The sequence below is a fragment of the Galeopterus variegatus genome, unplaced genomic scaffold (genome assembly GCF_000696425.1).
Source record: "Galeopterus variegatus unplaced genomic scaffold, G_variegatus-3.0.2 Scaffold536, whole genome shotgun sequence".
Classification (NCBI taxonomy): Eukaryota; Metazoa; Chordata; class Mammalia; order Dermoptera; family Cynocephalidae; genus Galeopterus; species Galeopterus variegatus.
In genome coordinates this window covers 28,798-99,485 of record NW_007726647.1, presented here as the reverse complement: position 1 = coordinate 99,485, position 70,688 = coordinate 28,798, and the positions used below count along the sequence as shown (strand labels likewise).

Genomic DNA, 70,688 nt, shown 5'->3' with positions numbered 1-70,688 from the left:
AGTTTTCTTTTTCTTTATTTGTCTACATTCAGCTTAATTCAGATGTACTTTCTGAATGACCTGGACATACAAAGAAAACCCCACTCTTTACCCCTGTTTTTTTTTTTTTTTTTTTTTTTAAAGATGACCGGTAAGGGGATCTTAACCCTTGACTTGGTGTTGTCAGCACCATGCTCTCCCAGTGAGCAACCGGCCATCCCTATATGGGGTCCGAACCCGTGGCCTTGGTGTTATCAGCACCACACTCTCCCGAGTGAGCCATGGGCCGGCCCTTACCCCTGGTTTTTGAAACAAAATCTTCACTTATAAAACAAACACTAAAGCATTAAGATACAGAAAGCTCATTTAACTCACTTCACAAAAGCATGAACAGATGACGTATCCCTCCCATAACTATTTAAAGACAAACTGTGTTTAACACTAACACCAATTGTAAATAGACAGAGGGACACTGAACTGCAAGAATTCAAAAACTCTAGTCAGGCGAAGTTGTAATGACAACTAACAAAGCATTGAAAATTAACAAAACATTGAAAACATGGAGTCTCAAACACTGCTAAATATGGGTTACAGGATGGGTCATGGAGTGACTTCCCGCACCTCACAACACGGCCGGGAGGGAGGGGAGGGAGGTGCCTGAAGGGACCGCTGACTTGTTAACTGGTGTGTAAAACTGAATGTTCCGGTGGGCAGGAGTAAGTGCAGGAGGTAGGAGTCTTCATCCCCCAGGGGGTTTTATCTGTGCTGGTAGTTGATGCTGTGGTCTCCGTTTCTACAGAGCCACCCAGTGAGGACCGGTAGGAGCTGGGAGGGCCGCTGTCATTCTGGCCAGACCGGAGTTGTAGTTGAACTGTGATGAGTAGCCTCCTTGTTTGCCTTGGTATGAGGAGCCGCCCCCAGAATCTCTGCTGTCGCCCCATGTGACGCTAGGCTGTAAGACGACCCGCCTGTTCCCGCCGCTGCGGCCTCCGCAGTCGAATCTTTGTTTTATGGTAGTTGGAGCTGGAGCCGCCCCCGTCCCCGCCCCCGGGGAGCTGTAGGGGTTGGAGTGGAGGAGCAGGTGCCTTGTCCATGATTATAGCCTTTCGCTCACCCTGTGGGGGCCGTGATTGCTGTGCTGGCTTTGGTTGTGCGACTGCTGGTGGCCTTGGTGGGACTGGTATAGCCCGAGTCCTAGGAGGGCTTCTGCTGGCCCCTGAGTGGCTGCTGCTTCCCGGCGTGTGTTGGTGGCACTGGAGAGTTGTAGTTGTCACCTTGATAGGAGGAGCCATAGCCTGAGGAGCCACCTCTGGCATTCCCAGAATGTCCTCCGTTGTGCAGACCTGACTGTTGCCTGCTGTCACCCATTTGCCTCCGTAACTGTAACTTCCGTACCCGGCGCCGACATCTTGTAGCCTCCGTGGTTGGCACCACCGAATCCTCGCCCACGGGTGTTCCCTCCTCGCCCCACCCTCGAAGGTTAGGGGATGCACCTCATTGTGCATGGGGCCGATACATTTTGAGTTAATTATTATGTAAGGTGTGAGGTCTAGGTCAAGATTTTGTGTGTGTGTGCTCCAGCACCGTTTGTTGAAAAGGCTATCCTTCCTGCATTGAGTTGTTTTTGCACTTTGTCCAAAACCAGTTGGATGTGCTTGTGTAAGTGTATTTTGGGGTTCTCTATATTCTGTTCCATTGATCTATGTCTGTTCCTTTGACAGTTCCACACGATCTTGATTACTGTATCTATATAATAAGTTCTAAAATAGAATAGCATTTATTCTCACACTTTATTCTTTTTCAAAATTGCTTTATGTACTTTAGTTTCTTTGCCTTTCCATGTACATTTTAGAATAATCTTCTCGATATCTATAAACTATCTTGCTGATTTTTTTTTTTTGGTCTGCTGGCCAGCACCAGCATCTGAACCCTTGACCTTGGTGTTATTAGTACCATGCTCTCCCAAGTGAGCTAGCCAGCCAGCCCTGATGTTTTTATAGGAATTGCATTAAACCTGTATATCAGTCTGGTGGAGAAGTGACATTTTTCTATGTTGAATCTTCCCATCCATAATCATGATATATCATCCCGTTTATTTAGGACTTTGATTTCCTTCAGCAGTATTTTATAGTTTTCAAGCATACAAGTCCTATGCCTGTTTTGTTAGATTTATACCTCATTTAAGTATTTCATTTAAAAAATTATATCTTTATTGAGATTGTTTTTTGGAGTGATTGTAAATGGCATTATATATTTTAGTTTTGGTTTCCATGTGTTCATTGCTAGTATATTTAAATATGACTGTTGCTTTATCTCCCACTGATTTGTCACCCCTCTTCCCCTGGGTGATGGAGCCACAAAAAGGATTACTCAAAGCCCATCTCTTCTGAGCAGTGAGAGACCCTGAAGGGGTTAATCTCCCAGAACCCTCAAGAGCGAGGCATTCCTTCCTTGGGAAATTAACCATGAATTGGGGTTCTCTCCCCATGTTTGTTTTCTAGACCAGGAAGTTACAGAAAAAGAACATAGGTGGGGTAATAGTTTAACAATAGAGGCTGGTAACAAGCAAAGTGACATTCCATAATGCAATTTACAAAAGGTTAAGTTGATCCACCAACAAAACCTTGATCTTAGCAAACACTGTTTTTCCCTACAGCAATTTCCCAGTATCTTTACATATCAATCAAGTAACTTGTCTATCCTTGAGCCAGCAACCTTGCTGGGTTACAATTCTTTATCTTACAACAGAGACTTTTAGCCTGGGGAAAGTTTCCTGTCTTTTGCAAGGTTAACATTTCTATATGTACCTTTAAGAAGTTAGGCTAAATCTGAAAATGCAGGGCTTTGCAAAATGGGCCCTGTGAAATATATTTGCTTTATAAATGTAAGTATACTCCACACACGATTGATTTTTGTATGATGATCTTGCATTCTTTGGCCTTGTTGAACTCAGTTATTAGTTCTAGGAGGGGTTTTTTTGGTAGGCTCCTAGGGATTTTTTTCCACACAGACAATTATATTGTCCACAAATAGGACCAGTTTTCTTTCTTTCTTTCTTTTTTTTTTTTTAAAGATGACCAGTAAGGGGATCTTAACCCTTGACTTGGTGTTGTCAGCACCATTCTCTCCCAAGTGAGCTAACTGGCCATCCCTATATAGGGATCTGAACCCATGGCCTTGGTGTTATCAGCACCACACTCTCCCAAGTGAGCTATGGGCGACCTGGACCAGTTTTATTTCTTCTTCTCCAATCTATATGCCTATTTATTTCTGTTTGTTGCCTTATTGCACCGGGTAGAACTTCCAGTACTGTGTTGAATAGCAGTGGTGAGAGTGGACATCCTTGCCTTATTCCTCATTTTAGACGTAAAGCATTCAGTCTTGCAACATTAATTATGATGTTAACTGTAGGCTTTTTGTAGATGCTCTTAATGAAGTTGAGGAAGTTTCCCTCTACTCTTTTTTTTTTTTGGTAGCTGGCCAGTATGGGAATCAGAACCCTTGACCTTGGTGTTATAACACCATGCTCTAACCAGCAGAGCTAACCACCAGCCCTACCCTCTATTCCTATTTTCCTGAGAGTTTTTGTTATGAACGGGTATTGAATTTTGTCAAATGCCTTTTCTGCCTCAGTTGATAGGATTATGTAACTTTCCTTTTTAGCCTGTTGATATGATGGGTTATATTGATTGATTTTAGGATATTAAGCCAACTTTGTATCCTGAAATAAATTTCACTTGATCATGGTGTCTAATTCTTTTTATTATATTGTTGAATCCTATTTGTTATTATTTTGTTAAGGATTTTTGCATGTAAGTTAATGATGCATATGAGTTTATAGTTTTCTTCTTTTTCTATTGTCTTTGGTTTTGGTATCAGGATAATATTAGATTCATAAAATCATTTTGGAATTGTTCACTCTTCTATTTTTTGGAAGAGATGTGTGCAGAATTGGTGTTCATTCTCTTTTTAAAACATGGTAGAATTCTCCAATGAAACTATCGAAGCCTGGAGATTTCCTTCACAGGAGTTTTTAAATTGTAAATTAAAAATTTTTAATAGGAAGTTTAATTGTAGGTTTTTTTAAACTTTAATATTGTGTGAACTGTGGTAGTTTGCATAACTAAAACAAAAATACACAAATGGGACTACATCAACTAAAAAGCTACTGCACAGCAAGGGACACTATGAACAAAGTAAAGAGACAATCTACAGAATAGGAGAAAGTGTTTGCAAACCACACATCAGACAAGGGGCTAATGTCCAGTATGTATAAGGAACTCAAACTACCCAACAGCACAAAACAAATAACCTAATTTAAAAATGGGCAAAGGACCTGAACAGACATCTGTCAAAAGAAGATATACAAATGGCCAATGAGCACAGGAAAAAATGCTCAACATCAGTAATCATCAGGGAAATGCAAATTAAAACCACAATGTGATATCATCTCACCCCAGTTAGAATGGCTACTATCAGCAAGACAGAAAATAACAAATGCTGGAGAGGATGCAGAGAAAAGGGAAATATAAATTGGTACGTTGTTGGTGGGAATGTAAATTGCTACAGCCATTGTGGGAAACAGTATGGGGGTTCCTCAGAGAACTAAAAATAGACCTATCTTACAACTTAACTATCCCACTACTGGGTATATATATATACCCAAAGGAAATGAAATCAGTACATCAGAAAGACACCTGCATGCACATGTTCATTGCAACACTATTCATGATAGTGAAGAAGTGGAATCAACCTAAATGTCCATCATCAGATGAGTGGATAACAAAACCGTGATATGATTATGCACAATTGAATATTATTCAGCTATAAAAAGAATTGATATCCTATCATTTGCAGCAGCATGGGCAGAACCAGAAACTATCATGTTAAGTGAAGTAAGTCAAGTGCAGAAAGACATATACCACATGATTTCATTCATGTGTTGAATTTAAAATTTTTTAAAAGTGGTTCTCATAGAAGTAGAGAGTAGAATAATGGTTACCAGAGGCTGGGAGGGAAAGGGGGTGGAGGGGAGGAAGAGTGGTAGATAATGGGTACAAAACTATGCTATCTACCCTAAGTGAATCATTGTGCATTATATGCATGTATTGAAATAATACATTGTACCCCACAAAAATGTACAAGTAAATGTTAAAATTTTTTTCAATGGTTAGATTTATGTGTGTAGCGTTCCTTGTAGTATTCCCCTATTATTCTTTTGATGTCTTTAGTGTCTGTAGTGATATCCTCTGTTTTATTCCTGACATTGGTAATTTGTGTCTTTTCTAATTTTTTCTATGTCAGTTTTGGTAGAGGTTTGTCAATTTTATTGATATTTTCAAAGGACCAGCTTTTTTTCTCTTTGATTTTCTCTATTGTTTTTCTGTTTTCAATTTCATTAACTTCTGCTCTATTATTTCCTTCCTTTTGCCTGCTTTGGGTTTATTTTGTTCTTCTTTTTCTAATTTCTTGATGTGTGAGCTTAAATTATTGTTTTGAGGTTGTTCTACTTTTCTCATGTAAGCATTTTGTGCTGTAAATTTTCATCAATACTGCTTTAGTTGTGTGCCACAATTTTGATATGTTATATTTTCATCCAGTTCAATGTATATTTTTATTTCCTTGAGGCTTCCTTATCGACCCATGGATTATTTTAAAGTGTATATTTAATTTTCAGGTGTTTGGGGGTTTTTATTACCTTTCTTTTGTTAATTTCTAATTTGATTACATGTGGTCACAGAACAAATACTGAATTCTTCTAAATTTGTTGAGTTTTGTTTTATAGCCCACGATATAGTCTATCTTGTTATATGTTTTATGAGTGCTTGAAAGGAATTCTGCTGTTTTTGGGTGGAGTATTTTCTAAATGTTGATTATATTCTTTAGTTGACAGTGTCGAATTTTCTATATGTTTGCTGATTTTCTGTTTAGTTCTATCAATTTTTGATGGAGGAGTGTTGAAGTCTCCAACTATAACTGTGGATTTGTCTGTTTCTGCTTTCACTTTATCAGTTTTTGCTTCACATTTCCATCTGTGTTGTTTGATGCATACACATTTAGGATTATTATGTCTTCTTTGTGGATTTATTCTTTTATCATTATGTAGTATCCTTCTCTGTCCCTGGAAATTTTCTTTGCTCTGAAGAGTATTTTATTTGATATTAGCATAATTCTTTCTTTCCTTCTTTCCTTCTTCTTTCCTTTCTTCCTTTCTTTTTCTTTCTTTCTCTTTTTGGTGGATGGCTGGTAAGGGGCTCCAGCCCCTTGACCTTGGTGTTACAAGCACCATACTCTCCCAAGTGACCTAATCAGCCACCCCCACTCTTGCTTTGTTTTGATTAATGTTTGCATGCTATGTTTTTTCATCCATTTACTTTCAACCTACCTATATTGTTATATTCAAAGTGAATTTTGTGTGGACATTATATAATTGAGTTGTCTTTTATCCACTCTGTTAATCTGTCTTTAATTGTACATTTAGACCATTTGCATTTAATATAATTACTAATATATAAGGACATGTCTGCCCTAGGGCCAGCCCATGGCTCACTCGGGAGAGTGTGGTACTGATAACACCAAGGCCACAGGTTCAGATCCTATAAAGGGATGGCCGGTTGGCTCACTGGCTGAGCATGGTGCTGACAACACCAAGCTAAGGGTTGAGATCCCCTTACCGGTCATCTTTTAAAAAAACAAAAATAGGGCCGGCCTGGTGGCGCACTGCTATAGTGCGCCGCTTGGGAAACGCGGCAGCGCTCCCGCCGAGGGTTCAGATCCCACATACAGACTGGTTCCCGCTCACTGGCTGAGCGAGGTGCGGGAGCAGCACTGAGGGTTGCGATCCCGTTGCCGGTCCCGGTCCAGTACGGGGATGACACTGAAGGTTGCGATCCGTTGCTGGACACGGAAAAAGACAAAAAAAATAATAAATTAAATAAATAAAAAAAACATAAAGACATGTCTGCTCTTTTATTTTTTATTTTCTGTTTGTTCTGTTTTTATATTTCTCCGTTTTCTTTTTCCTGCCTTTGGACACCTTTTAGAATTCCATTTTTTATCTTTTTTGGTTTTTTGTTTGTTTTGATTTTAGAATTCCATTTTTTAAATCTATAGTGTTTTTGAGTGTATGTTTTTGTATAGCTTTTTCAGTGATTGTGTGTGTATACATGCATACATATTTATACACATACGACTTTTATATATATATATATATATACACACACACACATATGACTTATAACAGTCTCCTGTTGTCAACATTTTACTATTTCAAGTGAAATGTAAAAATTTTACCTACTTTTACATCTTTGTACCTTCCTCCATTTATAATTGTCTTAAATATTTCCTTTACGTGCATTGAGAACCACATCAGACATGTTATAATTATTGCTTCAGTCATCAAAAGTAATTTAGAAAACTCATGAGAAAAATAGTCTATTATATTTTACCATGTTTCTGTTATTTCTATTGTTTTCCTTCCTTATATTCCAAGATTTCTTTTATCATTTCTTTTCTGTCTAGAGAATTTCTTTTAGCCATTCTTGTAGAGCAGATGTGCTAGCCACAGTTTCTTTTAGTGTTTCTTCATTTAAGTATGCTTTGATTTTCCCTTCATTCTTGAAGTATATTTTTGCTGAATACAGACTTCTGAGTTAGTAGTTCTTTTAGCACTTGAAAAGTGTGTTACTTCCTGGTGGCCTTCATAGTTTTTACGAGAAATTTGCTGTCATTTGAATTGTTTTCCTCCTGTAGGTAAGATACTGTTTTTCTCTGGCTGCTTTCATGGTTTTTTCTTTATCTTTAGTTTTCTTATGTTTGGCTATTATGTGTGGACATTCTGGGTATTATGCTATAAGATGTGGATCTTATTTAAATCTTCTGTTTTAGCTGGCCTTTGTTGACATCACTCCAATCCCCGTGGCTCCCTACTTGGCCTTCTTTGAAACTACCCTGGCAGGGTGGGAGGTGGAGGAGGATAAGGTACCTTTTTACCACAGGACAAGAGTGGAAGTCTAGGCTCTTCATTCAGCCTTTGCTGGTGGGCGTGTTGTGGCTGCGGTATATTCTATCATGTCTGGCTGGAGTAGAGTGGTTTTATCTAAAATTTTCTGTTTTCCTAGACTTTACCTTTTCTAGTTATTTGACTAGAGAGAGCAGGTTTGTTGTTGTTCTGGCTTTTTTGGGGGTCTGTGCCCATTGGCATTTGTGGGTTGCTAGGTTCTCTGGTACCAAATCTGGGATATATGAGGCGAAAAGAAAACCCACCTATGTCATTCCTTAGATCCCAAGATCTCTAGCCTGTCTACCTTCTTCTCTCAACTTTTCAAAATCATCTTATACTTATTTTATATATAATGTCCAGGGTTTTTATTTGTATTTAGTGGGAGGAGTAGGGAAAAATACTTCTACTCTATTTTTTCCAGAAGCAGAATTTCAGTCTTTTTTGAGCAGTGGTCATATCTCTTATTCAAGTACAGGTTCTCACGTATTACCTCATAACCTGTATTCAAAAACATCAAATCTCCATAAAGATAAACCCCACCCTTTTTAGTATGAATTTTTTTTTCATCTTTTGGAATACAAAGTATGTTTTCACAAAGGGAAAAAACATTAAGGGTGTTGTCTCATTCTTAGGCTCTCCATAGCAGCTTGTAAAATCCCTCAACCCTTCAGGCAGCTGCTATCCTGTACATTCACACGAACTCACTCATACATATAAACACAGTCACAGTATCACCTTCATTTAAGCGTTGCAAATATTTTTAAAGATTTTAAAAAATGGATTAAAGTTTCACTAGTTTGCAGTACTAGTAACTTAATAGAATTGAAAAACAAGAATTTTCATTTATCTTGAAAGCTAATGTTTGAGGACAAGCAGGTTTGATCACCAAAGGGTAAGATGAATGAAATGGAGAGCCTGGAAGGAACTTTTAGGTCCTTTAGAGAGTGGTAGAACTGGTTCTTATGATTACTATCACTTGGAAATGTCGTTTTCCTTTGTATTGATTTAATATAATACCTGGCCTGTAGTAGGTACTTCATAAAGACAGTACTAGAGAGAGTGTTTTAGGAGTGACAGCTGTAATCAATGCATACTTTTTCTTTAGAAGAGTATTCAATTTACTCAGACCCCTAAAAAGTACCTTTCTTAGTTCACTTTGGGGTGTTTCTGTCCTGTCTCTGACTCACTTGGCATCTTATTGATTCATTGTCTTTTTTTTGCCGCAGTATCTTTATATCTTGGTTTAAGGTTCTTGTTGGAGTTGCTGTTTAGACCCTACTCCCTAGCCTCAAATTGATTGTGTAGTCTCCCCTTATCTCTATCAGAGCTTTGTGCCCTATAACTCTTTCAAAAGTGTTTTTCAATTGAATATTTCAAACATTCATGAAAGTATAGAAGATAGTGAAGTTACCTCCATATACCTGTCCCCAGATTCCCTTTCTGGTGCTAGAGGTCTCAGCATTAGCCAGGTGGCTGGTGTACAGCCCACAGTGCCTTCTGGCAGTTGGCCTGGCACTGCCAGTGGTGCTGGGAACTTAGTAGCTTTTGTGTAGATGTATGAGGGTACTTCAAAAAATTCATGGAACAATTCATATTACCTTTTAATTCTATTTTTCCATGAACTTTTTGAAGTACCCTCATATTTTCCCTGGGGCTTTTCACATTTTTATTCCCCAGTGTAAGATGTGGGTAGATGGGAAAAATGGACTGTGAGGGGTCTTTTGGCTGGTAAACTAGTTCTTCTTTTTGCCTTTTATTTGTTTTCATATCACTGCAGTTTCTACGTGTATACAATGGGAATACTTATTCATTCATTCATTCATTCATTCATTCCAGACATGGTCTTTATTCTTAGAACTTACACTTAGAGTAGTGGAAATGCTAAATCAGTGAAATAGAGAGCAAAGAGGGAGGTCCTCTAAGAAGTATAAAAAGGGAGAAAGTACTTCCACCTGGGCAAGTCTGGGAAGGTTTCATGTAATGGGAAGATTGAGGCATCCTTGATTTGGGTTTGGATACGGGGAGATTAGAGGACACAGGCGAAGCGTGTGTGAGGCACAGAGGTGATGGTAGTGTGCATCTTGGGGGCTGCTGTTTTTAAAATGACGAAGAATTGAGATATCAAATAAACTTGCATCCCTGGAGCTCTTTGGAAGAAAGATCCACTGGTACACCTATTAGCTTCCTATCAAGTAGAGGACCTGACAGACAGTATCTGTGAAACAATGTGTGCACGTATGGAAAGACCCATTAAAGCTGTCATGGCCACATCACTAATCCCTAGTTACAGGGCAGCCTCTTAGAGATGTGCAGGTTAGGCCCTGTACAGGCATCCTGTGGAGTTAACAGATGGGGCTTAGAACTGGTGCGGGCCTGTTTCCACCCCAAGAGGCACCTTTTTCTAATTTGCCAAAGTCTCCATGAAGGCTCAGATCTGTTTCCTTTTGTTTCTTAATGGTGCTCACATACCATGGCCAAATATTTAGTATCTGACTGTAATGTAATTTGCTAAATGACTTCCTTTAGCCATCTGCAGGGACTCAGTCATCATTTTGAAGACTGGCTCTGTACCAAACATTTGCAGAAATTCAGAGGACATGCTTTCTCAGTTCTGTTTTTGCCTTCTGCTCTCCTTGCCACCACCATTAGGTTAGGTGCTTAGAATCCTTTTACTCTCCTCCATCTCCCTGTACATGAGGATATGGCAACTAAACTGCTTAGCCTCTCTGGGTGACCAAGGGAATGCAAGATCACTGGACCCCAATTCTTGCTGCTTCAGTGTCAGGTGCTTATGGTCCCTTTAGGGCTGTCTTCTTCTGTGTCCTGCTTCCTGCTGTTACTGCTGTTGCTCCTGAGCCCTTCTGCTCTTGCTTCCTTGCTTCTCTATTCCTTTTTTCCTCATCCCAGTTGGCTTAATTTTGGAAAGGGAAAGATTCATTAGAGAGAAAGAAAAGGAGGATTAGGGGCCGGCCCGGTGGCGCACTGGATAGTGCGCCGCTTGGGAAGCGCGGCAGCGCTCCCGTCCGAGGGTTCGGATCCCATGTACAGACCGGCTCCCGCTCACTGGCTGAGCGAGGCGCGGGAGCAACGCTGAGGCTTGCGATCCCGTCGCCGGTCCCCGGTCCGGTACAGGGGCAACACTGAGGGTTGCGATCCGTTGCTGGACACGGAAAAAAGACAAAAAAAAAAAAAAAAAAGAAAAGAAAAGGAGGATTACACATGAAGTAGAGACAGGGAGGAAAATTGGAGTGACATAGCAGTAGAGCATAGGGAAATAATAAAAGCAACATTTGCAGTTATAGTGGGTTGTGAGGTATCTCTGGCACCATCACTGCCCTCAGTAACAAGGTGACCTTGCTTTCCTCAGGTGTCCTCATGACTTCTCTTGCGGACCATGTCCATGATCTTTTTTGCCTGCGTGGTACGGATGAGGGATGGACTGCCCCTCTCAGCCTCTACTGACTTTTACCACACCCAAGATTTTATGGAATGCAGGAGACGGCTCAAGACGTTAGCCTTGCAGCTGGCCCACTACCCAGGTCGAGGTTCTGCAGAAGGTGGTGACTTCCGTATATAGTAAGCAAGTACATTCACTTTTTCAGAACATCAGCAAAATTTGGGTTACTTTTAACCACATGTTGAGGTAATGTTATGTTGATCACACTGTGTGTTAAAAGTAGATCTGGCATCAGATGGTGGTCTCAGGTTGTATGTGTTTAGAACAACAGAATCAAGGACAAAGTGGATTTCCTCAGTGCCTCAAGTATTGCTGCTCCAACTCCTGACTTGTGTTATTGGAGTGCCCAAGAGCATCTGGATACCTAGGTTCAACCAGTTTTCCTGCCTTTAGTTTGGTCGTTTTTCTGCACTTAATGCAGAGGAGGAAAAAAGGTGAGGAAAGAGGAGATACTAGATTAAAATGTTGGGGAAAGAAAAAGATGAGAGTGAGAAAGCCAAGAAAATAAGAAAAAAGACTTCACTTATAGCTCTTGTCTTCAGTTTTTTTTTTTTTTTGTCTTTTGTCTTTTTTCCGTGTCCGGCAACGGATCGCAACCCTCAGTGTTGCCCCCGCACCAGACCGGGGACCGGCAACGGGATCGCAAGCCTCGGTGTTGTCTTCAGTTTTTGCTTTTTAATTTTCTTTTTAATTTTTCGATTTTTAATTTTTAAATTTTTACTATGCAACAGGAGCAGAGGAATAAAAAATGAGTGATAGTAGATCTCTCTTCTCAAGGAACTTTAATGAGGGAACAAGAGAAATATATAACTAGATATAATACACTGAGAAAAATGCTCCAGTGGAAGTAGAAATCAATGGTTACAATAATCATAGTAATAATAGCTAATATTATTGAGTGCTTTTTATGTGCCAGGTACTATTCTGTGCTTTATGTAGCTTATGAGGTAGGTAAATATTACACCTGTTTTACAGAAGAGGAAACTGAGGTTAAATGACTTAATTCAGGTTATACTATTAGTAATTGGTAGAGTCAGGATTTGAATGCAGGCAATCAGGCACCAAGGTCTGCTCCTTGTGTGTTATATCATTTCTTATTCTAGGACTTAGAGCAAGAGATCAGTCACTGTGTGGAAGGATCAGGGGCAAGGCAGGTTTTAAAATATCAAAATGACTTGTCATAGATTTTACATCTGTGTTTTCTAGTATTTAGGCCTTTACTTATCAAGTCTCTTTTGCTCTCCTTGAATAGTAAATTTTTAGTTGATCTGATAAGTTGGGGTCCTTTTAGAGGAATTCAGTCTCAGAAACATAAAAACAAAAGGAAAAATCCAGGCCCAACACCAGGCTAGGTGGTGGTGTCAGGCGAGAAGGGCTGTGTCCTAAAGGGGGTGCCAGATGGCAGGCAAAGCCAGCTGTCACCCTGTGGTGAGGCTGTGGCTGCTCAGGAGCAAAAGCTCAACTGCATCTGCCCACATTTGCAATTCCTCTGTCTGAGTGCCTAAAACTGCTTTCCTTGATGGTCCCTTCCTCCCCATGCTGTAATGAACTAATTTGTGCTGTATTGCAAAGAGGAAACCTTTTCTCTGTTAAGAGCCATTTTTCACAGAAAAGAGAAGTCTGTGACTTCAGAATTAAATCTTGAGTACCTTAGTAGTTTTTTGAAAAAGGAATATAAAATGTTCCACTCGTTTGTATTTTGAATTAAATATTCACCATTATTTCACAGAGGAAACGGAGACTTTTCTTTTCTTGCAGGTGAGCAATACTATAGATTTTTGTAGTTAGGGGTATTAATATCCTGTGGCTGCCATAACAGATTATCACAAACTGGCTTCAAATAACAGAAAATTGTCCTCTTATAATTCTGAAGGTTAGAAGTCTGAAATCCAGGTGTCAGTACAGCCATGCTCCTCTGCAGGCTCTAAGGGAGAATCCTTCCCTATCTCTACTACCTTCTGGTGTTTGCTGGAATCCTTGGTGTTCTTGGGCTTATAGATGCATTATTACAATCTCTGCCTCTGTGGTCACATGGCCTTCTTCCCTCTATCTCTGTACCCAGATTTCCCTCTTCTTATAAGGATACCAGTCACTGAATGAGGGCCCATCCTAATCTAGTATGACCTAATCTCATCTTGATTACATGTGCAAAATATTTCCAAAAAAGGTCACACCTACAGGTCCTGGGAGTTAGGACTTCAATGTATGTTTTTTGGGGGACATATTCAACCCACAACAGGGGTCCTTTAGGTACAGAAACACCTCCATCCTAGAGAGGCTTAGGCCCTTCTGGAGGATTCCTTTCATAAAGAGGAGAGTCACACTTTTTTTTAAATTAAAAACATTTTATATAGAGAACTCCAGTTACAAAAAGATGGGAGAAATTTCCTGCTAGAAACACCCAGAAGTGTGGCAAAATATATATTAAAAATTATTTAAATATATAGTTGACCTTGAAAGACAGAATCCCAAGGTGCCAGAAATGAAGGGGAGCAGAATATCAAGGTGGTGTGTAAGCTGACTCTAAAGCATCTGAGTAATCAATCTTAGTGAATTTGGGACTTGAGTTTCAGCACCTTTGAGGGCTCATGTAGAGTGGGACATCAGCACGATACCTTTGCATAAAGGAAAGATTCTTGTCGGGCTGCAATCCCAGTGAAATGATGATTGGGAAATAGTCTGCCCACCCATACAGGGATAACTCTTCTCTACTTGGCTTTGGATGGGAAGGAAAAATAAAGTCTTACCTAGGAAACTGAAACCATGCTCTGTGCCTTGTGTAAGTTTGGAGTTTGAGTTTATAATCCCCAAGGTCTATTAATTCCCAAGCCAAGGTTCAAACATCTGTATTGGTCCCAGACTGATGACATGCCTGGGGTAGCTGGCCAAATCAAATATAGAACTACTCTGGAAGAAGTGTGCTACAATTCAGGCATCAGAGAATTCTTAGAGAAAATAAAAGGAGCCCCACAGTGGTGAGTTCTCAGCAAAAATGACAAAACACAAGAGGAGATACTCCACAGTGAATGGGAGTCAGTAGACACAGATAGGTGAACTAGGACCCCCTAGAACTTGAAATGATAGTGTAACAGTCCAAAGAGGAGTAGGAAAAGAAGAAAAGCCCTGCATTCATTTTATGAGACCAGAATAACCTTAATACCACAACCAGATGAAGACAGTTTAAGAAAGGAAAATTATAGGCCAGTGTATGTGCAGTCATCCCTGAGTATACACAGGAGATTGGTTCCAGGATACTCTCACCCCCCGCCCCCCGCATATATCGAAATCTGCAGATACCCTGCAGAACCTGAGTATATGAAAAATTGTCCCTCTGAATACTCAGGTTCTGCATCCCAAGAATATTGTATTTTAGATTCCTGGTTGGTTGAAAAAAATCCCTGGAATTAGACCTGTGCAATTAGAAACTGTATTGTTCAAGGGTCAGCTGTATATATAAATATGTAGAAACTTACAACCAACAGGGATTTATTTCAGGATGCCAGTATGATTTAACATTAGAAAATCTACTGATGTACATTAAAAAAGAAAAACATTTTCCTCAATAGAGAAGCAGAGAAATCTGAGGCTAATTCCCCCTGATGGAACATGCATTCCTCATGCATGAGTAAATAAGAGTGATCACACACTGTCATTGACTAATATTGCTAGATATTTTAAGGGAAGTACAGTCATGAGCCACGTACTGACATTTCAGTCAGTGACAGACCACATGTGTGTCAGTGGTCCCGTAAATTTATAATACTGTAATTTAACCGTACCTTTTCTATACTTAGATTCACAAATACTTACCATTATGTTACAATTGCCTACAGTGACGCTATACCTAGTTTGTAGTCTAGGAACAATAGGCTATACCTTATAGTCTAGGTGTATACCATCTAGGTGTGTGTGAGTACACTCTATGATGTTCACATGGTGAAATCCCATAATGACACATTTATCAGAACGTATCCCTGTCGTTAAGCAGCATGTGACTGTATAAGAAATACACATCTCAGGACAAGGTCTAGCTGAAGAGACAGTATTTTTACAACAAACACCTAAAGCCAAGCAAATGCAGAATTGAGGCAAGGCCATGTCTGAGTGCGGAATAGGAATACATGGGTCTGTTTCCTTTTGTTTCAGTTTTTCATCTTCAGGGGATGTAGCCTGCATGGCTATCTGCTCCCACCAGTGTCCAGCAGCCATGGTCTTCTGCTTCCTGGAGACCCTATGGTGGGAATTCACAGCTTCCTATGACACCACGTGCATTTGCCTAGCCTCCAGGCCATACGCTTTCCTCGAGTTCGGTTTGTAACCCTCTTTCATATTTATTGTTCTCTCCTATGGCATTGTATATGTAGAACTTAACAGTTTAGTTTTGGCTTTTGACCAGTTTAGTTTTCCCTTTGACAGTTTAGTTTTTCCTTTTGACCAAGGAAAACTACTGGACATACAATGTGTCACTGAGATGTATCAGGTACCATAAGATTTCACAGTGACTGAAGTGGCCTGGGAAGCATCAAGGATTAACACTCTGGCTCTTCATCTCTCCAAATCCTGGGAGCGCAGGGTAGAAGAAGGGTGCAACCTGTGTAGGTTATTCACCACAGCCCTTTGAAGCTGGAGTCAGCAAACTGTGACTGGCTCCCTGTTTTGTAAATGTAGCGGAAAACAGCCACACCATGTTCTTTTACATGTTATCTTTTGCTGCTTTTGCCCTATGACAGCAGAGTTGAGTTGAGACCATACAGCCCACTAGTCTAAAGTATTTACTGTCTGGCACTTTTGCAGACCTCTTGCTTTAGAGGTCTACTCAAAGGGTGTTCTTCCACCATGAGGTAAGTACAGAAAGTAGAAACAGTTTTAGAAATTCTTATAGTGATTAATATTCCTATGACATTTTTTATTGTATTTTATTAAAGTATCAGTCAACAGCAGTTTGGAAATAAGAAAAAACTGGTTCTTCACACAGAGGTTTGAGAAACACTGCCCTGGAAGAGGATACTTCTTTTCTAGGCTCTGCCGGAAAGACCTTGTAGAGGCTTAGGGGCTTTGGAATACAGCATAATCAGTGTGTCCTCTGTTTTTGTCAGGTGTGGTTCATTTTGAACTCCTGGGAGAAGGGGAGTAGAGGTGAGAGTTGGGAGACATTCATTCTGTGGGCTCTGTGTAAACAGCTGCTGTCTTTGTGATGTCCATGAGCAAGGGGCTGTCAGCATTTGGTACAAATGGTCAGGACCACTCATTCCCTCATGTGGTCCACTGGCTGGCCCATCAGGAACGGGGCCAACGCCCTCTTTTGGTACCACCTGAAGGTGCTGGGAAACTCCCTGGTGTGCAGGCCCCAGCCTGGTAGACCTGTGATAGACCGAGAGTTCTGCCCCTCGGTCTCCCTGTGAGGCCTTAGTCAGACTGCTGCTCTCAGCCCCACTTCTTCCTGTGAAGAGGGCATGCTCTCCCAAGACAGACCACAGCTGCAGCATCCCTTGGCTGTCAGTTGATTTGGAGCTGGGTGGACCTGTGTTCTTTTCTCCCCTCATCTCTGCATATACCTTCTAAAGCAGTGTGCTTGATCTGACAAGAGACCCTTCCCCAGCAATGATTGCTCATTATTGAGTAGAAGCAGAATGAGTCGAAGTACAACTGATTTTAGAATCATACATGATTTTGCTTTGCCAATAGGTATGAAACTTCACTTTGAAAACTTAAGATTTGGTAATGGAGTAATACTAACAAATACAAGAATAAAAGCCAATACCTTTCCAAATATGTAATCCTAGTTTGCACAACACATTCATATTCATTGTAATTTTTTTCAAACAAGCCTTTTCCTGAGATAATAAGGTCAGGGTCAGGAATAACTGTCCCCATTTTTCAAGCTTAGAAATATTCTGTGAATTGCTTAGGTGTACTGTCAGAAGTGGCTGAGCTAAGATTCAAGCCCCTTTCCCCCTGACTCCCTCATCACTGAGGTTCTGTGATGCATTATTGCCTTCTCTGCAAATAATCACATTTTAATCATTCTGCTTTGAAGAAGTTAATCAGAATAGTGTGTTGATATATAGTTTGACCAAATGATATATCATTTGACCTTTAAATATAACTTGATGCTCTTTAGAATCTGGCTGGCTTAAGCTTGCTTGGAAATGTGAACTTAATTTTGCACATAATGTTTTATCACATCCATTCTGGTGAAAATGCTCAACTTAGGTTGTTTTCTTTTTGCAGATAGCATCATTCAGAAAATGAAGTGGCATTTTAACCACATCAGTTCCTCTCAGATGGAGAGCAGCTTGGAAAAAGTTCAGGAGGAGCTTGAGATCCAGCCTCCAGTGGTTGTCACTCTGGAGGACACAGATGTGGCAAATGGGGTGGTGAACGGTCACACACCAATGCACTTGGAGCCTGGTGAGTGGCCTGATGTTCTCTGATGTTGATGAAGATGATGTGATGTTATGTGTTTCAAATAGGTGTTGATTTTTTTTACTAGAAAGGTGGGGTTTTGCGGGGGGCTATAAAATATTGGGGAAAGATATGGACTGATCCTGTTTCCAGGTGGCTGTGATGGAAAACTTGACGATTACGACAGTGAGTTGGTTTGAGGGGAGGCTATTCATGTAATGAAATTTAGGAGCTGAAGAGTGACTTGACAGGTTGTTTTCTTAATGAGGGTAAAGTCTACAGGTTTAAATATTGTAAAGGAGATTTATTCTTTTTTACTAGAAGTCACTTATTCAACTGTGCAGATTTTTTTTGACAGTCCTTATCTCATCATATCACTTAGTGAAATATTGCAGATCTCCACTAAGAAATCCCTGTTCTCCTTGTTGGAGGGAGGGCTATGGGGATGAGAATGTTTGGGTAGGGGCCAGGTCTGCGGCTGCTGTTGCTGTCACTGTCTGGCTCTCTGTGAGATCTGAGGAGCTCCCTCTATCCTTGTGGATTTGAGAGTCCTTATTTGTAGAGTGATGTGTTAATGAACAGGATCACAGTGCCCTGGTATTTCATGACTTTGTCTGGCATTAACACCGTTAGCCACTCAATGCTTAACACATATAAAGCATGATTTTTTTTGCATTCCTTGTTTACAATTATATACAATTAAACTAATACTTATAATTTTTTTTTTTTTTGGCAGCTGGCCAATACGGAGATCAAACATTTGACCATAGTGTTCTCAGCACCATGCTGTAACCAACTGAGCTAACCAGCCAGTCCATAAACTAATACTTAATTAAAGTGGATATTTACATTCTAATAATTCTGTAATGTTATAAGAGCTGAATCCTCTGAAAGAGCTCTCTACACTGTAACACGTATTTTGTTTTTAACTGTTTCATACTAAACTCATTGCGTGGGTTTTAAAAGTGGTATATTAAAAATAATCATGGTTTTGGCTTAACTTTGTGTTTTGGTTAATTTGTTTCAATCAATAAAGTCCTGTATTGACTCTCATGCCAGTTGATAAGTTCTAATTTATATTGAGAGTAAAATTAACTTTTATAGAAGGAAGACTGGGTAACTGAACCCCAAACTTTTCCTTGCCATATATGAATACAGGCATAACTTTATAATAATGTTTTGTTTTTAAACACTTAGACAAGAGGAACAAATCCAGAAAGTGTCAACTTGCCCATCTTTCTAGGACATTTTACTGTGGTTTGATTCACCCTGTTGCCCTGAGGCTAGAATCTTTACAGGTAGCATGTTCTATTCTAACAGGGACTTTGAATTGCTCAGTGGAAACTCTTAACACACTAACGATAGGCATAAGTTGGGTTGTGGCTAGGTATTTGTGTGTGTACATGTGCATGTGTGAAATGTAAGGACAAGAAAGGATGATTTAAAAAGAGTATAGCAAGAGAATCATTGAGACACCATTTAATTGTGTGAACCAGAATCAATTTCAGCAGTTATCTTTAAGGAGAAAATGAGCATTTGTTCTAATTATAGTTCTAGAAATAGCTTGTAGCCTAAATAATCAACGTTTCCCTCCTCTTCCCAATTATGTTAGAATTTTGAAAATTGCATTTCCTGTAAATTGCTCTAGAAGCACATATAATACTGAGTATTGTCCTTGTCAGGAAAACTGTGGAGCATTTTACAAGCTGAGGGTTGAGGTGTATAATAGAAATGCTTTCTGAATCTAATAACCAATTTACAAATAAAGCCACAGTCATATCTGATAGCATAAGAAATAGTTTTAAATCAGGATTTCTCACCCTAAGCCCTATTGACATATTTGTATTGGATAATTCTCTCTTTGGGGGGCTGTTCTGTGCATTGTAGGATGTTTAGAAGCATTGCCGGCCTCTACCCACTAGATGCCAGTAGCACCCTGTCTCTAGTTGTGATAACCAAAACTGTCTCCAGACATTGACAGATATCCACTGGGGGCCAAATTGCCCCTGGTTGAGAACCACTGCTTTAAATAGAAAGGAATTTAAGCACTTGAAAAACCTGTACTTGCCCAGAGAAGGGCCTCTTTTCTGGAAGAAACTCACCTCAGATTTCCAGATCCATTTTGTCCTTCATTTCTTGCCTTTATTCCCTCTAACTTCTGCTGCTTTTAAAATTAATGTTTGTAATTCTGTGTTTAACATAATGAACCTGTCATTAGTGGAGGTCTAGTTATTGTCTCTGTTTATTTTTCTTTCATATAGAAATGATTTTCACTAGAAACTTATTTTTTTTTAATTGTGAAGCTTCTAATTTCCGAATGGAACCAGTGACAGCCCTGGGTATCCTCTCCCTTGTCCTCAACATCATGTGTGCTGCATTGAATCTCATTCGTGGAGTTCACCTTGCAGAACATTCTTTACAGGTAACCAAGGATACACGAAAAGAAACTGATGGGGTACATTCTATTTGTAAGGTTATTATACATTGAGGTTTTAAAAAATTTTTAATTCAAATAAAAATTTTATTTTAAATTATATTCTTTGTAGTAAGTTGAACAAATATGAAAGTTGCTGTTTTGTGTCTGTTGTCCTAAGAAGTCATAGGGGCCTTCTGGGATATTAGTAAGAAATAGACAACTTGCTACAAGGGCATCATACCACCCCATGGCCCTTGGGATGCTAGGAGTCACTCCAGGAACTGGATTGTTCACCCAGGACAAAAGTTTGATTCTCAGACTTTAAGGTTCAGGCTGATTTTCCCCTGGGAAAAGGTTATCTCATAGTCTGTTGTGTATAATGCAGATACCACCTTCTCTGTGTCTTTGTCAATGAAGTATATAACTAAGAAGTTCCTTTTTTGGCCTGCCATATCAAAGCAACTTCCTATTTCAGTTCTTTTTAAAATACTTTTTTAATTTTAAAGTATTTAAAACCATAGGATAAACAGATATTACTTTTAAAGACAGAGCCATGATGCTCACGCCCACACGCATGGTGGCTAATGTCTAAAGCATGGCTGATGCTGAAGCTCAGGAGACTGATGAAGACTGACCTGTCTGGAGAATGGCAAGCAGGCCTGTGTTACAAGAGTGGTAACTGTCTGTTACCACATCCTGTCTTTGACCAGTGTTTGGTGTGGTTTCCACTCTTATTGTTTGTGATTACTCATAACCAGACACTTAACAACTGTTCATTTTTGTATACACTAAAGTAGGTGCCTAGCCAACAAGGTGGTTAGGACATAGTCCTTTTCTCGGGGGCTCACAAAGCAGAGTATGTTGGCAGTACTAAGGAGATGGCAGTGCTTGGGGGTGAGATGAATTAGAAAAAGGTCAGTATTGACAGATGAGTAGAATTTTGAAGGTAGAAGGGTCGGGGGCTCATTCTAGGTCTAGGACTTAGCACAGACACCTGGGGACAGGAGGGTGCATGGTATTTCCAGGCCATTGAAAATGGTTTTATGTCAACCCCTGATCTGGTACATAAACAGGGACTTGTGTCTTGCCCGTCCAGGGATTTTGTACTGTCAACCATACCAGATCGAATGAGCAATGAAGGGCTTCATATCATGGTGTTTCCTTTTCATCTGAACATTCCTTTCCTTGTGTTCCTCATACTTGTTCTAGGTTGCCCAGGAGCAAATTGGAAACATTCTGGCTTTTCTTATTCCTTTCGTAGCCTGCATTTTCCAGGTGGGTGAAACATTGATATTTTGGTGAGCGGGTTAAACCTATGGCCTTATTTTGTTATTCTGTTGGGACTATCAGCAAGTTTCTAAATGCCATTTTTGTTCTACCAAGGTCTTGGTTCAAATTATGGACAATACCTTAGTGGAAGAACCTTAGGCCTATCCTGCCCAATTCTCTTATTTTACAGAGGAACAACTTTGGGCTCAGAAAGGGAAAGCCACTTGCCCAAGGCCACAGGGCCATTGACAGCCACAGAACAGAAACCAGGAGTTGATTCCTTAGAAGAGAGGGATGAGATGCAGTGGGGATTGCTCTGGCCTGACCAGTGTGAGTCAGGATGTTGCCTCGTGCTTATTGTTGGGACAGTCCAAGCGCAGAAATATTCTTTTGCAGATGCAATATCTGTGTATATGTGGTTTTTAAAACAAACAACTAGGTGAAAAAATTGCTAGTTCTTTATAGTAATACCTTCTGACTCAAATCTATCTTTCAGGAAATGAAACAAAAATTTGAACATTAATTAGAGGGCTCTGATTATTATTGAGTTATTTTCAAATACGCTGTGTGCTTAAGGGGTGCCATAAAAAGGAGCCTTTGAATCTCCCATAGGCAAAATTGATTCTAGTAAAAACCTGACTGTAATTCTCCTTCCTTGTCCTCTACATGGGCTAGGATTTTAGTACTCTCTCTGCATGCTTAAGCTTTGTTTTTAAATTAAAATTTCTATTCTCAGGACATTTCCCCCATACATCTTAGAATGGTTTCTTTTTAAGAATTACCTGATTATGCAAAAGGAAATTTTCAACCCAAAATTGAAAATGCATTCATTTTTTTAGAAAAAAAGTCTCCAAAACCTTGCACATAGTAGCCAGTGGCAATTTCCGAGAATCTGTATCTCAAGGCTACATGGATCTTACAGTTCTACCTTTATTCCTTCAATTGCATTCCTACTTGATAGCTCCTTCATTAGGGGACTCGCTCCTTCCCACTCTAGCTTAAGCCTTTGTTGGATTGTTCCATGCTCTGAGAATGTGCTTTTTTGAAAAACAACAAAAAACATTAAACCAAAAAACTGTTACCACCTTTTGCAGAACAAGAATGGCCCCTTTCTGTGTGATAGCCCTACACAAAATACCAGTCACTCTCCCTGCTGTGAGACCTTTCTGACTCAGAGATGCTTTCAAAGACGAGATAAGGAGGTTGCCCAAGGGAACACTACTCAGTGCTGTGACTTATCAGAAATCAAAATAGTAAAAGCATGGCTTTCTCTCACCATTTGGCTTGCCTGTTGTGGCTCCCTGATGGAGAACTTCATTGGGAGGCCAGTCAGTCTTGTTAGGGTCTCCTGGCCTGGCAGTCTGACCCTTACCAGCATCTCTTTTTTTTCTACAGCCCACAGCCTGGGCATTTCTCTCTATTTCTTAAACTTCTTTCAAATGTGCCTGAAAGAAAGTGAGCCAAGATGCTGGGTACCATTCAAGCTTTATTAAAGGAAGAAAATCTGCCAGGCTGTGCTCAAAGTGGCAGGCAGCCCGGGGCTGCCCTGAAAATGGGGAACAGCACCAGGTGTGGGGATGGTAGAGCTTATATTGGTATGTTGGCACCAAGGGCTGAGTGATGTAATTCCAGGGTGGGGATTGAGTTAGGTCATGGGAATGGAGAGTTCTGCACATGTGGAAACACCAAAAGTTTCATTTTTTCCAAAACCATCCGGCTTCTTGTAAAAGAGAATGGGAGAGGGGAGAGGAGGAGGTGGATGGTGCCATTTTGTACTTGGGCTTGTCCAAAATGGTGCTGGTTATGTTGCAGATCTATTGCACCAATTTCTCCTGTGACACCTTTTTCACTTTCCTTCTCTCTTCAAATCTCCACTTTCATCCAGTGATTAACAGCAGCCTAACCAGTGGGTCCAAGCATCACCTTAATGAATTCAATTTAATCAGCTAATGTGTGTGAACTGATGTTGTTTATGATAGCTGTGGGAGGCAAATCTTGCATCTGATCTTGTGGCCATTTTATGATCTCTGATTTCCTTCTGTGGTCTCATTTCAGTGTTATTTGTACCTGTTCTACAGCCCAGCCAGGACTGTGAAAGTGATGCTAATGCTGCTCTTCATTTGCCTGGGAAATGTGTACCTGCATGGGCTGAGGAACCTCTGGCAAATCTTCTTCCACATAGGAGTGGCTTTTCTGTCTTCATATCAGATACTGACAAGGCAGCTTCAGGAGAAGCAGTCCAATTGTGGAGTGTAAGGATGACACAATGTGATGAATGGACCCTTTGGTTTTCTTTTGAAGGTCAATCTGTATCTCCCTTCTTGCTTCTCCACTTATCTCACGTTACCATCCTTGAAGTTCCTTTCAACCAAACTGGACTGAAAAACTAAAAATTGAAGATTTTTTTTTTTTTTTTTTTTTTTTTAAAAAAACCCGGGAGGGGGGTTTTACCCCTTGACTTGGTGTTGTCAGCACCACGCTCACCCAGTGAGCGAACCGGCCATCCCTATATGGGATCCGAACCCGTGGCCTTGGTGTTATCAGCACCGCACTCTCCCGCGTGAGCCACAGGCCGCCCCAAAATTGAAGATTTTTTTTTTTTTTTAAAAAAACCCGGGAGGGGGGTTTTACCCCTTGACTTGGTGTTGTCAGCACCACGCTCACCCAGTGAGCGAACCGGCCATCCCTATATGGGATCCGAACCCGTGGCCTTGGTGTTATCAGCACCGCACTCTCCCGAGTGAGCCACAGGCCGGCCCAAAATTGAAGATTTTTAACAGGTGCAGCAGAAGTCATGAGGTCACTTGGCTTTGTGGAATCTCCAATTCACCATGTTTACTTAGGATGGTAGAATCTGGGGGTTCACTCAGAAAGAGCATTATTGGGAGATCAGAATGGAAATATCGTGGTCTTTTAAATTGAATGATGCAATAAGCCACTAGATTTAATACCACTAATTTTAGTAATTGGCAGTTGTCTCTAAGGAACCACTTTAAAATCCAAATGAGCTTTTTAGTCTAAATATGACTGGTTAGTTTTTTGTTGTTTTTTTTTTTTTTACAGGGCCAGTACAACATAAATTAAAAACTTAAAAATGTGGTTTATAAATATAAGCTAGATAAATTTTGTTTACATTTTTTGATAACTTAGGTTCAATATGCCTTTGGGATATTTAAATATATTTTAGATATAAATTGAACTTCATTTAGGGTGAAGACAAACTGAAGCTGAGAAGAAAATGGTTAGGAAATCTGTTTATTTAATTTATGTAAAGACTTATGGTGGTGGGGCTATGTGGGTACAGAAATGTTTTGTATTTATTTACAGGGTATATCTGAGTACTTTTAAAATTAATTGAGTAAGCAATACTATTGGCTCGTAAGCTTTTAAGCACAAGCAGAAATGAGAATTTCAGGATTCCTTATAATTGCTCACAAACTGGAGTAGGTGAATGACATGGATTCAGTGACACTTTGCAGACCCAGTTGGAAGAGGCTCCTGTCATCAGCCTTTTAAATAGCAGCTGAGTGCCTGTCATTTTAATGATAATGAATACTTGACCCTGTCTGCCTGTTCCCAGAGGGCCTCCCAAATTAATTACTCCTCTACACCTTTCCCAGTAATCTTAATTAGTTCAAGGACCTCATTTTTTCATGAACACCAGTTAAATAGATGTTAACTTTTTAAAACTTTATGAAGATATGATTAACACATGCTCTGGAAGGTTACATTCGTCGTCAAAAAATTGATTGATCATAATATAGTTTTCCAAAATACGGTTCTGAATAAGATTCCTTTGGTCTTCAGAAATTTCAGCCTGGGTTGTCTAGTACCACTCAGGAAGCCATTTCGGCGGTTTGCCTTTTGGATTGTTCTTTGTAGAAGTCTGGAATCTGACTAGCTCATCCACAGGTGCATGGAATACTTTGGTTGAGTTATGTGGCCTTGATAAATTTAAAAAATTCTATTTTGATAGTTCTTAAAAGTGGAAAACCATTGCAGGAGTTACTGAGTAGGTGGGGAAAGTGAGAATGTAGTTGTGGGGAATTCAGTTGTATTCACTTATTACTGGTATTGTATGTTATTGAGCTACCTTGGTATCATTTTAACAAAAACAAGTTTATATGACTGGGAACTGTGTTGTGAAAATGTTGCAATGGTAATGTTATTTTCCTATAATAGAATTTTGTATTTTTAACCAAACATAAAATATCTGGATGTGGATATTTTGGCAACATCCTCAGATATAAAATCCAAAGTTGTCTCTCCATTGATTTCACATCTGCATAATTTTCTGCAAATGCAGCAGGTGAATTTTCAGTCTTTCTGAAGAGGTGGTAAAATGGAATGGAAGAAAAATCCTTTTAAATTAGAAGTACAAGAAAGCTGTTAAAGTTGATAAGAACAGCTTAAAAATGTATTGTTTTCTTTTTAAGCCTGTCTGGTATTGGTGATGCCGTGTAGCCCTGTACTCCAGATGTTTCAGGTTTCTGAGCCTGTGATCCACATTCAGGAAGCAGTAAAGAAACAGTCCTTGAAGATGAGTTTTTCCTGGTGATTGCCTCCTGCCCACTGAGGCAGCAGTGGGAATGCCATCCACACTTAGACGAACGTGGTCTTAGCTAATATCTACATGGGGTTTGAGATTTATTTTGCAAACAAAAGGAAAAGATGCACTAGAAAAACAGTACAAATAATGACTACAAAAACATTTTTTAACTGAAATGCAGCTAAAAGAAGCCTTAACTCACTAGAGGAAGAGATAGGAAAGAAGTTCTGACAATTTCATCCATGGGAAATCTCAGGCTTTGGGTTGACTTGGTTCAGGATTGGAGGTTTGTAGCCCCTTGCGTGATCCTTGATGACAGAAAGCTGGTTCCAGATCTGAGGCGTTATCCTTAGTCCATTATGGACTGACTCACTCCTGTTCCATCACCTTTGTTTTCCCAGTGATTAAGTGCTACCTACCTGACCTCACAGGCTAGATCTGGCAATAGGTGGAATACTGTTGAAGACAAAACCTTAAAGGTGCCTTCTGATATCAGGTGCTGCAAGATCTTGAGCATCAGAGTGCATAAAGTCCCATCTCTTGTATCAGGGTCAGTGTGGCTCAGTGCTCTTAGGGTTTCCCAACCACGGAGCCAAAGCCCAAAGGGTTTTCACTTCCCCAAGTATCCTAATGAAGGAAACATGTAGTTTCTGGTATATTTTCCCTAGGCCAGCCTTGTCATAATGAGGAATGTACCTGGCTTTTCTTTTCCTAGGTGGAGATAGCTAGGGGCATATTTGGGGTGGCAGGCCCTCTCAGGACCAGAAGCCCCACTGCCTGCAGAGGGGGAAATGTGACCATAGGCTCCCAGTTTTGTTCCTTGGCTCGCACCCTGTTATCTGTGAACTCTGTTGACATACATCATGAACCAGGGCACAACATTTTAAAGTTCTTTAAGGGGTGGAGAAAAGGTGTTGGGAAGAATGCTGAAATTAAAACGTTTAATCATTTTCATCAACCTCACCTTGAGATCCTCTGTTCTTTTCTAGGTACACCGTTCTCCAATTCCCCTGCCTCTTTCCACCTCTGCCCCACACACTTCAGCCTGGGGACAGAGGCTGAAACTGGAGTTGCTGGAGGGATGCAAAAGCCACCTTTAATTATAATTGATAGGATGGGTAGAGGAGCTTCAGAGAGGGAGCAGATTGCATTTAGGCCTAGTCCTCTCACTGGCCTGGGAGTCAGGTCTCAGAAGGATGTAGCACTTTGATGTTCAGCACTGCTCAGAACAAGGTGGCTGTTTGGGGCATGGGAACCTGGAGGTAGGCGGGGAGCAGAGCTGGGGTCTGCAGCAGCTGCCCCTTGGCATGTGGGGGCCGCATACTGCACTTTCATCCACCCCAAAGGGCTCGACCACTCATTGTAACAGGCAGGACAGAGGCCCTCAGAGAACATGCTGTTTGCTTGCATAGTGCAGCTCACGTGAGGACAGGCAGGGAAGGGAGTGTTTACAGCGATCAGATGGGCCCAGCAAACCCCTGCTCAGACATTGCTCACGTTCCAAATGTTCTTGCATAGGATCCTGCACAGGTCTGGGAAAGCTCTGCCTGTGTACTGTGAATGTTAATAATAGTGGAGGAAGAGAGAGTGGATGTGCCCTTGAGAGACAGGGCCAGGGGGAGCATACCAGTCAGCTGGTCAATGGCTTGGAGATTGGCTTGGCTCTTCCACTCAGTCCTGTGTCACCGTGGGCATGTCACTGTCCATCCAGCCTCAATTTCCTCATCTGGGAAAGTGATAACATCAACCTGCTCCCCTGGCATGCTGTTGTGAGGATCAAAAGTGGCAGTGGAGGGGAATACTGGGTGAATCCATCGTTAGTGTGCGGGCAGAGAAAGGCTTTGAGTTCAGTGGGTACACGCAGGTTCTTCTGCATGCTTCAGTCAGCAAAGCACAGCCCTGTCTTCTGAGCTTTTCAGAAAGGCATTTTATGATACTGCAGTGTAAATGGCCTCATTCTTTCACTACAGAAAGTTAGCAGCCTCTCTTTCCCCGCATGAACCTGTCTCTCACTTCCCAGGCACAGAGGCTGTGGTACCGTTGGTGTTTGGTCTGTTCCAGGATACAAAGAGGCCAGTTCTGCTAGTTGCACCAAACCTCTGTGTTCATCCCCCACTCAAAAAAAATTTCTGATTCTCCATTCTGGGAGCAGTAATGTCAAACTTCTGTTGCTGGGGAAACCTCCTCAGCAGGGGACCTGTGGAAAAAGGCTTGTTAGTAAAATCTGGGAATGGCTGGATATGGAAACATCTGCCCATGTGTACTGATGGCAGAGCTGTTGTCCACAAGCACCTTTAATTAGGGTAGAATTATCAGACCCATTCTGTTCCTCTGACTTGTGCTCAGTACATATAACCTTTAACCCTTACATTTATATGATTGTGGGGTGGCTTCAGAAGTACTATTTAATGAATTATTCATATGACTTGACCTTCAGGATTCTATTTTGTTTAATGGACTTTTCTATTAAGAGCGTAAAAGATTGAGGCTGATTCAGCCAGGGCAAAACCGTTTACTCCACATACTCATTTCAGTTTCTCGCTGTGGATGTTACACAAGCTTCTTACTGTTTTCATGTAACAACAGAAATCTATTTTGAGTAAATGATGGGTACGTTTTAACAAACTTTCACATAGTAGTAAAACCTAAACTTGTGTTAATGTATGTAAAGAACGTATAGACATTTATATACTATGTATATATAAATTAAATGAGGTGGCTTCAAAAGTGGGAAAATAAATCCGAAGTGTTTATTAATGTGTGTGTTTATACTTGTGAAAAATCCTGAGTTAATATGGGCCTGACCTAATGGGAGAGGGTGTTGTGGGACGTGAAACCCAGGTTCTCTTGTCCAGTGAAGTCTAGAGAGGTGCAAGGGCTCAAACAGTCTTTAGCACTAATCTCCATCCAAAATAGCAGTCGCAGTGCTGCCCTGGGGGCCGGGAGGCTTGCCTTCTTTGTAGGCCCTGCCCCTGCCCCACTGTGTGCTCCTGGGCAGGCACTTTCACGGCTCTGGATTCTGGGCTCCTGTCTGTACTATGACAGTGATGAAGTTTTCACCCCCCAGGACTAGCCCAGCCACAGAATGGCCACCAGGAGGCGCAGCTGCTGGCACATCGTCAGGTTCCCAGCCTGGGGACTGCACCCTTTTGTAGAGGCGTTCCTGTAGCAGCTGATAAAGTTCCCAGAAAAGAAGCAAATGCACCATTTTCTCCTGACCCTCCTCTAAATACATCACGGAATGCACGCTCCAAGCTTCTCTACACCATCTGTCCTGAGTCAGAATCTTTTGGAGGAAGGCAAAGCCTTCCAAAATAAACATCTGAGTTATTGGGTTCTGGGGATTTGGGAGTTTGGCAGAGCCTTCAGATATCATCTGATTCAACCCCCTTGTTGCTCAGGTGGGGAAGCTAAGGCCTGTCCTAGGGAGCCAGTGACAGTATCACTCAGAGCTACGTCCCCTGGGCTGGGAACAATGGATTGTCCACTACTTGGCAGCACCCACAAATAAAAGGGGATCTTGGCCCATGAAGGTGCCCTTTCTGTGCCAAGAGGATTGGGTGAAAAGTTCACACTGATGAGTTGCCTTCTTTTTTCTTGGCCCCTACCCCATGATGGGGGCCAGGTAGCAGCAGTGCTGCCTGACAGCTGCCAAGCCTCCTTGGGCACTGCCAGCAGAGGAGAGGCTCCAAGAGGAAGGGACACACCCGAGTGCACCTGGCGAAGAGGCCCTACCTGCCTCTGTTCAGTCAGCTTTAAAACTTTGCTGGATCAAATGTGGAAGGCAAAATCTATAGGGTTCGCTGAAGAATATGAAGAATATCTCGGGGGCCAGCCCGGTGGCGCACTGCTACAGTGCGCCGCTTGGGAGCGCGGCGGTGCTCCCGCCGAGGGTTCGGATCCCGCATACAGACTGGTTCCCGCTCACTGGCTGAGCGAGGTGTGGGCACAGCACCGAGGGTTGCGATCCGTTGCCGGTCCCGGTCCGGTACGGGCACAACACTGAGGGTTGCGATCTGTTGCCGGACACGAAAAAAGACAAAAAGGAAAAAAAAAAAAGAATATCTCTGTGGCCTGGGGTGGAAAAATACTTCTTAAACAAAAATGCCATAGACGCAACCCTTAAGGCAAAATGATGGATAGATTTGATTACATACAAATAAGGGTTTCATGGGCAAAGTTAAAAGAATGGTAGAAGATATTCTCAATGCTTGAAACCAGTAAGGGACTAATAGGAAGGTACTTCAAAATTAACAGGAGGCTACTAGTGGAAATACCTGTAGTATCTTTAAATTCTATTTTTCTCCATTTATAAGCAATTCCTGTAAATCAGCAAGAAAAGAAAGAAGGCAATTCCAATAGAAAAAATGGGCAATTTACAGAAGAGAAAACCCAAAAAAGCAAATAAGCATATGAAGAGATTTAAAATCATTAAAAATAGAGAGAAATACATATTAAAACAACAGTAAGATATCTCCTTATGCCTATGAGTTTGGCAAAACTTGAAGAGCGTGATGGCACCAAGCGTTGGAGGGGGTGGGGATGCAGGACGTTGTGCACGGCTGTCCGTGAGTAGAAAGGCACAGCGAGTCTTCAGAGCCATGCTACTGTTTGGGGCCGAATTGTGTCCCCCCCAAATCCATATGTTGATGTCCCAACCCCAGACCTCAGAATGTGACTGTAGTTGGAAATAGGGCCTTTAAAGAGGTAAGTAAGGTAAAATGAGGTCACGTAGGTGGGCCCAAATCCAATAGGACTGGGGTCCTTATAAAATGGGATTAGGACACAAGCACAGGGGAAAGACCCTGTGAAAGCACAAGGAGAAGACAGCTATCAGACACCTTGATCTCAGCATCCAGAATCATGAGAAAAAAAAAATTCTGTTGTTTAAGCCACCCAGACTGTGGTACTTTGTTATGTCAGCCCTAGCAAACTAATACAACTTACCTACCCAAATGAAGTGTGCACATACGTACTCATGATGTGGAAATTTCACTTTTGGTTCTATGTCCAGGAAAGTTCTTACACAGATCCATAAGGGGACATGTCTGAAGATAAATGTTCATTGAAACATTATTTGTGTTGGTGGAAAGCAACCTCTGTATCCATCATGGGCAGATAAAGTGTGCAGGCTTACCTCAGAGCACCACGAAGCAGGCAGAAGTACTGGATTTAGATGGAACGTTGCAAGGTGGATGGATCTTCAAAACTTAGAGCTGAGTGAAAAGTAACTTTTATATGATTAGAAATATATGCGCACAAAATGATAAAGTATTTTGTAAGAATATATGCAAAAAGATACATGTTAAATACATTTGAATGTTTGACCACAAGGGGCCCAGAGCATGGACGTTAGGTATATGGATAACAAGGAATTAAAAAAAAAGAAAAAATGGAGGGTTGCTAGAGTCAGCAGTCAGTTCTGAGAGCGCTGGCAGAATGAGGTGGGCCTGCGTTTCACCTAGGAGATCTTGTTCTGGTTGGGCCCAGCCTTAGAGCTGACGTGACAAGGCTGAGAAAGCCGGCTATTGAGGGGCTCCAAATCCCCATGTGCTGCCAGTGTTTGAGCCTCCAGGGCTGCTCTGGTGGGCGAGAGGAGAAACTGAAGCAAAGGCTAGAGGTTATATTAGTCAGAAAGAGCTTCTGGAAGCCCTGGGGGATAGGAAAGGGGGAGAGCAAAGAAGAGGGTGCCTCAGAGGGGAAAGTGGGCAGGTGGGAGTGGCTCTGGCCACCAGGCACTCTCTCTTCCCCAGATTCAGGCCATCTGACCAGTACTTTCCTGGCTGAGATTCCTTCCCACACAAGGCACTCAGTTGAAGCGCTGTCACAAGGACAAGGAACACAGCTGCAGGGGGACAGAGGTGCCCCCAAGGCAAAGTTCTTCCACCCCAGAAATAGCCTGTTCTAGCCACAGAGCCCAGAGTGTGAGCCTGGGGACATGAGGCTGGAGGCAGGCGGGCATGGGTTGGGTAGAGGTGACAAGGACCACCAATGCCCCCGGGGGTTTGTTTCAGGCACATTTTCTGAGGCCCCAGGGGCCAGAGGCAAGGAACATGGGCCAACATTAGCATGAACTTTCTCACAGAGCTGTCCAGCAGGGGTTGGAGAGGCAGTGAGTTCTCTACCATGGAGGTGTGCAAGCAGAGATGAAATGTGTCGAATGGAACCCTGGAACATGCTGTCCCCATCTCACACACACAGTCTTGTCCTGAATGCTGGCGTCCGAGGGGACATTTGCCTATCTCCCGGAGTGCCTCCTGTTGTGTCCATCCCAAGGGGTGAGCCAGACGCCAGTTGCAGGAAACAGCCTGTGCCAGCTCCCGTTTGAAGAGTAAATATTAGTCTTTTCAAGAGCTGCCTGTTCTCTGTCACTTGGCACCAAAGACAATGAGCTGGGGGGTGGGGAGGAGCTTCTTGGTCCCCATGCCCAGATGGAGTCTGTGGGGCTGAGTCACCGCGGCAGTGGAGGCCCAAGAAACAAATCTCACCATGTCCAGGCAGGCCTACTCTCCCAACTGCTTGGCAAGTAGTGAACACCTGAGCCCCTGCCTTGGGGAAGCTGAGACCCTGCAGAGGCCCCAAGTCCCCTGGCTCTCCTCAGATACTGTCCAGGCTGCTTCTGCAGAGGCAGGGGACTGGAAGTTTTGGCCTGGACCTCAAGGTCTCTGGGCTGCAGCTCTGACGTCTATGGTTTAAAATCCTTTGATTATCAAGGAAGGGGAATGACCTGCTCCTGCTCCATTGCCAGCCCCTTGGGGAAGCTGCCTCTGACTACCCCAACTAACAGAGCACCCCCCAGCTTGCTTTTTTCTTTCTTTTTTTTTTTTATTGGTTATGAATATTCACTAGATACAAAGCTGATCGTCACCCCTCAAGCCCATGATGTGAAGGCCAGATTCATACTGGCAGCATACCCTTTACCACAAATAGCATTTGTACCCCATGTCCCCCACCCAATTAGCCCCAAACCTCCCTCCCCCTCCCCCTTTCCCACCCACTCCACTTTGTAGCCCGAAATATGTTCTCTCCCTCTGCAAGTCCAACACACTACTGTGGTCTTTTTTCCTTCCTTTGTTCTCTCTTAGCTCCCACATACGAGTGAGCACATGCGGTATTTATCCCTCTGTGCTTTCCTTATTTCACTGAACATAAGTTTCTCCAGGTTCATCCATGATGTTGCAAATTGGAGTATTTCATTATTTTTTATGGCAGAGTAGTATTCCATGGTATATATATATACCACATTTTCCTTATCCAATTGTACATCAATGGACATTTAGGTTGGTTCAATGTCTTGGCTATTGTGAACAGAGCTGCAATGAACATGGGAGTGCAGGTATCCCTTCGACAGGATAATTTCCGTTCTTCTGGGTATATACCCACAAGTGGGATTGCTGGATCGTATGGAAGATCTATCTGTAGTTGTTTGAGAAAACTCCATACCACTTTCCATAGTGGTTGTACTAATTTGCAGTCCCACCAACAGTGCAGTAGTGTTCCCTTCTCTCCACGCTCTCGCCAGCATTTGTTATTCACTGTCTTTTTGATTACAGCCAGTCTAACTGGGGTGAGGTGGTATCTCAATGTGGTTTTCATTTGCATTTCCCTGATGACTAGTGATGTTGAGCATCTTTTCATGTACCTGTTGGCCATTTGTATGTCTTCCTTTGAAAAATGTCTATTCAGCTCTTTTGCCCATTTCTTAATTGGGTTATGTGTTTTTTTTTACTGTGTAATTGCTTGAGTTCATTGTATATTATGGATATTAATCCCTTGTCGGATGCATAGTTCCTGCTTGCTTTTTTCTATCACTTTTTTCATTTATTATCTGTCTCCACCATTAGAGGGTCAGCTCCATGAGGGTAAGGGCTCTGCCTTGTTCACCACTATATCCTCTGTCTAGAACTGTGCACACGGTAAGTCCTCAGTAATGAATATATTGACGGTAATACTTTGAAAAGCTTAGGTAGATGTAATTCTCATCCCCTCCTCATGAAATTATATTCCTGTGAAGCTGCTCCACCATTAAGAGAGGAAAGGCAGAAGAGGGGGATGCTCATCTCCAAAAGGAGGAGGGTAGGATAGAGGGGAGGGGGTGAAGCCCACCCCACCCCATAGCTGGCGAAGGGTGGAAAGAAGGGGAAGACTCTGTCTGACATACGTGTCCTGGTCTCATTATCTGGAATGAACTCTTGAGGGAAAAAGTTGAAAGCTGAAAATAGAGGGGATGTGTGTCCTACTCTGCATTTGGAAGATAGCCCTCCAGGCAGCCTGGGCCCCTTAAGTGGCCCTTCTGGGTAAAAATAGTGGAGCTACAGACTTAACAGCAAGAAGGTCTGTGTGAGCACCCCTAAGCTGCTCTCAGTTCCCAGAGGCCCAAAAGGGATCTAGAAATCCCTGCATGCTCCACAGGAAGCAGAAAGGTGGCTGAGTTGAAACTGGTGGGCTGGTCATAGAGCTGTCACGGTGAATGGTGAGATGAGTCTGCCACAGAGGCCATGGCAAGGGCAGCTCACACCCAAGGCTGGATGGAGGCACAGCTGAGACTGGAGGTGTCAGAGGGGCCAGAATGAGCCACAGTGGGGCTAGTGACCTGGGGCAACAGACTACGAGTACCCCAGCCATAGGCTTCAGCAGCAGGGCCAGTGAGTGTGCATTAAGACCCTAGTGCAGAGACCCTAGGGCATCTTCATGTGAGGCTCTTCTTCTACCCCCAGGAGGCCGCCTGTATTGGGCCCTCTGCCTCATGGCCTATTTTTCCTACCTCTGCCAGCCTCCTACAGGAGAAGCTGAGAGCTCCTCACCTCAGCTGTAGCACATAGCTGTCACTTTCCGCCCCAGAGTTCCTCTGATGCCATGGAATGGGACTCCCACAGGAACCCCACTGACACTCATGCATGCCAAGCCTGAAAGTGTGAGGGGCTGACAGGGCAAACCTTGAGTAATAGGTGATGTGAGCCAGTGGTTAATGCTCCCCTTTTCTGTCCCTCAGGTGGACAGTATTGAGGCATGTTCTGCAAGCTCCTCAGAGGGTCCCAGTGGAAATGAGTCCCCATTGCCCTGCAGTGACCTGCTCAATATCTCTGTAAGGGCTTTCCTTGCTTCCCTGTTTTATTGTTCTCTGTTTCCTGGTCGCAGCTCTTCTTTCTGGGGACTCAGGCTACCATGCCACCTGACCCCTGTGCTACAAATGGGTCTATTGGCACTTGGCCTCTTCTCTAGCCCCTTCCATATTCCACTGTGTTGGAGGGGCTGGAAGGCCCAAGACTACCTTTCCAGATTCCCTTGCTGCTAAGGTTCTGATGCAACTCAGACTCTGCCAGAGGGAAGCACTGCCGGAGGGTCAGGAGGCAGAAGGGAGGTGGGAGCCTTTCTTCCTGCAGCATGGTGGCCGATGGGTGGGATCTGGCAGACCTGAGTTTTTTGCTGCCGCAGGACACTATGTTCCTTCCCTTTCCTTGTCACCAGCTTAATGGATGTGCAAGGTGGCAGCTGTTGGTGGTGTGACCATGAAAAACAAGGTGCTCCCCAGCTTCCATTCCTCCACACCTTCCTACATTTAATTCCCTGTGTTAAGTCTCTTTCTGCATGAAACACCTAGAGCGTTTTCTGTTTCACACACTGAACCATGACTGATTTGGCTCCCTCACCTCTACCACCAGGCTCAGGTGGAGGGACTGTGAAAGACATCCAAAAGCAGACTTAGTAAGACTCTGCTGGTTACCTACTCAACAGCCGTCTCCCCTTCTTCCTCAGCAGATCAACTTCCCTCATAGAAATCAATCTGGCCTGTCTTGCAGCTGGGGTTTGGGTATATAACCTACTTCTGGCTTGAGGAGAGTGTGCAAAACGTGGGTCCTGGGATTCTAAGATCATCTTGCCTGATGAAAGGAGACACATAGGAGAAATCGTCCTTCCTGTCAGGGGATGGGCTTCTGTGAGAGCACGATGCTTGGGACGGCAGCAGCCATTTTGCAATCGTGAGGGAATAAGTCTGAGGATGAGAGTCAACATACTGAGGATGGCAGAGTGGACACAGTGATGGCACAGTGACACTGTTGAGCTGCTGAATTAGCCCTGGAGCTGCCTACTTCTAGTGGGCATCACCCTGGCAGGATCCTTTCCCTCTGAGTCACATAGAGGCTAGTCCAGGGCTCTCCAAATTTTCTTCTATGTTGACATCCTGGGACTCAGAGATGCTGGGACCTCTGGGAGCCTGGCTGGGACTAGGGTGAGGCAAAAAAAGCATTTGCCTTGGGTGCAAATTTTAATAGAGGTAGCAAAAAAATTCAGTAATCAATATAAATAATATTTAATGCAATATTTTAAAAATCAAAATTAATGCAAAAAACACTTAATGAACAAAATACCAAGATTTTAAGTAAAATCAGAATCAGTGTTGTCTGCTCTTCTTGTGTTTCCACATGGTGCACCTCCAGTGATCTCCCCTGTAACAATCCATGTAATGGAATAGTCAGGGCTCTGGGATTTGGAGAACCGCGTTCAAGGCCAGGCTCTACTGATGACATTACTGGGATCCCATGCAAGTCCCTTCCCTTCTCTGGACTTTGGTTACCCCATCTGTCCTGCGTGGAGCCTGGGGCATTGCCAGGATGGCCTCCTGACCTGTCTTCCTTATCCCCATGGCCTGCTGAGGTTACTGTCCCTCTTCCTGGGAGGCTGTGTCTCCAGGGCCATCAACTCCTGGCTATTAATATCTCAGCCATCCCTGGCTTGATCAGCGTGTTTAATGATTGCCAGCTGTGGCTCCAGCCCCCTTCCCCAGGAGAGATAAGAGCAGTTCCTGTTCCCACGTGGGGGGAGGTGGAGGGAAGCTGGGCCATGCTCATTAAAACAGGCCCTGGGTGAGCAGTGGGAATGTAGGGGCTGATCCTGACTCCTCACCCCATCCCTGCCATCACACCAGATTTGGATCCCATGGGGGATACACAGTCCCCACACGCCCCTCTCCCATAGGAGATGCCCTGGTCTCCCCACCTCCTGCCTGGGCCCTGTTGCTTTAGGTCCTGATTCCAACAGCTTTGGGGCTTCTCCCCAGATGTCCCACAGACATTACATTCAGCATGTCCCAAACCAGGTCATCACCTCCCCAACCCTCCTTTTCCTTCTCCCTCACTTGGATGACAGACTGGCAGCTTTCCCCAGGCCTGCCCCTTGGGCCCTTTTCAGCAGCCAGAGTGGCCTGCCCAATACCCCCCCTCATCCCCTCCCCTTATTTAAAAAGCTTCCACTGTGTTCCTGCTGGGAAGGGCCCCCAATGCCAGCTCACCTGGATTCAAGTGTCCTTGGCAACTGTCAAGTTCCCTTGGGACCGGAGACCCCTACCGAGTCTTCAGAGACCACCTCAATGTCACCATACCTGAAGAGTTGTCCCTTATCCTTTCTGTTGGCAGACTGGCCGTCCTCCTTGGCAGCCTGTACCATCGAGTGGCATGAGTCACCCACGTGATGGCCTCTGCCATGGAGGGGATGATGGCTGTCTGCACTGGGATGGTGGGGGGCTCTTTGTCCTTGTCTTCCCAGGAGGTACCCACCTGAGTTAATTGGGCTTTGCTCTCAGGGACTGAGGTCAGGGCTCAGTCAGGGCCAGGGTCTAGCCTGTGGCCAACCAGAAGGTGGGGTCTACCTCAGGTTACAGCTGGGTCTGAGGCAGGTTTAGTGTGCTGCAGAGGTCAGTGTCCTGGGTCCGAGGGCCAGGACCTGGGTGTCCTTAATCCCAGGCTGACCCTGGGGACCAGTCCTATGGGCTCACCACCTCCTCCCTCTTTTATCACTATGAATGGAGCTCAGGGGTGAGGCCTGCCCTTTATGTCATTTGGCCTCCTGAGGAGGGGCCTGCACTGTGGTGTTTGGGCATTAAGGCCAGCCTTGGTGAAGTCCTGGAAGCACCCACCAGGTGGCAATAGAGATGAGTTAGCCTGGCCCGACAGGTGCCTGGCAAGGCAGGAGAGGGACCCAGAAGCTAGAGGAAGGGGAGGGGACTGGAGAAATCCTGCTTGTGGTCACTCCATTGCTGTTCCCAGCCTGGGATGCCTGTTTATGGCCTCTGCCAGCCTGAGACTGTGTGTCAGCTTCTTCCCATCCCTGAAAGCCTATCACTGAGTTTTTCACTCCATGTCAGCTGTCTGGGCAGGGCCCCACCTAAGTCCTCCCTTTCGTTGCCCACATCTTGGGTCTCCTTGCTTCACTGGCTCTTTACTCTCTTGGCTGATAACTCTGCTCCCCTCCACAGGGCTCTCTGCCTTACCCTGAAGCCATGACACTCTAATGGGGGGGGGGGATTTCAGGCACTGAGGGGTAGGCCAGGTCCATATTGGTGTGGGGGTCCCTCGTGACCTTCACACAGCTCAGGCAGTCCATGAAGTCCCTGATGTGGAATGCAGGGTGCTGCCCTCTCCTCTGCAGACATCTTGCTTCTACGGATATGTGGGCTCTTCCCGTTTCTGTTTTCCCTATTCCTCCTCCCCTCTTCTACCAGCCTGAGCTCATCTCTCAAGGAGTCTCACCAGTTCTCTGATCTTGTTCTCTGCACAGCCTCCATCCTCTCTGTAGTCCTCATCCCCCCAGACTATTTGGGGTTACCCCTCCAGCTTCTGTCCTCCCCCGAGCTCAAAGGGCAGAGAGGGTGGCAGAGGGCTCTGGGCAGCCCCTTCCTCTTTAGCTAGCTATGCCTTAGCCAGGAGTTAAGCTAAGCCATCTAGCACCATCCCCTATTGTGCAGGGGGAGAAATTGACATCCAGAGAAGGGCGGGGACCTGCTCATGATCTCCAAGAAAGTCTGAAGCAGAAATGGGACTAAAAGACTGGGGCTGGGTCCTCTGGACCTTACTGAGGAGTATGGGATGGACAAGATCTCTGGAACCAGTTCAGAGGGGCACTCAGTAGGAAGTGGGAGAAGGTAAACCAGAGAGTGAGAAAGCTGGGTGGGAAAGCATGGACATACTGCCTGCTCCCTAGCTATCATCCCCTAGGCCTTGGAGCGGTCGCAATATGAGACTGTCAGGGAAGAATGGACAAGTCCCAGGAGTGCCAACATCCTAGCTCAGCTCTCCACCACAGCACCCCACTGGTGGTCACCAGTGTTGGTCTGGGCAGGGGGAGGGGAAGAAGAGTGCTGAGAATGCTCTCTCCAGCAAGCCTGGGGAGGTCTGAGGTTAGGGCTACGGGCACCACTTCCTTCTTGGTCCTACAACTGACCATGCACAGGGCTGAGAATGGAGTGTGAATCTGGATGGAGAGAGTCTGCCACTCCTGGATACGCTGGGTGACCGATCAGAGTGTATTTGCCTGGGGCTGCCTCTGCCCAGGTTCACAGTCACTCTTATCCTTGCCTGATCATCCCTGACTCGGGCCGCCGAAGGTACTGGGTTGGAATTATCATTTGGTGATGGGTCCTGGGATGGTACTGAGTAGGACCAAGCTTTGAAGGAGACTTGCAGTCAGATCTGAGCTTTTGCCAGACCATTCTGACCAATTTGGCCTCCCTCTTCTCCTGCAGCAGGAGGCAACCTTCTTACATGCGTGCAGGAGGTCGAACCCAAGGAAGTCAGCTCAGGTAACAGCTTTGGAGACACCTCTTGCTGACTGACATTATCTACTTCACCATAGTGCCTGTGTCTAAATCTTTCTATTAATCACATTGTCTCTGCTCATTTGCTTGTGTGGGTGACATTTGTGCTGTCCTCTATCTCCCTACTCTTGGCTGGGCCACGGTGACATTGTCAATTCATAACCTGTTTGCTCCTTATCTGTACGAATGACTGTAGCCTGTGAAAGCCTCACACTTAACCACTTCTGGGACCTCGGGCAGCTATGTCAGCTGTTTTGCATTGATCTAAGACTATAACGGTTTCTTCTTGGCTAGATTTATGGGGTTGCTGGACACAATGGGCACCTGGTTGAACTTCATCACACTCAGAAGAGAGAAGAGACCACTCAAAAAGATGTGAATTGAAGACCCTCAGAACTGTGTGCTCCTCACAAGGAATGTGGGAATCCTGTCCAAAGCCAGAGGGGTGGTGGCATCTGGCTTCAGTGATATTTTGGACCATCCCTCCTTGGAGTGGGGGGAGACGGCTACAAGTTGGAAGCTGGTCCCCATTTTAGGCCACATGGGAACATCAACCACCAAGGCAACCAAGCCAATCCAAGCCAACATTTATTGCTGCATAAGCCTGTTGCAGTCCTGAGTGGATCTTCTGGTGGAGGCGTGGGTAGGAAGCTGTGTGGCCACAGGGGTGAAGAGCAGACAGAGGATGCCACGACCCCTATGCTCTTGGCAAACAGATACATGGGTTGGAGGACTCCTCAGCCACAATCCAGGGAGGGTGGGATGAGAATGGAGATACAGGAATAACGGCAATAATAATATCAGTGGTGATATAAATAACCAAACAGGGTCGGCTGGTTACAGTATATAAAAGGTAGCAGTTAAGAGTCTGTGCTTTCACTTTCCCATCAGCCATATCTACAGGAGTTGACACATAGATGGGCAGCCAAGGAGGGCAGTCTTCATGGCTGCTGCTTCCACAGCCCATAAAGATGGGTGCGACTGATTCCACTTGACAGACGAAGCCACTGAGGCTTGGAGAACAGGTAGGCTTAGTCTGAGGCCACAGTGTTCTCTTGTGGAAGTCCTCTCAATTCCTAGAGGCCCCAGAGTTCCTCAGTGCCTGGGTTGTATTGTCCCAGCTACCAGACTGACGCTGGAACCACTCCGCTTCAGTGGGGACTACAAACATAGCCGTCCTCCCCAAACCAAAACACCAAATCACAACCGCATTTACCTGAAGCATAGAAACACACATCTTGAAAAGCTGGCACTTATGAGGACACAGGGAAAATTTACTGCTGCTTCAGAGATGATGCCTGAATGGCAGTGTTTAAACCAAAGGAACTTGACAGCAATGGTAGAATTTCAGGCACTATTTGGTGTGGTGGCGATGAGTGACCTTTTGGGGCAGGACCTTTCTGCCCCCAGATAACACCAAAGTTGTTTGAGGATGGGCGATTGCTTTCCGCCGATTTTTCAGAAGAGATGCCGGGGGCGGAGTCAGGATGAGAGTATGCAGATTTCTTGCTCTTGACTGGTAGAGGGGGCCTCTGGAGGAGGAGTCTGATGACTGAGTTCCACCCCACGTCCTCCCAGCTCTCCTGCTTGCATAGAAACGCTCCAGGCAGGTGCGAGGGCTGCGTTCTCTAGGAGTGTCCGGAGAGTGGCCTGGGAGCCCGGGCAGCCTCCCAGCCCAGGGCTGGGGCTGGCCGCGCCCGGGTAGGCTTCTGCCGCCGGTACTGGCCGGGGTGGGTGGAAGGGGGTGGGAGGGGCCCCCTTCTGCCTCTGAGCACCTGGCGGTCAGACCAGGGAGACTTCGGCCTGGAAGCTGGAGGAGCGGCGCGCACCCGGGCTGACGCGGGTCAGCATGGAGACCTGCGTGCTGCACGTGGCGCTGTTGCTAACTCCCGACGGGTGCTGGTATTTGGGGTTCCAGCCCAGGATGCCCTGCAGGTGCCAGCGCCGCCACTTCCGCCGCAGCTCCGCCTGCACCTAGGAGAGGAGGAGAGGGTGGTCAGAAGCCTCCTCCACTGCGGATTGAGCTGCTGTCCAAGCAGAGACTAAGACAGCCAGTCATATCCTCTTGGGGAAGTCTAACTTGAGAGACCCAGATGCTGCCCTGGGCAGTGCAGTATTGGGACCTTGTTGGGGCCGGGTTCAAATCAAGACCTTGGAGATGGGGGTGGGGGGTGGGGGCGGAAAGATGGGAGGCAGAGAGGAGCAGAGAATGAAGTCCAGGGAGGACGAAGGATGCTGCCTGGGAATGACTGTATCCCGATTCTTCCCATCCTGGCCCTCCAGCTCACTTGAGCTCATCCAGGTGGACTTTTGTGCTTTTTAACCAGGGTTCCACAGCAACTCAGCTTTCACTCGCTTCCCCCACCTCTCCCCTCTCACTCTGCACACAGCAATTTAAGTAGATGCTTCTCAAAGTCTGATGTGCATGAATCCCCCTCCCTCTGGGGTTTTGTTAAAATGCAGATTCTAGGTCAGCATGTCTGGGGTGGTCCCAGAGATCTGCATTTTTAACAAAGTCCTAGGTGACACCATTGCTGCTAGTCTGAGGACCATACTTGGAGTAGCGAGGCTTAACCTATCCTTGCTCTGCACATATCCCATCAGTGTTTCAGGACTCTGGGCCTGGGGGTTCTGTTTCCTGACCCCCAAGGTCTGGGAGGGGCTTACCTCACCATTGAGGAAGCAGTAGAGGATGGCCACCACAAATCCCTGGGGAGGAAGGGGACAGAGAGGTGAGGTAGACAGACCCCAGAAGCTCCCAGCTCCACCCCACCCCTGGACCCAGCCCCTGTGTTCCCCTGGTTAAAGAAAGGGCTAAGCATGAAGTAGGTGCTTAACCAATACTTAACAATATCAATGAAAAGATTGGAATCCAGTGGGAAATGGCCAGGGTCCCAGGCTGACTTGTCTTAAAGGCCAGAGAAGAATGTAGCTTTGAGTCAACAGTTTATACCTGGAAAGAGCCCACGACGAGCTCAAAGATCATTTTCACTTCAGTTTTGAAGTTGTCAGGGAAGAAGGCGAACATGATGTAGTGCACTCCAAACAGAGGGATCAGCAGGAGCGTGGACTTGGCCAGCCTCCTGGGGACAGGGAGGGGCATCCCATGAGTATGTGTGTTCACAGTGTGGATACAATAGGCCTGGCATGGGGGCAGCTGGGGGCACAGAAGACAGAGACAATGACCAGGATGTGTGAGGATGGGCTGTTGGCTCCCCTAAATATTGTGCTGATATCTGCAGGGTTTCTGCCCTCATGCCCCCAGCCCTCCTAGCCTAGAGGGAAGCCCGAGAGAGAAAGAAACCCCCTCCAATTTCACCCTTCTGTGGAAGAGAGTACAAAGGAGAGGCCACTGAGGATGATGGGTCATAGTGGGATTTCAGCTAATGGGGAGGCAACAAGAAAGCCTGGTTCCCTTTCTCCTTGTCTCAGTTTCCCCAGTCTGTATAATGGGGTATATATATGTTCAACATAGTCAAATTACAGAAATGGGAACCCACTGCAAACTTGGAAGTGGCTTTGGGTGCTATAAAGTTCAGTGCATCCATGACAGACCAATTTCCTGCTGGGAATGAGGACCCTGGGAAGGAAGTTCTTTTAACTGGGGTTCTGGTCACATATGCCCAAGGCCACTTGGGAGGGCAGTGGGTGCCCATTTGTGCTTGGTCACCAGGGAAGACCCAGGGTTAATCAGTAGAGCCCTGTGTCTTTGGCTTTTCTGCTGTATCCACTTCTCCAGGAGTTGCCATCTTCTTTGAGATTGCATCCCTCTGCTGCCAATGCGCACACTCCCAGAATGCTCTCAAGGACCAGCCCTTCCTCCACCAGCCTTGTGCTCTGAGTAGGATCAGCATTTACTCTAAATGCTTGCCTCTCTCCTGTGGCACAGGGCTCAACCTTGTTCAGGCCTCCCAGCCACCTGACCTCATAGCTGGTCCAGGCAGTGTGAGCCCATGGTTCCCTGGCTGAGAGAGGTGGTGGTGGCAGGGACGGGGGGCGGGGGAGGGGTGTTCCTGCTCCAATTTCTCCTGCCTTGGCAGTCAGTTCAGGGACGCCTAGCCTGGGGCCTGAGACCCCACAGCAAGCTGGGGGCAGAGGAGCTGGTCTTGCCTCTCCCACTTCCTTCCTGGACCTGGTTCCTAGACATGCCAGGATCCTGAGCACAGCCCACCCCTCCTTGGCTGCAAACTTATCCCACATGCTTGAGGCTGACAGATGGAAGCTTTCTTTAAACTGAAGACTTATGGGGAGGTGGAGAGTGGGAGCTGACAGCCCCTCTATGGGGAGCTCCATCTCCAACTCCCTCCACCCCTTCTGCCTGCTGCCAGCTGTTCCCTTTCCATCTCACCCACACAGACCTGGCCATGACCAGCTCTCCTTGCCACAGCTTCAAGCTCTTTGGAGCCATTATATACTGGAGGAAATAAGGCCCCTCAGGTAAAGAAGAGGATGAGGGTGCATAGGCCCAAAGTGCTGCCCCTCAACAGACTGCAGACTCCCCAGGACCTTCCTTTCTCAAACAGGAAGGGAAGCTCCACCTACACACCCAGCAGGAGAGAATGCTGTCACACCAGGAATGCAAGTCAGTCTCATCAGAGAGAATCACAGGGTTCCAGAATAGAATCGTAAATCCAGCAGCTCGTGACATTCTAGTCGGGAATCTTAGAACCACAGCACAGACTTCCCGAGGAGAAGCCAGGCCAAGGACATTCTACAATCCCAGGACTGGAAGGCCCTTGTGGGACATCCCAGGTTTGTCTTGTCTGCACAGCACTGATGCTCAATCTCTTGTTCCCATCTGCAGACATGCAGACCCCACTCCCCTTCTCACAGCATCCCTTTCCACAATTTCACGTTTCTTTAGTTCTTCCTTCAAGCCTTTTTGCTTCCGTGAAATCTGCCTCTTTCTCCAGTTCTCCCAGCAACAGGAATCAGCCCTCATATCTTTCTAAGCAAGGGGCACGACCACTGTCCCACGGACACTGTCCCCTTCTCCCCACTCACCATGTGGCAATATGTTCCCAAACCCTTGAAAGGGGAGGGTGTGTCAGTTTCCTCTCTGTAAAATGGGGACAATTTAAAAGGGAACTGTGTGGATAAAATGGAAACCCCTTAGCACATGCCTGGTATGTAAACTGCAGATGTCATTATTATTGGGAATACCGAGTCCTGAACGTGGCTGTCTCACTGGCAGAGTGGGGCTGCCCCAGGGCACTCATCTGCTGTGCATGTGTTGCACCCCTTTTCTTCCCCAGGCACATACCAGGGACTGGGCACACAGTATGAGCAAGACAGAGGTTATCTCTGTCTTCTCAAGCTCCACAGCTTGGCAGCAGATGTGCACTGGGGAAGGCTGTTAGGCAAGTGAGTGCAGGAGAAGCAGACGTGGGACACTGAGGATAGCCTGGTGAGGGTGAGGCTGGGGCAGGGGACTGAGCTGGGCCATGGAGTAGAGGTGGGCAAGAGCAATGTGGTTTTCTGGTGACTCCAGAAGTTCAGGATGGGGGGACTTCAAGGGGATGTGGGATGATTTGGGGAGAGGAGATGGAGGTACTGGGGGACCAGAGCACCGGGCCCACACTCACGGGAATGGGCTGCTGTCACTTTTCCCGATATCTGGGGGCCGCAGTTTCTGAACCAGGATTCGGATAATGCAAATAAACAGGATGAAGTTCACCTAGGGGAAGGCGGCCCGAGGTCAGGCAGTCAGAGAAGGGAGGCTGGGTGTCCAGTCCCCTGGGCTAATGGCCTGTCTTCTTCCCCACGGTCCTGCTGCCCCTCCATCTTATCTCTCCCCCAGCTCCTCCCCCTTTGGACAGGTCAACCAGGAACTCTACTTCACATCCCTAAGGACCAAGTCTCCCAATCCATTTACTCTAGAGGAGGACTAGTGGGATGGGAGGGGGGACGGTCCTGCACTAGGCATTGGGAAGCCTAGGTTTCAGTTCTGACCTAGACACTAATTTCCTGAGTGACCTGAGGCAAATTGCCTACACAATCTGGGCTTCAGTTTCCCCATCTTCAAGAGGTGGGAGGAGGCCTTACCAAGATGGAGGTGAGGATGGGGGCCTTTATGATCCACCACAATGGGGAGTTGATAGTGTCCCAGCATCTGAGCAGAGTATGGTGGGGAAAAATGAGAGAAGTTGTCCTCAGCCAAAGTGAGAGTCAGCAGTCCTCTCAGTTGTCCCTAGCTCTGCCCCCGAGATCTTTAGAGACCAAGGGCCCAGAGTCACTTGCTGCCCAGGTCCCCTCCCACCCTCCCCCTCTGGACCACATGCTGTGGTTTGTCCCCCTGCCAAGTCTGGATGGCATCATCATCCCACCCAGGGGATCTGCCCCAAGTGATGGAAGCCAAGGGGAGGGGGTGGGTGACAGCTCACCCATAGTCCTCAAAATGGATCCTGATGATGGTCCACACCATGGTGAATGTGCTGGGCACCCCTGTCAGGACAAAGGAAGAGCAAAAGAGAGGAGAGGCAGAGGAAGCAGGGGTAGAGAGCATGAGGGAGAGGTTTAGGAGAAAGAATCAGAAAGAGGGAGGAAGAAAAAAAAGGGTAGGTTTCCAGGGCTGCCTTCTATGCTTCCACAGGTTGTTCACTGTGCAAAGATGCTCCACTGAGGGCGTGTGGCTGTATGCCTGAGGGGTTGTGTCCACCTAGAGGGACAGTCTTTTTCAAATTTTGATAGAGGCACCCTATAGATTAGCAGTGGCCCTGTGTGTATCAGGGATACAAGGGAAAAGGAAGGACATTCACAGAATCTTTCCAACAGATCAGTCCTAGGTGCAGCTGCCATCCCAGGGTCAGACGTTTGGGAGACTTTTACCAACCCTTGACTGAGATCCTGGCAAGGAGGACCTGCAGCCTTGCAACAAGACCTAATACAGCATTCTGGATTGGCACCCTCCCCGTAGTGAGCTCCCTAGGCCCTGTCCCCTCTGTTCCCAGCCTGGCAGCCCTCCCTGGTACCATACCCCAGCCGATGAGTATGTACCCCCAGAAGTACTTCCGCTCAGAGAAGGAGACGGCAAGCAGGGTGTGCAGGTAGAGGCCTTCTACCAGTAGCCAGAAGAAGTTGGCCATGACACAGTACTGGAATAAGACCACAGCTGCCTTACAGCCCACCTGCAGGGGGAGGAGCAAAGAAGGGGCTCAATGGGACTAGCACACCTTTCTCTGGGGGGACAAACACACTTGCAGTACAGCCAACTTAATTTCTTTGTTGTTTTGCATTATCCCCTTTAAAACATACTCAATGGTTTCCACATTTTTCCTTATTTTAGATCATCTGATGCATTAGGGATATGCTGGTGACGTTAATTATCCACTGATCAACTCATCATCTATCCATCTTCCCATCTACATCCACCCACCACCTATCCATTCATCCATTTATTTACCCACCCACCCACTAGACATCCACTACCCACTGACCCATCTATCCATCTAACATCCACGCATCCATTCTTCATCTTTTCATCTTCCCATCTATCCATCCATTTTCCCACTCACCTATCTATCTCTCCATTCACATACCAGCCCGCGCACCTAGCCATCTATCCATTTATCTATCCATCCCCCCAAACCCACTCATGAGTCCATCCACCTATCTACCCTCCTATCCCTCTACCCATCATCTGTCCAATCTTCCTTACTTTATCCATCTATCCTTTTGCCTACTTAGCCATCCATGCACCTGTTTACTCTGCCACCCACCAAGCTGCTCATCCACTTAAACCCATCCCCATCTACTCATTCATCTTGTTCCAATTAGGATGGAAGGTAGCTGGAGGAGGTAGGAGGGAGAATTCCTGCTTGAGTTTGCAGGAGTCTGCTGAATGTGTGGAGGAGTGGGCTGGGGACTGTGGAGCGGGGCCCAGATGGAAGTGAGGGAGAGAAACTGGGCTAGGAAGAGGGTAGAGGAAGGGGAAGTAGAAATGAAGAAAAGGAAAAGAGGGGAGGAGTCACCATTCCTCCTGGGGGCCAGAGGAGCTAGTGGAAGAATGGGTTCCCCAAGCAGGCGAGGACAATGGAGGAGACAGGGAGACCCCTGAGTAGAAACCAAGGGGCTCTGGGTGGCCCACCCAGCATGGTTGAAAGGTCTTCTGGGTCCTCTGTCCCCTGCCAGAAATGGTCTCCCATTTCAGATCAAGCCTGGATGCCTGTGAGCCAGAGTTTAAAGCCACCCTCCTCCAGGAAGCCTTCTAGCTTCCACTTCCCCCTGGACCCAGAATACAGGTTCCCACCATTCCTTCCTTTGCCCTTGGCTTTGAGACATTTGCAGAGAGCAGCCTCCCGTCCCTATGATTGGAAAGTCCTTCCTCAAGTTGCTCTTCAGTCCCTCCAGCTGCAGGTGTGTTTGCTTCCCCCACCTTCCCCCACTTGCTTTGCAACAAGAATAACTCAGCTCATGAACAGGACAGTTATCTGTGTTTTCTCCTTGCCTTAGTGTAGCTTCACAGAGCTGCTAATGGATCAGGAAGCCAGTCTCCACAATTATCCTTAACAAGGGCCCCGGGGGCTGCAGGCTGCTCCCCAGGCTCTGTGGCTCATACTGCAAGGGTCAGACTTGGCCCCCAGCTCCTGGGATGGATTCTCTGAAGAACTCTGAGAAGGGCCAAGGTGGGTTCCCTGGGTTTTCTCTCCCCCTTGTTGAGATGCCTGAGATTCCACCATCATAGGTTCATTCTTTGGGGAGAAGATACTGCTGACCCCTGCTGTAATGCACTGCCTCTGGGGTCACTCATGAAGCAAGAAGCCACTGACCATAAGGAATGAACTGGAGCCAGGGCTAGTCTCAACCTCTCTGTCCTAGCTGGAGGGCACTCAGTGAGGGGGCCCTAGCTCAGGATTACTTGGAAATGCACTCCATAGTGAATGGTGACAAATTCCTTAGACACTGCCTTAACTTCTCTTTTCTAGGAAGGCCCAGAACTGGTCTGGTGGCAGGTGAAGAACAGCAGAGGAGGGCTGCATGTGTTTGGACCAACTCCAGCTGGCAAGGGAAGGGGGTGGGGAGTAGGATGGGTAGCATGGTGAGCAGAGCCCTGGGTATACAGATGGCAGAGGGCAGAGTTAGAAGGAAACTGGAAGTCCCTGCACAGATGGGGAAACTGGGGCAGGGGGTTTCCCCAAGCTCACATAGGAACTTAGCAACAGAGGTAGGTGAGACAGGGGTCCTGGGCTGTGGTCATGAAATGTCCCATTTCCACCTGTATTTCTCATTGGTGGGGCAGGTCTGTGAGCTCCCAGATGGCCAAGCAACATCTCCTGTTGCTGGAAGGGGAGTGAGATTTGAGGAGCTGTCAGGTAGGCTTAGGTGGGGATTTGGCCATCCTTGAACTGAGAGAGAGAGAGAGAAGAGGGGAAGGGGGAGGCAGGAGGAGGAGGAAGAAGAGGGAGAGAAGGGGAAAAGAGGAGATTCAGGTGATTAAAGATGAAGGTGAGACTGAGGGAGGTGGGCCAGGACGGAGGTCCTCACCGAGCCCTCGGAGCAATGGTCCAACTCCCTGCTGTCGAAGAGGGCCAGGTCTTTGATGAAGACAGCAGCAGCCCTCAGGATGAAGGATATGAAGAGGTGCATGTGGATGTAGTTCCGCGTGCAGTGGAGCTTCCTGCATTGGGGGTGCAGATCTGGGAGGCTGAAGGGGCCTTGGACCCGCACCCCAGCCAATACTGTTCTGTGCTCTGAGCAAGAGGGGATGAGGGAGCACATGGCCTCCAGAGTGCAGGCCCCTCATCAAGAGGGGTCCCATCCCAAAGTGTGGGTCCCACCCCAGCTACCGCATCCTCCTGTGTGGCTAGGCATCCACGTGCCTCAGCCCAGCCCCAGGTGCCTCATTCCAGGATGCAGGCCCCACCCTCTGCTGCTCTGTCCCCAGGTGCAGGACCATCCTCTGGGCAACTAGACTGCAACTGATGGCACACCTCGGCTACCTGCCATCTCCAGGGGAGGCTGGCCTGGCTGAGGGGCTGGGTGGGGACTGTGTGCTGCCTGGGGGGCAACCATGGAAGGGGGCAGGGATGCCTGGGCCAGGCTGGGTTCGACCATGGGCATGGCACTTGCCAGGTCTGCTTTGAGGCCTGTTGCCCGGGCTGGGCCTCACCTGAACAGGCTCAAGATAGCCGTGGCGACCAGAAGGGTGGCGAGGGACAGGCTGTAGCCGATGGTGTAGCCGGTCTTCACAGAATTGTAGAACATTGTCTGCTGCTGCTAGAGGGAGGTGGGCAATGATCTTGGGTGGGGATGGGGTGCGCTCACCTGGTGGGTGTTGGTGGGGGCGGGGTGCCCTATGCACTCTGCCTGACCATCCCTGCCTTGGCAGATGAGGAGGCTGAGGTCCAGGCTTCCAAGAGCAGCTGAGCAGCGCCCTTCAATTCCCTGACCCGCAAGTACGCCAGTTTCCATGGACAGCACAGGACTGTGTCCCAGGGTGGGGGCAGTGTTGAATTCACTCCCTCTCTGCTGCTTCATGATGGACACGTCAGTGAGGGAAAAACTGGGACCTCACACATTCCAGTGGTTCATATGTTCATTCTTCAGCCATGTGTCCAGCACCCCTTCTGTGCTTCTAGGCTTAGCCCGCTAGGAGGCTGAGACTGCTTGTCCTTCAGACTCACCCCCAACCATGAATGAGGCCCTCTCTCTGTGTGGAGAGGGGAGGCCCATGGGCAATGCAGAATGTTAAAGAAGACACTGGGCTAACTTCCCTTTTGGGGCTGTCCTAGGCTGGGGCCAGCAGGATGAGGGCACTCTGGCCTTTCTGGGGAGCTAGGACAAAACTGGGTGCCAAGGGCTTCTTGCTTGGCCCCCTCTCCCAATGGACACACATGCAGAGTGACAGTCACTGGGCAAGTCCCTCCTTCCTCTCCACTGTCTGCACCCTACCCGAGTAGGGACAAGTCGTTAAGAAGGATTTAGGGGAACTAGGGCCTGAGGCTCTAGTGGGCTTTGAAGGCCTCTGAGGGAATTGCTATCCCCTTGGAGGAGTGAAAGCCCTGTCTGAGAAGGGTTTCTGGGGACAGGTGTCATCACAGACAGACACACACACATATGTGTCTGTACTCCAAAGCAGTGAGGGGCCCTAGTGGAGGACTCCAGTTATACTCTAGCCTCCCCATAAATGTCCCTACCTGGATCCCCAAATCTTTATAGAGAACACCTATGCTTTACCCGCTCCATGGGCACATCCCTGTCCTGGGACTGAGAACAACATGTCCTGTTCTTATCCCTGTCCCTGACTGGCTGTTGGGTATCTGAGACAGGATGCTTCCAGGAGCCGCACCTCAGTTTTCCCTCTGGATATGACAGGGGTGATGGTATCTGCCTGCCCTGCCACCTCCAGGCCTGGAGCAAGGCTCCCATGAAGCAGTAGGGAGGCCCAGCCTTGGGGTGCTGCTTCAACTTTTGCTGCTGTGGGGACCCCCTCCTGTGTGTCATCCTCATGAAAGCCCCCTCCTGCACCTTGTCAGGGGGAGTCAGGGGATGAGCCCCCAGAAATGCAGGCCTGGAGAGGGAGGCTTGGGGAGGGCAGACCCCAGGAGTCCTGGCCTCTACACAGATGGCAACCTCCCCACTTGGTGGAAGAGGGTGAACAGAGCCTAGGTAGGCCCAGGGGCTCTGCAGGTGGGGTGGGGGTGCACTGAGGCCCACCTCATCCAAACTCGATTCCTTGTCATCCAAGCCACAGGCAACAGGGTAGGGGCCAGGCTCCAGGTGTGTCCAGCCCTCGTCGGTGCAGCTGCGGCTCACGTTGCGGCCTGGGTGGAGGGCAGGGGCAGGGAGGAGAGAGGCTGAGGCTGGGAGCAGAGCTGGCCTGAGTAGGCCATGGGGGCCTAGCTGTCTCTGTGCTTGGCACAGGGCAGAGAACTCAGCCCTATACCCACCAACCCCTGATGCTTTCAGGCTCCAGCTGCCCTGACCCAGACACCTAGAGCACCATGGGGGCACCTGGGGTAGGGAAAGCCCCTTCAAGGTGCAGGGGACACTCCCGTACAGGTGGCAGAATCAGAGCAGACATTCCTGTGCTCAGCCCTATCCCTGGTCACGAACCTGACCCCAGGTACAATGTAAACTCTGATCCTTGTCACAGACTCAGCCTGGATCCTTGTATCAGAAGGATCTCTGACCCTTGCCATGAGCTGAATGCTGACCCTTGTCATGGGGCCACAGCTGGGGCTGGGGCCCTACCTGCCCAGTCCTCCTCGGTCAGCCTGCCTGGGCAGGTGGGGCTGGGTTTCCTCCCACACCTGGTGGGGCTCAGGTGTGTGGCTGGAGAGGGACCAAAGGTGTGAGGGTGGGGGTGGAGTGGGGGTTGGAGGACAATTGATAAGGGCTTAGACCTGAGATGCTCATAAATGGAGAAGCAGGGAGTTCCCAGCAGGGGAACCTGCCCGGGCAAAGGCGTGGGAGAGGGGAATGAAGTAGCGCAGCACTGTGGGATGGGGGTGCTGGAGCAAGGTGAGGCTGCGGCTCCAGGGCAGCTGTATTCTCCACCGTCCTGGGAGGCTCAAGGTTGCAGCAAAGGGACAGGACTGCTAAGGGGGCATGTGAAGTGAGGGTACCACCAAGGCGTCCCATTCTCCAGTCCTTGGGGAGGTAGCCTCTCCCCCAAGAGGGAGGGGAGGGGGTGAATGGACAATGGGTCCCCCACATTCCAGGACACATTCATCACTAGTATCATCACTACCATCATCAGCTTCATCACAACGACAAGTTCTGAGAATGTACCATGGGTCGGTGCTGTGCACAAATCATCCGATGAGGAATGTAACCCCATTTCAAAGCTGAGAAGTGGAGGCCCCAAGAGGTTGTCCACTTGCCCGCAAACACACAGAGAGGACAGGGTAGAGCTGGTCTGGTCTGCAGAGTCTTCCCAGGTAAGCTTTGCCCTCATCTGCACTGAGGTGACCCGGGGCCTTGTTTTGGTGTCCAGGTACAGAGCTGCGAGAGGGGTCAAGCTGTCCTGTGAGCTCAGAGAGGGTCACTGTGCATGTGTGTTTAATATTTCCAAATGTTGCTGTATGCCTGGAATATACCAGGTGATTCCATATTCACTGTTTCTGTAAATCCTCCTGGCAACCCTTTGAAAGAGGTCTTATCACCCTACTTTATGGATAAGGAGCTGAGGGACAGCTGGGGTGGGAGAGAGACAGCCAGGGTGGAGCGGCTGTGGGCTGGGTCTATATCTACTGTGAGGCCTGGAGAGGACAGGAAGGACTTTGCTGAGGAAGGTGCATTGGGCTAGGCCAGTTTCCTGCCTTGGCAGCCACTTTCCTGCCCAGGCCTTCCAACTCCACTGTTGTGAGAAGCTCCCAGTACAAGAGGAAAGTCTTCAGCTGCCCCTATTCAACCCTCTCAGCTTCCCACCATTGCAGCCAGAGGTCGGCCTGGTCAGAAGGAGCCTTCAACCCCACCCCTCATCAAACTGCAGGGCCCGCCTCAGCCCTAGTTCTAAAGAGCTCACTGCGGACCCTGGGGCTGGGCCTTCCACCCACAATCTAATTCTTTTGGGGATTTCCTCCCACCAGGCTTGGGCAAGTAGAAAAGAGGGATAAGGCCAAAATCAACCAGCCTTGAAGCTGGGACAGTAAAGCTTTGGGCTCCCTATTGCCAGAGGGACCAGGACTAGATAAGGCTAGGCCCAGTGACAAAGTGGACACCTGGTATCATCACGAATTACCCTAGCAAGCTGGGTGACTCATCGGCATGTACACAGCAGCTCATGCGTGTGTGAGTGTGTGGTAGGGGGGCAAACATTCATGTGTTAAGGCTAGGGTTCAGGAGTTATCATTAGTCCCACTAGAAGATGGGGCTCCCCAGACTAAGAGAGTTTAAGTGACTTGCCCGTGGTCACATAGCAAGGAAGCTGCAGGCCTGGGATGCACACCAGATCAGCCTGACTCCAGATCTTTCTGGACTCCCAGCCGTGGCTAAAGAGCACCCCATCCCCCAGAGCCCTGGCTGCCCTAGATGGTGAGGGGGAAGAGCGGATAGTGGGTCATCTTAAAGGCTGGGCGGCCTCTTTGAAAGCCCTGGGACTGTGGCCCAGACCTCAAAGAGAGCTGCTCTTGAGGAGATCCCAAAGGCAGTCACCATGGGACCCCAGGAAGCAGCCAAGAGTCTGGGCCTGGGAACCAGCAGGCTCTGTGTCTGTAGATGGGGATATGAAGGGCAGGAGGCAGGGGCAAGGGACTTTAACCCTGTGCTGGGAGGGACACCTTATATTCTCCCTATGTCTTCCCACTCCACACATCTTAAAAAGCAGTCACAGCTCCTGCTACCCCCCAGGGTTCTCCATCTTCTGAAAAGCACCACTCAGTGACCGGAGCCAGAAACTGGGGAATCATTCTCTCCCCACTCTCCTCTCTCCTCTCCCCCATCAGTCACCAGTCCTGTCCCAGCCTCTCTTTCCTCAACACCACCACCATCTTATCTCCCCTGGGTCCGGGAGGAGACTCCTGATGGGTGTCCCTGCTTTCCTGCCCCCTCCAACTGGCTTCCCGCACTGAGACAGGTGGAGAGATTGTTCTAACACCCAGCCTGTCCATGGCTCTCTCCTGATGAAATCCCTTCCATGGAGCCCCATCCCAGCCAGCAAGGGCAAACGTCTTAGGTTGGCATCAAGACTTTCTTATTTGTGTAGTCATGCTGCAGGTGTTGGGGAGAGGGGCTATTCCACTGACCCCACAGACATGGTTAACACAGGCTGTATGTGGAGTTCTCGCAACGAAAATAACTATCCCATTTTTTATTCTAAAAAGTGTCTTCAAATATTTGAAGATAAAACACACAGGTGAAAGATATGAATTAAAGAAATAGGCCACCGTGAACTTTTGGTACCTTAATGAACATTCCCTTGCCTGGCTGACCCTCCTCTTCCAGGTATTTTAACCAGCCAGGGTAGATGACTTTTTTCTACTCCTCCACAATTTGTATCTTCTACAAGTTTTCTTCAGTTTTCTCTGTAGAACCAGGGTTCTTCCTAGGAGACACTCCTTCCCCAGTCCTGTTACCCAAAGGGGCAGGAGTGGGGTTGGCATCATCTCTACCCTGCACTTGCAAACTTCCCTCTTTGGAATTTAAGGTCAGTTGCTCACACCTACTTCATCCAGTGCTCAGGAAAACACCCTCTTTCCATGTTTCAGCCCCTAACCACAGTCTTCTATTTCTCTCCATCATTTTTAGAGACTAGGCCCGCTGAGTGAGTATAACTGTGCGGGTTGTTCACTGCACAGTGGCCTTTGCTGATGGATGATGAGGGCTCCAGCTGACCATTTTCAGCTTGCATCTAGGCAGGGGATCTGGTGAGAGGTCCGCTCCGCCTGAGGAGGGGCTGCCTTTTTCTCATCTGCACAGAGGCACCCTATGGACCCCATTGAGGCCAACAGCCTCAGTGTTAGCCAGATGGTGGGCCGAAGTCCAGGTTCTCAAGTGAAGGGGTTGCCTTGACACATTCCAACAGGCACAGAAGGAAGAGCCATGGGGAAGAATGCAATTAGCAGAGTACCAGGCAGGAAGGCAATTAGCAGGCTCGTCCAGGGATCTGAGGGGAGGCTGGCTGCCAGCTCTGCTGAGGGAAGGTGCTGAGACCTTGGGAGGAGCGTGTCTCCAACCTGCCCCGGCGCTGGGGGGTGGGGAGGGGGTGGGCGAGGCAGGCGTGGGCAGGCTGACTGCTCCCACATTCCTCAGGAGGGCTTCAAGGGCGGTCCTTCACCACTGAGGTCACAACCCTGAGCACTGGGGGCAAAGCTGGCCCACCCGAAGAGACCATTTGGTCTACCTCCCACTCCCACTTAACAAACAGGGAAAGTGGGGTCCAGGGAGGGAAAGGTCACCTGGAGTGGGGACGCTGAAGTGTCATTCTGTTCACCTCTGAATACTTATCTAGGTCCTGCTTCTGCCTTGATCCTCCTACTCCAGTCCAGCTCTTTTCTCTCCCCAGCTCATTAAGCCTCCAGCTGGGGGAACATGCTTGATTCCCCGCTCCCACTCCCTCCATAAACAAGTCCCCCACTTCCTCCTCCACCACTCTGTCTACCTGAATTCAAGCCACCATCGTCTCTCACCTGCCTTGTGACTAAGTCTTCCCATGTATGCTTCTAGAATCCTTCCTTCTCACAGGAACAGAGTTATCCGTTAACAACCTAAATCAGACTGTGTCAGTCCCCTGCTTAAACCCCCAGTGGCTTCTCACTGGACTTGGGAAAAACCCAAGTTCTTACCTCAGTCCTGCACCCACCGGTCTCTTTCCTCATCCCCTTCCCCGTGCTTTCTCTGCTCCAGCCACACGGGCCCTCACTGAGTTTCCTTATGCTTATTCCACGGGCTGTTGATTTTCTCCCTCGATTATCCCCTGACCCAGGATCTCCTCCCAGTGGCTCCTTCTCACCTCCCAGTTCTCAGAGCGTGGTAAGTACCACCTCTTCAGGGGGACATTTGTGAGCACCTGCCTTATTCTCTCTCCCAGCACTTATCACTAACGATGCATGTGTTTGTTTCCTTACTAAATGTCTCTCCATCTGGAACGCTAGCTTCCGGGAGCAGACACGGTGGCTCTTTTGTCCCCCTCCCTGCAATGCTCATCTGGCCTGGTGCCTGGCATACTAGTAGGTGCTTCATTCACTGAGAGAATGACCAAGTATACCTCGTAAGCCTTTTTAATGACTCAATAACAAGAAAGCCCCCTTCCTAAAGTGGCTCCTCTTTTCTTTTCTACCTCATATGTGCACACTCATTTAAGCAGAACATGTCAAGTGTGTAAGCAAAGCCGTGTGGTGATTTCGCGAAGCCTGAAAGGTCATTGGCACCAGGCAGCAAAGGACTGAATCACGACCAGCCATGACAACAGGAACACGGGAGTCATAATTTAATCAGGCACCTGTCAGTCAATCGGTTATCAATTGTTGAGCTAATATTTAGTGAGCCCTTCCCACATGCTTATCTTTATGTGAAGAGCTAATCAAATCCCACGAGTCTTTCAAAGATCCAGCGCCATCGCCTCCTCTGCCGGGGAACCCCCAGATTGCTCCAGCCCCCCTGACCACCTTCCTCTGTCATCTCACTTCCTTGAGAGGTGAGTCCCCACTCCAGCCAGCCCCATGCACACCACCCCAGCTCCCTCTGTTCAACCCAGAGCTCTTACCTTGAATGGGGGAGAAGAGCTTAAAGATGAGGGGGCATGCCAAGACGACCACCTGGCCCCGAGGGGTGGCTGGCCAGCAGGTGAGGTTGTCCCACATCTTGCTGCAGCCTGTCCAGTGAAGACAGAGGACACATGGTCAGCATGGTCACCAGGCGCCTCCAGCGTGGGGCTGGACCTTACAGGCACCCACTCTCTTTCTCCTCCTGCCAGGCTCCCACCTAGAGGAGCCTCCAGTCTGAGAGGGGAGGCAAAGCCCTGCCCAGGCTGTAGGGGTCCTGTCCTGACAGAGAGGGGGAAGAAGGCATGAATATAGCTCCATGGTCCTCAGCGAGGGATGGAGCTCCCCCTGGAGGTGTTTCAAGCGCGGGTAGGGGTTTTGTTTATTATAGTGATTGGGGGACCTCACTTGGCATTTGATGGGCAAGCACCAGGGATGCCAGGCAGGCCACCTGGATGGTCCTGTACACTTACGATTGTCTCACGTTCCGCATGGTTTTCAGATGAGCCACTGGGCACTTGTGTAGATGAAACCTTTTGTAATGACCAGAGCCTAGACTCTTACACCATTTTACATATATTCACAAGGTACTTATTGAGCAGGTTTAACGTACATGGAATTTCCCAGGAATGCAACCACTGAGTAAAGAAGAGAGAAGACTGTACTTTGTTTTGTTCTGAACTTTACTAAGAGTTGTTCAACGTTTTGGAAAATCATATTACCTACAGCAATGCTGCCCGTGATGTTTGAGTCATGGATACAACCACCCGTATATAACAATCTGCATTTATAACTCTCACATTCCCAGAATTTATATTTATAGGTGCAACCTTCAGACTACATCTTATCTTTTAGTGTGATCACGACTGAACACGTACACAGTATTTTATTATAAATTACTTTCCTTTTTATTTTCCTTTTACATTACAGCAAGAACGTCATTTTTTACAAAAATGAATACATGTGTGTCCTGAATTTCATTTTGTGATAGTAAAGGAGACAATAGGAAATGTTTGTTATAAAAAGGAGGTATTGGGTACAATGGGATGGTGAGCATATTAGGGTACAGCTGGTTCTTGAGGAGTCTTTACAAAATTAACAAAAAAACACAAAAACTTCCAACTCAGTCAAATTGTGAATTATGATGGGGGTGTGTGTATCAGGGAGTGAGTTCAGAGAAAATCCTGAATCACAGACTGTGTGCCCCACCATATAGCCCTAGCTTTGCAGGGCCTGCTGGTGAAGGGTGCACAGTGCTCTCTAGGGGTCTGCTTTAACAGGCAGATTCAAATTCCATGGTTTTGCCTGTTCAGGAGCTATGCGCTCCTGAAGGACTAGGACTACTCTGGACCCCCTCCCCCGAGGGAGGCTTAATTGTCTCTTTGCAATCCTGCCAGTCTCATAGATTTGTTCAGGAAACCCAACCCCTGAGCCAAAGTCAACGCCAGCTGGGCCAAGCCCAACCCAGCCCAGGTCCGAAGGTTCACGAGTTCCCAAGAAGGGGGCCTGGGAAGAGGAGGTGGAGGAATGTCCCCACCTGGAGAAGAGCCTTGGGACTCTGCTGGTGTGGGTGGCAGCAGGTGTAGAGGTACCTTCTGGGGCTGTAGCAGTCAGGTGGCACCTGCTGCTGAAGGCCGAGGAGGACACCTGAATCCACAGGGCGTGGCCAGAGAGTACAGCCTCCCTTTCTCAGGGACCCCAACCGCTTTCACCCCAATCTATCCTGGGGGCTCCTGTGGCCTCACTCTGGCTGTTGGTCCTTCTTCTATTCCTGTGCCAGCCTCTCTGGAGGCCACATAGAGGCCTTTCAGGCCAGTCAAATCCTGCTTGTGGTTTAAGACTTGGTTAATAATATCAGCAGACACTTAGTAGCCTTTGTATGTGCCAGACACTGTTCTAACTTCTTTAAATGAATAACTTATTTAATCCTTCCATTTCACAGATGAGGACACTGAGGCACAGCGTCACTCGGCAGCTAGCCCAAGGTCACATTGCTGGTGAGTGGTGCAGTCTAGTCATTTCTCCTCGTGCTCTCCTCGTGATCTGATGGGCTTGATGTTGATTCTCTGGGAATTTTGCTGGTGCTGGACTTTGTTTACTCCTCTCTGACAGAACTAGACACTCCCTGTTTTGTAGGCCAACTATTGTGTCTGGGTCCCTGCCAGACTTTGAGCTCTCCGAATCGTGAGCTGCCAGCACAGGTCAGGGAGTAGATTTGGAGCTGGGTCTCTATACCTGAGTTCAGCTTCACCAGAGGTGGGACAGAAGAGGGAGAATGGGCCCTGCCCTTGGGGAGGCCACACTTGGCCTCAAGGAATCTCAGCATGACCAAGGCTGGGCTGTGAACTGGTGATGGGCCAGAGGGCAGGGGAGCCAGGGAAGAGAGGCCAGTCTGGGGAACATGGTCAGGGAAGCTTCCTGCAGGAGGCAGGATAGAGCTGGTTTGCTGAGGCAGCAGGGTTGGGGAAGCAGTGGAGGGGGTGGCAGCCATGATAATACTTGGTACCTGGAATGGCTTGTTGTCCTGGAACAGCTTGTTGTCCTGGGCTGGGCCCTGGGAGATTCTCTGTGTGCCTGCCCCAGGGAGGCCCCATAGGCCCCATTGCATGTGTCGCCAGGCCCACAGAAATACAGGGCCCAGTCTGGCTGTGTGTGCCCATCAGGGGCTGTGACCTCAAAAAGGAAGCCCAACTCAGCCTGGGGTGAGGGATGGTGAGGCAGGGTGGGTGGGACCCCTGCCATATCATTTTATAGAACTTGTGTGCACACAGAGACACATACACTGACATGAACTCCCAGGCACATGGAACACCAGACACACATGCAAACATACATACGGGTATTTACATGGAAGCAGAAAGACCACAGACACAGCAAACACAGGCACAGAGAGACACACAATTCACAGAGACATATGTGCATAGAGACAGAAATGTCTGGGCATATCATAGACATTCACACTGATAGACACTCTCACAAAGTGACACACACAGAGACACAGAACACCAGGCAGACACGTCTAGGTGTGTCCAGGCTTAAATAGACATGTGCCCCTGGCTCACAAAGACACTCAGAGTCAGACACAGAGCTACAGACCCCAGAAGCTCAGACACAGACATGGGCCAGGAGCGCACACCTGGATGTGCACAAACATGCACAGAGCCCACGCAAGGTCATGGGAAGACCCATGGCCCACGATCCATGCCCGTCCTCCTCTGGATCCCAGGCCAGCTACCTGGTGACAGGGCATTGGCACCCAACAGGCACCCTGTGCCAGCAATGAGCTCATCTGGATCACGAGGGTGGCCTGCCCCTGGGGCCTAGGAGGCGCTGCAGTGAGGCCTAGATTCAGGGTCTGGGACTCTCGGGGCTGCCCATGATCCTGCCATTGGGGCCTGCCAAGGCCTGTCTGCAGCCTGGTCCTGCCTCTCTGCCCTGGCAGGGTGGGGTAGGACACATAGGTAGTGGGCAAGTCCAGCCATCCCTTGACCCAGACCTCAGTCTCGGGGCCCTAGGAGACAGGGGGGCTGTCCTGCCTTGAGATCCAGGGGAGGCCTAGCCCATGCTGAGGCTACACATTCTCACTCATGGTTCTGCAGGGGGCAGAACGCCTGGCCATCAGGGCCGAGAAGGAAGGACCCAGGAAGGATTACATAACTGCAGCCTCAGAGAGGTGGCAGGGGAGCCAGGGAGCCAGGAAGACGTGAAGATGCTCCCTGCTCCCAAGCAAGGCTGTTACATAACCATAAGCTCAGCCTGGGGAGATGACCTCGGATGGTGGCCAGAGCAGGCACAGCAACCTCACCACCTCCAGCCCTGACGTGCCCGCCCTCCCTACCCCTCCATGAGCCTTGAGCCTGACACTACCTCCAACTCCGTGCAGGCAATCTGCCTCGGTGCCTCCCACCTTCCCAGCCTCTCTGCTTCTCCAAGCCTACACACCCAAGTCTGGCTCAAGTGGCAGCTTTCCAAGGAATTTCTCCCATTCTCACCCTGGGCTGCTGAGCCAAGTAGAGGGTGCTCTTATCTATCCTGAGGGCCTGCCATCAGGTCTGGGCCACTGGGTTTCACCACTGCCAGGCTGGAGCCCTCCCAGAGCCCCAGAGGAGGAGCAGGGGGGGCCCCAATGTGCTCAGCCTCTGGGGCTGCCCTTTACTTGTCTAATCAGCTGGAGAATGAGCTGACAGTTCCTCTGGCCTGCTAAGGGTGGGTTGGGGTGGGGAGGCCAGTGTGTGTACCCATGTGTGCCTAGGGGCCTGTCTCGGGGGGGGGGGTGTCACTATCGGTCCACTAGGTGTCATGGTGGCAGAGCCTAACGTTGGGAAGAAGGAGCTTGGCCTCAGTTTCTCCCTCCCATCCTGGGTGGGTTGGCAGCCACGGACATCATCTCCACTCTTCCTGGAGAAGAAGGATAGGGACACCCAAAGGCAGAGTTGGCTCCGCAGGGGTCTGCAATACCTCTCTTCCCAAGGCAGCCTCACCTGTGGTCTCATTCTCCAGCTGGGCCTCCTCCAGGCACTGCTGGTGCTGCACCTCAATCATCTGCAGATAGTCACACTCCTGCTGAAGCTGGGCTGCTCGGCCACCCTGTGTGACAGAGACAGAAAGGGGCCCATTAGCCTTATCCACAACCCGCCTCTCATCCACTGACTCCAGGAGCATGGGGCCAAGCAGGGCCCAGTCCCTGGGCTGAACCTGCTTTCACCCTGGAGGAGATCCAAGTTCCACACCGATCAGCAATCCCAAGCCCAGACTGAATCCCAATCCTAGCTCCAGGCTGAGCCCTTTCCCTGACCTGGATCTGATCCCAAACTGTTGTCCATTGTCCCCAAAGCTGGGTCTGTCTTAAGGACCCTGCAATGGCTTCTTGGTGGCTCCCCCAACGGTGCTGCAGCTGTAATAACTTTGTTTCTTTGTAGACAAAGGTGAGAGGGCCTCTCTTTAGAGCCCTGAGCTGGCTCACTGGACTCTACCACTCTCCAGTGTGGCTTGGGAGTCCTCTGTCCCTGCCTCAGTCTCCCTGGATGAGTGGGGACCAGCTAGTGCTACCTTGTCATGGGGCATTAGATCCTGGCCTCTGGTTCCTGGGGGCAGGCCTGGAAGGAATCCAGGAGTCTGGCTGCATTTTCCAGCCTCTGTCTGCATCCCAGATAGCAGTGAGCACTCCACTGCTGTCGAAGGAGAGGCATCTGAGCTGAGGCTGGACAACTCAGTGACTAATAGGACACACAGTTGAGTCCCTTCCATTCAACAGCTCTTTCATTCCTGTTGAAGTCTTGGTGGAGCTTCACTGTTTCAGAGGTCACATGTAGTCCTACTTTCCCATATGCAGCTAGCACCATGGCTGACCTAGCCCAAGTCCAAGGGAAGGCATCCTTGTCTAGAACACCTCTCAGACCTCCCTGGCTTCCAGACCCTACCTGTCCATGTGCCATTAGCCTGGAAGCCACACAGTGAACATGGGTTCCATCTTGGACCTTTAACTTTACCAGCCAATTGTAGTAAAGACATTAGCTGATAAGTCATTTAAAACTTGGCATATTGAAAGTAACAGGGATCCATTATGGAACAGGATGTAGTTATTTGTATAACTGTTAAAAGAAAAGATATGAGATCTCAAAGGAAACTTTGTGCTTGTGGTTCCTTTCTGGGGTCATGTGCTTCCCCTTTTTCACATAAGGGTTACTCAAGCTGAGACGCTCAAGACACTCTGTCTTAAGGGATATGTGTCTGGCTCATCCTCAGGTATGGAGGGAAGGGTGGCCAAATGGATCTCAGAGGTGACCTCTGAAAGAGGAACCTAGGGACTGGACAACCCAACTTGTGTCCTACCACTGTTCTATCTTGTTTCTCCCCAAGGTACCTTTCCAGCTTTGTTGTCCCAGCAACAGGGTTCTTTCTGCTTTCTGTACCCTTCCCAGCCTCTCCTGATTCTCCTGCCCATTTTCAACTCCCATCACACCACAGCATGAAATCAGGATGCATGGTAGTGGACATCTGTTGTTTCTGCCTTCCAACCATCCTTTACTCTCCTCTGGTGCCATGTCCTCATCTCTGTCTGGGACACCATCTCCTTCCCTACTCCTAGTTCATAGGGTTCTGATGAATCCTCTTCCAGAGGATTGACATGTGACCAAGACTTAAGTCATTCAGAGCATTCCTGGCCACAGTGCCTGGCACATGGCCCAGGTCAGGATACTCAGAGCTAGGAGGCTCACTCCTGGGACTTTTGATTAAGCTATTAGGCAAGTGGATTTGCTTTTTTCCACTGGACTGGAAAGCTCAAAGGATGCAGGGGCTGGAGCCTTTGCTGTCTTCTTGTTGATAAGTGGAACACAATGATGAAGGCCACACAGCTGAAGGCAGAATGGAGAGATGGAGAAAAACCAGGTCCTCTTAACATTGTCTGAGCCCCTGAATGCAGCCATGCCTGAAACCAGCCCTGCTTCCAGCTCCAGGAGCCAAGACCTTTCTTTATGACTTGAGCCTGTTGAGTTTTCTGTTACTATAACCAAAAGTGTCCAGCCTGTGGTCTGAGGACAGGACCATGTATGACCTCACTTTCTGGGCTCTCTTAAGCCAGGGCTATGGCCATGCGGTTTGCCAAGAGATATTTCTTTTCCAATCACCATGGGCACCTAGGGTTCCTGGCAGCTTCTGCCTGCCACTCTCTGAGGTAGAAGTATGTTGGGTCATTTATCTAGCCATCCCTGCTCTTCCAGCAGCATAGCCACAGAGCCCTTCCTGAAAGACAGTTTTGAGAGGAGGGATGGGTGGGTACAGCAGCCCCCAGGGTAACCCAGGATCCTGGGGTTATCTCTGGATAAAGTGGGGGTGGTCTGAAAGATGAGCTCCATCTCTGTCACAATTTAATTTGACACTGGGCCCCATCTGGAAAGGAGTAAAGGAAATAGAGATCCAAAGAGGGACCTGAGGTCACCCAGCAAACGCACATTCCCAGATGGGACCTAAGTCTCTGACCACTGGTCTGGACTACATCAATCGTTTTCCTCAGTCTTGCCCTGGACCATCTGGTCAACCTTGCCCTTTGAGGGCCAGGGCCAGGGCAGCTCCCTCCAGCTCTTATCACTGAGGAATGCAGGAGGACTTTGGACTTCCTCTTCCACTTATTTCCCTATTCTAAACATCCTCAATATTCCTCTGGACTCCAGGCACATGGAGAGAGTTGAAAAATTCCCTGGCTAAACGTATCCAAGTCTACCAATCCTGGGGAAGGGTTCCAGGGTGGGACATAGCTGGAGTGTGGGCTTCATGTAGAGTGGGTAGTAGATGTAGAACTTGGAGGATGTGTTAAGAGTAGGACAATTAGAGGCGGAATGAGAGAGCAGGAGCAGTGTGTGCACAAGCATGGATGCGTGAAAATGCCTAACACATTCAGGGTTGTAAGAAGACTGGTATGACTACAGCAAGGAGTTCTGGGGCATCAGGGGATGAGTTGGGAGATGTAGGCAGAAATAGGATTGGGAAGGGCCTTGAATGACAGTTTTGAAGTGCGAGTTTTGATGCGTAGGCCATGGGGGGCCATCAAAGACTTGAAGCAGGAGAGAGAGGATGGGGGAATACACATTTTACAAAGATCCTTCTGGTTGCAGTTGGTGGGGCTGAAATCTGCTGTACCAGTCCTGGCAGGAACTGATGAGGCCTGGGTTAAGGGGCAGTGAGCATAGACAGGAGGGAGGCCAACTGAGCAGGTGGAATTAACAAGACTTGGTTAATCCCTGTCTGCAACCATACCAGGGATTCCCCTGCTAACTCCCTGTCAGTCACCTCCCACATTCATCCAACACCATGGCAGGGGACAAAACAAGACCAGAATTGAGGAGATGCTGTAGACTTCCTCACTCTTGCCTGGGTCCCTTCTTCTGGGCTCAGAAACTCCTGTCCTACAGAAGGTGTTAGGGGCCAAGTCTGGCCCTAAACTCTCTAGTTAGCTCAAGTGCAGGGTCAGGCTGACTTTAAGCTCACTTCTTGGAGCTCTTCCCAGCATGGGAATTGGCGAGGTGCTTGGGCGAAAGTCCTGCTTTCTCTTCTCCATGTGAGGCTCCCTGAAATCTGGGGCAAAGCCTGAGGGTGGTGTCCGGGGTAGGGGTGAAGATGCTGGAAGTTGTAATTGTTAGATGCTAGGGGCTCTGAAAGACAGGGTAGGCCCAGCTCAGGTTTGCAGGCCATATACATACAATCCCCTCAACAGAAGCCTGAGACCAATGCCTCTTACCTAAAATCAGAACCCCCAGCCTCATCCAGGTTCAGAGACTTATGGCAGGAGGAGCCCAGGCAGGCAGAAGCAGCGTAGCAGGGGAACATGAGTCCTCTGAGGAGCAGCTGGTCTCCTGGATGAGTATGAAATGCAGCAGGCTGGATTCAGTGAGACAGGAGAAAGAATTTCCTGCCTGCAAATTGCCAAGCATTGGGAGCCACCATGGATGATTGGCGCTTCTGAGGTTTATCAAGGAGGGCTCTTTTTTCCTGCCTGGGGCTGTTAGAGGAGACAGGGGACCAATTACCACCTCCCCCATTACTCCAGCTCTTTACAGAAACCATCTCACATCTCACCGTTTATTTAAGCACCCCCCACCCCCCCTGCCTCACCAAACTGAAATCATGGGGTAACAGAGACACAGGGGCCCATGTTTGAATCGGTAAGGAGATGGAGACCTTGTAGTCAGCAAGGGGGAGAGGTGAGGGGGAGCGAGAGGAGAAAGGGCAGGAAGGGAGGGGCGAAGGACACAGCGAGGTGAGATAGATCTTGGAATGCTCCAGTCATAGAAGAGAGGAGAAACGTGCCCTAGCATTGTAGAGGGCACTAAAGGAAGTCGAAATAAGACCTCATCTTATTGTGAAGGGAGACTGCTGAAGTAATGGGAATGCGTAAGTGCTTGACCTGGGCAGTTGCTACACAGGTGTACACGTGTGTGACAATTCACTGAGCTGTGAGATGTACTTCAGATTTGAGCATTTTACTAATTAAAAAGTATCTTTAAAGTCCCAGGGCAGCATGTGGTAATGCCATAGCACCTCTGGAAGAAGTCCAGCCCCAGCCTAGCCCCAGCCTAATGCCTTGTGGAACCCCAGGTAGCCTGAACGTCCTGCTCAGTGACAAGTGGCAGCCATACCCACCTGAGGAATGGCCTCAAATCAGCCAGTTCCCCTCGCCCCTACTGCAGTCTGATTTCTCTCCCCTTCCCGTATTTTTATATCCCTTTGCCATTAGCCCAAAGCCTCCCCTCTCTGCATATCCAAATTTTGCCCACCACACCTCCTCCTGGGGAAGGCTGAGCTCGGGGTGGTAGAAGATGAGAATGAGAACTGGTGTGTGTGTGTGGTGGGAGGTGGGGGGAGGTGAGAAGGAGGGGGAGACATAGGGACACAGGTTTGGGCTTGGGGCAAGGAAGAACTTTCCCTAGCTTTTTTCCTGTACCAAGACAAGAGCTCGTATAATTAGCAGAGTCCAAGCAGAGACGTTCAGCCTGTTCCTGTCTAAGAGTCCTTCTTGGAAGGTTTCCTTCAGAGCAGGAAGTGTTTCAGGGTTTCTTTGTAGAGGATCGCTGTGGTGATGGACAGTGGGGTAGAGGTCGCAGGGACCCGGGCTAAGCATTCAGTTTAAATCCTCAGCCCCCTGAAAGTCATCCCAGGCACCTCTGTTTGCAAACACAGTGTCTGTGGGTGAAGCTGGTTTTGGGGCCACCTACAGAGGGTTGGGCACCAGCACAGGGAGCCACAAGGCTTCGGGTCCTTGGTTATACAGTTGGTTGGTGACCTCTTCCTCTCCTCTGGGGACTGTGCGGGAAGAACTTGTTTTTAAGTTAGGCAGTAGGAAGCACTTCCTGAGAGATATGGATCCTCCTGTCACGAGGCACATGAGAGGGAATGCTTGTGAACACGGGACCCCGCTCGAGGGTCCGTGCCAAGGCCCCCTGATCTCTCCTCACCCACCCTGCCAGCTCAACATACAGTCCCCTCAGACAGGGACTTGAAATCTCCTGCAAGAAGATCAAACCCCTAACAATGTCACCACTCATCTTGTGGTGCTAGAGCAAATGCTGGATGGAGATATTTGAATATTAGCTATTAAGGAATCCCTGTTAATTTTGTCAGGCGTGATGATGGTGTATCATAGTTATATAGGAAAATGTCCACTGGTTTTAGAGATGCATCTTGAAATGATTTGGAGTAAAAGGTCAGGATGTCTATAATTTACTTTAAAATACTTGTGTCCAAAAAGGACATGATGCAAATATTAATTGTTAAATGCTAACAACGGGCAAACCTAGGAATTGGGTATTTGCATGTTCATCATACTATTCGCTCTACTTGTTTATATGTTTGAAAATTTTCACAATAGAAGTAAAAAGAAGACACGTACTTGTGGTGGAGAGATTAAATTGTTTCTTTTTCTTCTTTAGAAATATTTCTAAGGTATGAGAGAGATTGTACATGTTATAATTTTCCTGGGTGCAGTGAGAACTGTTTTGTGTTGGAAAGTCAAACACAAAAGGTGTTTGGAGGGTGGAGTCTGGGAGGTTGAGCAGAAGGGCCCCGGTCGCCAGGCCCCATTCCTCATCCATAGCTAGAGGGGCTGCTGTGAGGGGTCCAGCAATAGCAGGAGGGTGGCAGGTGAGGGGCCCTACCCTGCTGTCGCGGCCTGGATTGGATTTCCACTGAGGCTGCCTGCAGGGTTAGAAGGCCCAGACTCACCACCCAGCCCTGTCTGAGAGGACCCATCACCTACCTGGGCCTGGAGCCTCACCCCCAAACTGGCCACCTCATGAGAACACCTCCCCCACCCCCAGGACTCCTGCCTGCCCTGGGGACCCCTGGGTTAGTGGGGGCAAGAGATGGCTGTATAGGGGCCCACAGGGCTCCCACACTGGGGACCAAGGGGAAGGATGACCTGTCACACAGTTCACACAGCACTTTCACCGCCTTTACCTCCTTGAGAGCTCACAGAAGACCTGCCTGGAAGACCAAGCCCGTCACAGAAAGGATTATGACAGTCAGGAGGTGGAGCTGGCTCCCGCCCAGCACTCTCTTCCCATTTCTCCTGTACACTGGGCCAAAGACTCTCACCCTCCCTTCTGTGATGAGGTAACGAAGGCCCTTCTACAGAGATTAAAGGTGTTCCCTGGGTCAACTGGCCATGTCATGGAGTGGTGTGAGGACCAGTTCTCCTACCCCCAGCTTGGACTCCCCTTGGAAGCTCCAGAAACTTCAGGGAAGGCTGAGTCTCTGGACCCCAGAATAGAAGGGTGGAAATTTCCAAAGGGAGCTCCCTTTTTCAACCCATTCCCTCAGGAGCCCTAGCTAGGCCTAACTGAGGTTGTCACTTCACTTGAGGAGCACCCGGATGCAGCCATGCTTCCTAAAGCCCACAGCGTGGCCTACTGGGGGCCAAGAAGGCCTAGGCAGCTGTGAACAGCCTCCAGAGAGGTTGGGAGCAGGTGGCAGTGTCAGGGTGCCCACGGCAAGGTAAGGCCTTCAGGAACAGGTGGCCAGTAACCTGCCTCAGAGAAGATCTGGAGGAGCCAAGCCTCCCCCAACCCCTGGGCCATACCAGAGTCTGCGGGGAACTGGGAGCTTCCTCCCCTTTCTGGGGTCAGGCCCATTGGTCCTGCCAACAGAGGCTGTTTTGTGGCCTGGGGTGGAAGGTTGGCCCATTTGGCAAACTGTCCTGCCTCCTCCAGGAAGCCTTCCCTGACTGTTCCTCTAAGCATCCCCTGCCCTCAGTTCTGGGAGGTGTACCCAACACTCACCTAGACTCTTCCTCCTGGGTCATTGGGTCTGGTCTCCCCCACCAGCTTGAGAATCTTCCCAGGGCAGAGCCTGGGTCTGCTCCTCCTCTGTCCCTCCTCCCCCAGTCTTGTGCTAAGCATTGCCCTGAGCAGCTCTGCTACCCTGTCCAGGAGGCAGGGACTCTGGAATGCCTGACAGGTGGCCTTGGGGCAGACTTCCTCCTCTGAGACACTGGAGGTTTTCTTTCCTTTTTTTGCTTCCCTGTTCAGAGATTTCCCCTTCCCAGGCTGAGGTCAGGGCACCATAAACAGGAGTGACAAGGCCTTGGGCCTTCAACCTGAACTTTGCAGCTGCCATTTTATGACTCTGATAACATTCCCCCCCTCACCCCCCTCCCCAGTCCTGCTGGAGCAGGATTGCCTGGTATCCATTCCAGGGAACAAGTGGTAGTTGGTGGGGAGGAGGGAGAAGCACAGAGGGAAATGTGGGCCCCTCACTCCGTCCCTTCTTACCCCATGGGCCCAGCCCCACATTAGGCTGTAAGGAACAGGGGAGGGTTAGAGACCTCAGCCCCTGAGCACATGGGATGGCCAGAACAGCCCAGGCTGGGAGGTAAGTAGGGCCAGAGGGTGGGGCCAGAGGGTGGGGAGAGGGCTGGGTGTCCTGGAGCAATCGGGGAAGGCTGCCTGGAGGAGGAGATAGAATTGGGCACTAAATGAATAAGATGTAGAAAGGCAAGGGAGGGTAGGCATTGCAGAAGCCAGGCTTGGGCTAACTCAGGATGTGGGAGGCAGAAGTGGCCTGGTATGAGAGGATACCTCACTGAAACCACTCTGCTCCTGGGCTCAGAAGCCTCCAGGGATGGGGGAATGGGGTGCCAGCAGTGGTCCTAAGATCCTTGATTCACCCAAGAAGAGTTTGAATGGCTGGGGCCTGTGTTGGGAAGAGCAAGAGGGTCGTCAGTGAGGTCTGGAGGCTCCAAGACACTGGGGGGCTGCAGGTAGTGCCAGAGCTGTGGCCTCAAGGACAGACGTTGGTGAGGCTTTGAGTGCTCAGGAGGTGGGTTTCACGGCTATCAATGGGACAGTTGGCTCCTGCCAATTGTCAAGAGGTCTGCTCCTAGGATAGGTAATGAGCCTTCTGTCCCCAGGGTGAGCAAGACATAAACTAGATGGAAACACAGACATTCCTGACCTCGTGAAGATGATGGTAAGGGAGGTGACAATGGGATAAAAAGAACTAGATGATCAAGATCCCCACCTCCCCCAGCCAACCTGGAGCTGGTTCCAGACCTGGAACCTGCTTGCGTTTTAGGCCCTGCCCAAGCAGCTACTCTTTGAAGCCTGGGGTAGAGGTAAGAAGTTCAGGTCTGACTGGTGGGGGACAGGTGTGGTTCTGGTGTCGCTGGGCCTCATTTTGCCCATCTGTAAAATGGGCTTGTGTAGACTCAGTGAGTCTTGAGGTCTTCCCTGCTCTTAGGGGAAGATGACCCATGCATCTCCTGCCTCAAACAGGGTCTGCACTGCAGCCCAGGTGAGCCATCCACAGACACACAGGAGGCGACCCTATACAGGACACACAGGTACACACATTGGGGGCATACACAGACCCATGGGGAGAAAGAGGGAGGCCACTACTTGTTGGCTGTTGGCTCCCTGCTCAGCTTTCTCCAGGCACCCGCCTGGCCCCTCCTGTTAAACACCGCCCCAGCCCCTCACTTCCCACCACGTTCCACCTTGGGTTCCATTACCTTTCTGTCCCGCTCAGTGGGAGGGCACAGGACAGGGTCTGCCAGTCACCCACCTGATCCCATGAGCCCTTTCCCAGGTCCGGGGCACCAACGCTGGGTCTGCTGCTGAGATCTCACTTCCATACGTACACTCAACGCCCCACAGACACCTCTAAATGAGCACAGCACACAACCACTCTCGCAGCCTCCCTTCCACCCACGGTCTACCAGACCTTCCATCTCAATCGAACCACTGGCACCCCACGCACACCCGCAGCCACTACACAGAGGCAAGCCTGGAGCCCGCCCTTTCCCCCCATCCCTCCACCGATGCCCCCCATCTCCTCACTGTGCTGTGCCGGCTCCGGGCTGCGCCGGGAGGTACTGGGAGCGATC

At 47.9% G+C, this 70,688-nt stretch overlaps 2 protein-coding genes across 3 annotated transcripts in view; one reads left to right on the top strand and one right to left on the bottom strand.

Annotated features, from left to right (window-relative positions):
* Positions 1-23,927, top strand: part of SEC22C (SEC22 vesicle trafficking protein homolog C (S. cerevisiae)) — a 26,639-nt gene extending 2,712 nt beyond the window's left edge. Inside the window, exons 2-7 of the mRNA XM_008569832.1 lie at positions 11,349-11,557; positions 15,585-15,748; positions 17,670-17,849; positions 20,147-20,265; positions 21,469-21,534; positions 23,584-23,927. Coding sequence (XP_008568054.1) covers positions 11,376-11,557; positions 15,585-15,748; positions 17,670-17,849; positions 20,147-20,265; positions 21,469-21,534; positions 23,584-23,784 — 912 coding nt within the window. The 5' untranslated portion in view covers positions 11,349-11,375 and the 3' untranslated portion in view covers positions 23,785-23,927. The remainder of the gene's footprint in view (positions 1-11,348; positions 11,558-15,584; positions 15,749-17,669; positions 17,850-20,146; positions 20,266-21,468; positions 21,535-23,583) is intronic.
* Positions 23,928-40,238: 16,311 nt separating this feature from the next.
* Positions 40,239-61,378, bottom strand: VIPR1 (vasoactive intestinal peptide receptor 1). Of its 2 annotated transcripts, none has more exons than XM_008569830.1 (12): positions 61,294-61,378; positions 56,815-56,922; positions 51,324-51,430; positions 49,777-49,883; positions 49,152-49,284; positions 46,645-46,795; positions 46,052-46,112; positions 45,714-45,780; positions 45,254-45,345; positions 42,622-42,751; positions 42,336-42,377; positions 40,239-41,642 (listed from the first exon to the last, which is right to left on the bottom strand). In XM_008569830.1, the coding sequence occupies exons 1-12, from the start codon at positions 61,352-61,354 to the stop codon at positions 41,451-41,453; spliced, it is 1,251 nt and encodes a 416-aa protein (XP_008568052.1). In that variant the 5' UTR covers positions 61,355-61,378; the 3' UTR covers positions 40,239-41,450. The 2 variants fall into 2 exon arrangements, with proteins under 2 accessions (XP_008568052.1, XP_008568053.1); XM_008569831.1 differs by having other exon boundaries at positions 49,777-49,880.
* Between the last annotated feature and the right edge of the window lie 9,310 nt (positions 61,379-70,688).

Bases quoted from the DNA above. Each gene is read 5' to 3' on its own strand.
- VIPR1 (XM_008569830.1), bottom strand. From the start codon at position 61,354: ATGATTGAGGTGCAGCACCAGCAGTGCCTGGAGGAGGCCCAGCTGGAG. The intron at 49,884-51,323 runs GTGGGCCTCAGT...ACCTCCCTCTAG, and splicing joins AGGAATCGAGTTTGGATGAG to CAGCAGCAGACAATGTTCTA. The intron at 46,113-46,644 runs GTATGGTACCAG...TTGTCCTGACAG, and splicing joins GTACATACTCATCGGCTGGG to GGGTGCCCAGCACATTCACC.